Source organism: Macaca fascicularis, chromosome 9 (assembly GCF_037993035.2).
Source record: "Macaca fascicularis isolate 582-1 chromosome 9, T2T-MFA8v1.1".
NCBI lineage: Eukaryota > Metazoa > Chordata > Mammalia > Primates > Cercopithecidae > Macaca > Macaca fascicularis.
The window spans coordinates 7,677,505-7,749,593 of NC_088383.1; the positions used below are offsets into that span (position 1 = coordinate 7,677,505).

Consider the following 72,089-nt stretch of genomic DNA (forward strand, 5'->3'; position numbering starts at 1 on the left):
AAATCATGCCTCTGTTACGAGAGAGGAGCACTGAAGTACTGCAATGGTAGATAGCACTGAGATTAATGGACCCAAATTATTTCCACTACATTATAGTATTATCCTGAGAGGATGTCCATGAAGGTATGGAATGTTTATTGCTATATAATGCCTCTTTTCTGTGATATGCTGTTAATTTGTTTTGTGTCTGAGGCAAAAACAAAACACTCTTTCTTTGAATGAGGTGGACTTTTACCCTTTAAAGCACAAACCTTCTCTCTGATACAAGCATTTTCTCTTCTACCGAGAAATGTGCATAAAAGCAGAATGCCACCTCTCTTTGTCTTCAATGGAATATTCAACCAATAGGATGAATGGAAACATTTTGAAATGCAGCAAGTTTTCTTTCTGGAGTCGCCAATGTTTAGTGGGTAATTTGGATCCAGTCGTAGAGCATAAGGAAGCATAAATTATAACCAAAATGAGACCACTGGAGACAATGAAGGAAACTGCTATTATGAAGAAAAAAAAAAAAAAAAAAAAAAAGCTGAGCGGGAGAAACATTTGGGGAATGGAAATTAGGGCAGGTTTTGAAATATTTTCAAACCCGTTTACTACCATCTGTTAGGAGTCTATGCTGCTCAAGATTGATCGTTTCTTATCTGTGAAATCCTCTGGCTTTGGAAAACAAATTTGGTGAAAGATGATTAAACTTCCCTTTTGATGGCAAAGAGGTAACGTAGGGACATGGTGTAGTAGGCTTGGAACCAGAATCGTGGGGAGGGTGATTTAAGAATGCCCCCACCTGCATTTTTAAAAAAGGTAGGAGGGCCTTTTGAAGTTCATTTTGGCTCTAAAACCTGTTCCACCACTGTGTTCCTTCACTGAGAAGTGGTACTTTTGCAGATGAAGCAGCTGTTTAGGAGGAAAATCAGACCCCAGGAAGCCAGTTCTGCTGTGAAGCCGTTTACGTAGGGCATCCCGCAAGGTCAGTTGGTTGCAGAATCTTTTGCATAATTCCTGAAAATGGAGGCAGTTTAGCATCTGGATCCATTTTTCAGATTGTGGAGTTAAGAAAAAAATCTGTAAACAGAGTGAACCAGATTGTGCTGCGAAAATGGAAATCAAACAGAAAACAAGGACTATCTGGCAGCAAAATGATGTCTTGACTTGGGTTTTTAGAGATTAATGAAGTCATAAAACAAACAATTTGTATTAGCAGAAGTGCCTCCTTGTCCCCCAAAGGGCCAGTTTAATTGAAATGGAGATGCTCCTGTGGATTCCCCAAGAGCTGCACTTCTCACCACTCCCAATTCACCTGCCCTCAACCCTCCATCGCTTCCCTCTGTCACCCGGAATAAGATTGTGTGTTTGCGTGTGTCAGTGTGTCCTGGCGTCCAGTCCTCTAAGACTCCATCTGAGCTTCGTCTTTCCCAGGCACACTTGACAGACTTAAGTGGGTTCCCACGGGGGCACTATCTTCCTGGCTATTGCCTCTGGCTAGAAAACACTTTCAACAAATGGCTAGCCCCCTCAATTCATTTGTATCTCATCGTAAGGAAGCTTTCCTGATCACCTATTAAGTTAGAGCCCCTTCCTCATTTCCTTTAGAGTGACTTCCACTGACAATATTTATTTATCTGCTGTCTGCTTCACCCTCCAAAATGTAAGGCCCACAAAGGCAGAGCTAATTCTGCTCACCCTGTATTCCCAGTACGAAGTAAAAAGGCACGGGTATGGTAAATAGGACTCTATTGTTCATTCCCTTCCACGTCCCCACAGTATGTCCCCTGCCATCTTGCTCTTCACTTGGCTGTGCCGTGCGCTTTGACCTCATTGTATACAGGGTGTATTTCCCTGCCCCTTGACTTTGGCTCTGACCACATCTTGCTTTGGCCAATGGAATTTTAGTGGATGTGGACACATGAAGACTCCAGTGCTGCTCACTCTTTTGCATGTCTGTCTTTGCCATGAGAAGAACATGACTCTGGAAGCTGCAGGCACTAGGAGATGAGAGACGGGTGAGCCCCCCGGACCCGGCCCAGCCAAGTTCATCCTAAACCAACTGGGTTCCAGTTGACTCAAAAACACACAAGCAGGAAATAATCACCCTTTGTTGTGTGTCACTAAGGCTTTATTGTTTTGTTTTGTTTTTTATGCAGCAAAAGTTGACTGATAAAAGAGGTCCAGAATATTTATTCAATGAATGAACAGTTAAGGTTTTAGTATTCAAAAAATGACTAACCTATGAATGCAAATGAAAAACTTCATATATTTAAAAAATACCAAATTAAACAAAAAACCTAGGGATGCAGGATGTGGTACGTATAGTTCTAGACTTTTGCTCACATGAAAGGGAGACGAAACAAGAAATGTCCATGGCCCTGGGGAAGGTTTGACAGAACAGACTCTTTTCAACGAAGCTGACCCGGTTTAAAGAAGGAGACAACACAGAACAGCTGGTCCTGGTGCCTCAGTGCCCGTGATTACAACACGCAGCCAGTAGCCCTGGGTTTCTTTTAACACTGAATGTGTGTGGGTGTGTGTGTGTATCTCTGTGTGGGTGTCTGTGTGTGTGTCTTGTGCATCTGTATGTCTCTGTGTGGGTGTCTGTGTATGTGTATCTGTGTGTATGTGTGTTTGTGTATATGTCTCTGTGTGTGTATCTGTGTGTATGTGTGTTTGTGTATATGTCTGTCTGTGTGTCTGTGTGTGTTTGTGTATCTGTGTGTCTGTGTGTGCATTTGTGGGTATGCCTCTGTGTGTATGTGTGTGTATCTCTGTGTGTGTGTCTGTGTGCGTGTGTCGGAGTGTATTTCTGTGTGTCTCTGTGTGTGTTTGTGTGTATGCCTCTGTGTGTGTGTCTATGTGTGTTTGTACCTCTGTGTGTGTATCTGTGTGAGTCTCTGTGTTTATCTGTGTGCCTATCTTTGTGTGTGTGTGTCTGTGTGTGTCTCTGTGTGTGTCTGTGTGTATATCTGTGTGTACACACATGGGTCTGTTTGTGTGTATTGGGATAAGGAAGACAGGAAGGCAGTCATAAATGGATTGAAGGAAAGAAAGAAATCCCCAAACTGAAAAACTGCTTTTTAATAATATGTTGTACACCTAAATTGAATTAGACTACTATTAATCTTGTCATTGATATGGGTAGAGACACATACATTGATATATTTTAAATACAGATGAATACTTTATTTAGAATTACATGTTTCCTTTTAAGTAGCAGCAATAGTACATTTTCAAAGCACTCGAATAGTAAAACTGTCTAACAGTCAATTAAGAACAGGTTTTTAATCAGAAAAAATGCATAATCTTTGCATTTTTAAAGAATTTTCAGAAAAAGAACTATTACAGCTTCTCTAAGAACACTGTCTATATAGGTAGCTTTTGTAGATGGTCATGCTGTTCAGTATTTTTACTACCCTTAAAAAGAAAAAGAGAAGCCAGAAACAAGAAAATATTGTCCATTTTAAAGAATTCTGAACTCAATCTGTTGTCAAAGTGTCTCTGAGTTTTACTGCAATCCAGTTCCTGGGGGATTCAGAGGATTCGTGAAGTTTCAGTTTGTAGATTTTCCAGTTACTGACCTTTTTTGGAGGCACTTCTAAACTGCAGAGTTTTGCCAGTTGTGAAATACAGCCAGCCGTGATACGAACCCAGCACTATTGCATCGGTAGAAACGGGAATCAGACCGCGATCCAGAGCATGATGTACCACCGGTGCCAGTTTCTGAAAACCCATAAATCTTGGAGCATCCCTAGAATGTATTCAGTTTCTGGTGGAAGAATTGCTGCGTTGTTGCCAAACCTGCCTTCTGCTCTCTGGAACGTTCTTTGTCAGGAAGATATCATCAACGGAGGAAAAAATGCAAACGCGTTTGACTGTAGTCATGGACATTTCTGTGAAGAGAACATTATTTTGTCATTATGATAATCAGATAAATGTGTTTTGTGTTTTGTTTGGTTCAGAAAGATGTAAGAATTTTTGACCGAATTATAGAATTTACATTTTAAATGGGAAACATATGGGTATATATTCAGATATGACGTAACATCCTCAAGTGTATAAAAAGCAACAATCTGACAGATGTTCACAGAGGATTGTATACAGAAGAAATATCAGGTGCGATGCAAATGATAGCAGTTGCTAGAATTTGACTTTATTGCCAAGGAAGAGAGGAGAAAGCTTAACTTCTGCGTTGCCTCCGCTCGATCATTGTATTTTTCAAATTAACTTTCCCCCAAAGATAATTTTTTCCTGCCAAGGCAGGTCTTAGGAGGAGTTGGAATAGGTTGGTTTCAGCACTCAATGTGTTTTTCTGGGATGCTGGGATAGACTTAGTGCCAATAAAACAAACTCTCTTTATTCTAAAGTGAGTGAGTAAAATCCTCTCATCATTTTTAAGGTCTTTGGTGCTTGTTATATTAAAATATCCCTAAAACAGTGACTTTTTAATGTTTTCTCTAACTTTTCAAACTTAATATAACTGAGGAAGCTTAGTGATCAAATCATTGTCGTATGAAATAATATAGTACCAGGAATGTTATTGCGGTGCTGGAGGTCACAGCAAAATACTAAGAACCCCCTAAATGTCTAGCAACAGGGCACTGGTTAAATAAATCAGGCTACTTCAATATAATGGCATGCTGTACAGCCATGGGAAAAAACATTAAGGAGGGATTTTTATATAACAAGAACATATTCACAACGTGCAAAGTGAAAAAGCAAGTTATAAAACAATGTGATCACTGCAAACAGGCAAAAAAGAAATGTACCAACAGGTTGATAGTGGTTACCTTAGGTGTTGGAACTATAAATAACTTTTTTCTTTTTTTAAAGCGATAGGATCTCACTCTCTTGCCCAGGCTGGAGTGCTGTGGTGTGATCATAGCTCACTGCAGCTTCAACCTCCTGGGCTCAAGCGATCCTCCTGCCTCAGCCCCCAGAGTAGTTTAGGATTATAGGTATGTGCCACCATGCCTAATTTTTTAATTTCAAAACTTTTGTGTAGAGACGGGGTCTCACTATGCTGCCCATACTCGTCTTGAACTCCTGGGCTCAAGCAATCTTTCCCTCATCCTCCCAAAGTGCTGAGATTACAGGCATGGGCCACCACATTTGGGCATAAATAATTTTAATGATCCTTATATACGATCCATATATACAGAGACAGCACAAATTGTCTGCAAATGAAATGATATAAATCATAACATATAGTGTCTGCCCATGGTGAATAGCCAATAAATGCCAGCATTTATGATTATGGTTATTATGAGAACAATAATACATTTAATACACTGTTTATAAATAAATTATTTATAACATTTATTTTTTATAAAGTAAAAGAGTCATCATTTTTAAAAACTCCATCGAAATTCCCGAGGTGAGGTTTGTTTGGTGTATGTGCCTGGTGGAAGAGGGAGGTGGGGTCAATTGAGAGGAAGTGTCTGTCCCTCTTAGATGGGTGGGTGGTAACTGAGGAGGGAACAGTGAATCAGAAAAACTGAAAGCGAACTTGGCATTCTTCTTGGTCTTCTCGGGTCCGCTTTTCTTTGACATTCACAAACCCTGGAGAAGTAATATGTTAGCTCAGAACATAACAGTCTGTGGGTACTTCCTTCCTCGCATGGATTTCCCTTAAAAATTAAGCTTGTGAAGATATCACAGAGCCATGGAAAAGATGACACCTTGACTTACTTTCTAAAAATACTTTTTCATCCTTTCTGCATCTTTCCCATAGACTAGTATTTCCATCATACAACAAAAGTTATAAGGTACTTTTTTCAATTGAAAAAATATATAAAAATAATTATATATTGGCTGGTTTTAACCACAACCTCTGGTATTCCAAGAAAAATAAAAAGGAATACCTAATTTACAAGTCAAATTAGTCTGATATTGTTTTTGTTGTTTTCTTCACCTAAATTTCTCTTTCAGTGTTGCAAAATGTTAGTTAATAACTTAACAAATATTAATAAGGACCCAAACTAAGTTTATAAAATGTACGTAATTTCTGTAGTTGAAACTATGAAATCCTCTAGGAAAACAAAACCTTTATTTCAAAATAAACTCAAACATTTCAAAACAAAATCAATTTTTTATTTCAAAAACTAATTTAGAAAATACTACTTCCATACAAGTGAGTTTTTAAAGAAATGACCATCTCAAAAGGTAGTTTATTCTCAGTCATAACTAACTTTACTGCTTTTGGGATGATGTACAAATGTGTTTTTGTATCTGTTTTTGGTGTGCTAAGAAATTTTTATTAAAATTTCTTGCAATACATTTGGAAGATGTTTTGCAAAGAAAATGTCAAATGTGTAGAAAATTTTGTAAAACTGTTAAAAAGTCTTAGAGAAAGAAGATTAAGCAATTCAATAGTGGTGATGTGATTTATGTGATCTCTTCAGATAGAAACTCATTTTGCTTAATTTGAAACATCCAACCTGTGAGTAAAAATTGGCTTGGTCAGAAATTTTTCCTGGCTGGGTGCAGTGGCTCAAACCTGTAATCCTAGTACTTTGGGAGACCAAGGTGGGTGGATCACCTGAGGTCAGGAGTTCAAGACCAGCCTGGCCAACATGGTGAAACCCTGTCTCCACTAAAAACACAAAAATTAGCTGGGCATGATGGCATGCTCCTGTAATCCCAGCTACTGGGGAGGCTGAAGCATGAGACTTGCTTGCACCTGGGAGGCAGAGATTGCAGTGAGCTGAGATCGTGCCACTGCACTCCAGCTGGGGCCACAGAGTGAGACTCTATCTCAATAAAAGAAAAATAAAAAACAGACAAAAAAATTCCTGTTTGGTATGTGTTTTGAGATTTAAAGGGAAGCTTTAGGAAAATATTTTGTTTGTGAGTCTGAACAGGGGAAAAATGTCCTTGCAGGAAACATGATTTTATGAATTTATTCTTCTACCTGCAAACTCTATCACTTCCAGATGCCAAATGCTTTAAAACTTCATTCAGGTACTGCAAGAAATGCTGAGCAAACAATTATTGTGTGGGCACAATTTCAGAAAAGCACAGTAGTCTCAATATTTGTCCATTCTACTCACTAAAAACAGAAGTTGTTCATGAGAGAAAAAAGGGAATTATTCAGAAAATCTAGTCATATGTTTTAAAGATGGCCATAATTTCTTTGACGCTCATCCCATTGAAAGATGGAGTCCAATTGTCCCCTCTCTGCCCATTGAATCCGGATGGGCTTAGTGACCCATTTGTAACCCATAGAATGTGGCAGAAGTGACACTGTGTGGCTTCCAAGGCTAGGTCAGAAAGGATGAGGCAACATCCACCTTGTCCCCTTGTCCACTGGAGCATTTACTTTTTGAGCCCCAACCTGTGATGCAAGAAGTCTAACCAGCTGAAGGCCACCATGCTGTGAGGAAGTCCAAGCCACACGGAGAGAGACTACATGTAGACAGTCTTGCCTACAGTCCTAGCTTAGCCCAGCCCTGAACCATCCCAGCTCAGGCGACAGACACAGCAATGAAGATGCCGTCACCCCTGAGATGACTGTGGCCCTAGATGCTTGTGTCAGTGTTCCAGTCTTCCCACCTGGGCTCCAGGTGTCAAAGAACAGAAAGAATCAATCCCAACTTTACCATTTTTGAATTCCTGTCCAACAGAATCCATGAGGCTGATACTGATGTTTTTCATCGCTAAGCATGGGTTTCGGTTTTGTTTCATTTTGCTTTGTTTTCACGCAGAAATAGATAACTGGTATATATTGTGTAATTTGAACTTACAGGATAAATATTTGAGGAGATGATATGTTGTAAATACGTTACCCTGAAACTGCATTTTATTTCTGAGTCAGAAGCATTTAGATTATATATTCTTTGTGTTTTAATAAAATATAAAGTTATTAGTTGCTTTTAGTTTTCAGTATAACGGAATCACGGGGTATCCTTTAAGCCTTTATTTGGAATATTCAAACTGAACAAAAGAGTGTCTTCTGTGACTCGTCTAAGGAATATGATGTGCTGCTTTTCTGCTGGACTCTTACCCCAGTCCTTGGTCATTTCTGTGTTGAGTTCACCGATAAATGCTCATCCCTGTGCCCTGGCCCTGCTGCTGTAGTGACAGATGCTAATCACATCACAGACCGAACACTTCACTCAGGCAGTTTCACCCACTGCTCAGCTATGCCAGGCTGTCCTCGGGGCTACAGGTGGAGCTTGGTTAGTCAATGCTTGTGAGTCTTGTTTCATAGCAAGTGTTTGTTCCCAATTTAGTGACAAATACATTTAATTCTTACAGCACTAAGTAGAAAATGAATGTGAAAAAGTAAGTTTAAGCTCAAGCAGCTTTAATCTGGATAATTCTCTTTTATTGCAACAACACTTCAAATAAATAGGCTGACCTATCTAGTTTTTACCTAATTAAATCTGAAAAGAGAAAGTCACTCTGTTTATAAGGACATTCAAAGTACCTTCTTTGGCTCTTGTATTCCGTTGTTATTTTGAAATTCAAAAAGATTTCTTTGTCTTTATAAACATAGTCTAAACCACCAAGTTATCAGCTTTTGAGGAAAGTTTTTTGAATCACTGCGATCTAGCATTTATAAATAGAAATGTTAACTCTGAGTGGAGAAAATGTTTATAGTTCTCCGGAATCCTTAGGGCATCTGTATTAGTCCTGTACTTTCATTGCCTTATAATCATTGCCATCTAGTAATGCCAACCACAAATTATGACATATTTCAAAGATACATACAAGACTCCGCTAAGTGGCAAATTCTGGTAACTGCGCTGCCCTGTAAACATGAGAACAGAGTCTGGGATTCAGAGCATAAGTTCTACCAAAACAAGTTCAAACGGGGGATGAGAGGGGTCAGGATTCACTGTAAAACAGCGATTTTTAAAACATCTTCATCACAGTTATGGACTGAATTGTGTCTGCCCCAAAATTCTCAAGGTGAAAGCCTAACTCCCAAGACTTCGTAACGTGACCTCATGTGGAGATAGGGTCTTTGAAGGTCTAATTAGTTAAGATGAGATCGTATGTCATGGACAAGGTGGGCCCTAATATGGCTGGTGCCCTTATAGAAAGGGGAAATTTGCACACAGACACAGACACAGACACACACACACAGACACACAGACACACACACACACACACACACACACACACACCCCAGCATGTGAAGATGAGGATGGGGAACGGGGTGAACCCAAGGGATACCAAGATGGCCAGCAAACCCCTGGAAGCCAGGGGAGAACCCTGGAACAGATTTTTCTTCTCAGCCTTAGAAGCAATCAATCCTGCCAACACCTGGATTCTGGACGCCCAGCCCCCAGGACCATAAGACAACACACTTCTGTTGTTCGTGCCACCCAGTCCACAGTACTTTGTTATGGCAGCCCTAGGAAGTGAATACACCTGTAATTGGCAGATTTTGATTTAACATGGAAGTTTCTAATGCTCTTTATTTATTTTTTAACTCCATAGTGTTGGGAGGTGAGACAACTACCCAGTGGATTTACAATCTGTCTAGACAAACTGAATTCACTCAGAGAGCTGTCTCACGGAATGAAAAACAGCTCTTCCCTCAGCTAACTTGCATATTATTTGAACATTTCCAAGGTCCACCAAAAGAACACAATCATAATGTTAACAGGAATCCTGACTATTGCAGCTCCTCACTAAAGCCAAACTCCGCTGGGCCTTGCCTGGTCCTCCGCATCAGGAGCCTGGGCTGTATGTTCTTGTGCCTCATTTCAGGGGTGTCAAACCTTTTGGCTTCACTGGGCCACATTGGAAGAATTGTTTTGGGCCACACCTAAAATACACTAACATTAATGATAGCTGATGAGCTAAAAAAATTGCAAAAAAATCTTAAAATGTTTTAAGAAAGTTGATGAATTTGTATTGGGCTGCATTCAAAGCCATCCTGGGCCATGGGCAGCCTGCAGGTCACAGGTTGGACAAGCTTGCCATCCTTTCAGAGCCTTGGTTGCTGTGACAGTGCCCTGTTGTTTGACCATTCCTTCGTTTCAGACATCATCCCTAAAGAGATCACAAGCCTGGCCACATTAGGAAACACTTAAAGTGGAGCTTAGGATCTTTGGGACCTGGCTCCCATGGCTCCTGCACTCACTAAAGAAGAAATTGAGCCAGGCACCACTGCTGGGGCCCTTGGAAAATGTCAAAGCACATGAAATTGTTCGTAGGTGGCTCCCACTTCCTTCCTTCCTTCCTTCCTTCCTTCCTTCCTTCCTTCCTTCCTTCCTTCCTTCCTTCTTTCCTTCCTTCCTTTCCTTCCTTTCTTCCTTCTTTTTTCTCTTTATTTCTCTCTCTTTCTCTTTTTCTCTCTTCTTTCCTTTCTTTCCTTTTTCTTTTCTTTCCTTTCTTTCCTTCCTTTCCTTCCTTTCCTTTCTTTCCTTTCTTCTCTTTCTTCTCTTTTTCTCTTTCTCTCTCTTTCTTTCATGGAGTCTTGCTCTGTTGGCCAGGCTGCTAAAGTGCAGTGGCGTGATCTCAGCTCATTGCAACCTACACCTCCTGAGTTCAAGTAACTCTCCTGTCTTAGCCTCCCTAGTAGCTGGGATTACAGTTGCCCGCCACCACACCCAGCTAATTTTCGTATTTTTAGTAGAGATGGCGTTTCACCATATTGGTCAGGCTGGTCTCGAACTCTTGAACCTCAGGTGATCCCCCCATCTTGGCCTCCCAGAGTGCTGGGATTACAGGTGTGAGCCACTGCGCCTGGCCCTTGTACCCTTCTTTCAAGATGGCCTCCAAAGCCATCCAGAGTCCCTGCCCTGAATTCCCCTTCCACTCAAGGAGTCTGCCTCGGTCCTGGGGTGCAGGAAAGACTAAGAGTTGTATGATGAAAGCTGCGGTGTGATGTCCGGGAGAGACAGGACTCCTCAATTCGAATGACCTACAATGGAGGCACAGCATGAGGCAGACGTTCCCCAACTATAGGATGTATTCTACAAGTAAAGAGCAGGGGAAGAATTTAATACTGTATTAATCCTGGATCACTGCTCTCCCCTCGCTTAGATACTGAATGGATAAACTGAGGTACCATTAAACAGATGATGAGGCAGTAGGTTTTCCATTCCAGGTGTTGACAGACAAAGTAGCACATTAAAAAACAAAAACAAAAAAAAACCCAAAAAACCTAGTCCTCTTAATCGTATTGCCTAGAAGTGCTGTGACAGACAGAGATAAGCAGGTAGCAAGATAGATGTGTAGGTGTGAAGAAAGAGAAAAAGATAGATTGACAGAAAGCAAGACGGCCTGAAAGGTAGATTATCTGCAAGGAGAGATAAATCAGATAAATAGAGCAATTACCTAACCACCTGCATTTTGTTTCCTCCCACATTCTTCTTAGCTTTAGATCAGTTACCAGAATTGTATCATTATGTCCAGCGCAGGAAGGTACTTAAGTGATCTCCATATTCATTCTATGATGTTCCTTCAAGAAATTTTAATTAAGTCATTTTCGTATTAAAAATCAAGTACTATGAAGTTCCATGTATTAAGTGCACATTCAATATTAAGATGCATAAGTTATAAACATCCAAAAGACACTCCCCCAACTGCCGAAGAAACTCACAGCTTATGGACCTGCAGATGGTTCTGATGTGGGCAATGGGAGCTGCAGCCTGGAAAATGAAGCTGTGACACTGTATGAAGTTCTGTGTCCTGGATTCTGTTTGCTGCTACCAGTGTTGCAGCTGACCACCCCTGCTGGCTGGTTATCAGGTCTTTCAAAAGATACAACATGGCTGGGTATGGTGCCTCACGCCTCTAATCCCAGCAATTTGGGAGGCTGAGGCGGGTGGATCACAAAGTCAGGAGTTCGAGACCAGCCTGGTCAACATGGTGAAACCCCATCTCTACTTAAGAAAATACAAAAATTAGCTGAACATGGTGGTGTGTGCCTGTAATCCTAGCTACTCAGGAGGCTGAGGCAGGAGAATTGCTTGAACCTGGGAGGCGGAGGTGGCAGTGAGCCAAGATCGTGCCACTGCACTTCAACTTGGGCAACAGAGCAAGACTCGTCTCAGCTGTACAAGAGGCCACGGTTCATTCCTTCCTTCATTCATCCAATCATTTAAATATTTCTTGATGTCTACTCAGTGTGAGGTTCTGAGCCAGGAAATATGGCAACGAACAAGTCCAACACATCTCCTTCCTCATCATGTTTACATTGTAGCAGGGAGAATCTTCAAGCACTCCTATTGATTTGAAATAGACACTGGAGGAGAAAATCATGAAAGAAATGGGCTCAGAACTCATCTAGTTCAACAGAAGCAGTAAACTCATCAAACTCCAGACAATACTGTCCCATCTGAATTTCTTAAGACTCATGGTCAGTGTTTGCCTCACGTCAGTGGTGATAGCCCTTTTCTGCGGGGTAACGTTTCTGAACAGAGCCCTAGAGAAGACTTCTGATCTACCCATTATTTTCTCCTTCTCGTACGAACAATTTTATCACCCATGCCACCATTTAGCTGCAGAAGAGTTAGACTCCTCCAACGTGGTTGGTGATTTGCCTGTGTAACCCCTTTCCATGAAACCACATTCTGCTGGCCAGGCAGCCGAGGGTGGTTTTAAAGCCAGGAGTCTCCACAAAGGACATGAATAGCCCCACAGAGGTTGTCCACCTCACACCCACCACGTGCCCTGGTAAAAGTGCCATCTGTCTTCTCCTTATCCTTTGTCTAGTAAGCAGATAAGGGGAGCTGACTCCTATGCTACGCTAAGGGACGTGACAAAGACAAGTGCCTCTCCCAGCCTGTGGCCACGACTCGGTGTCCCATCACTCTTCCTCGTCTTTAGTGGAAGTTATCGGGTTGAACAACAGACATGACATCATTCAAGTGCCTCAGGCTGGGTTGGGAGAAAGAAGCCCACGTATTAACACAACATGTCATGTAGTCAACCCTTCTTCTCTCCCCTTTTTCTTTGTTGAAGGATGGCACAGATCTACACAGTTGTCGTCAGGTTAGTGTGAGTTCTGAGCCCTCGAGAGTTTTCCTCAGAAGGAAGCTGTTCTAGAGAGCGTCTGTCATTTCCTCTCAGCATCTTTTGAAATTGAGCATTGAGAGAGTGTAGGAAAATTCCTAGGTTCTAGTAAATAGGCTCACTCAAGAAGCTGAAGAGAAAATATGCAAACTAATTGCTGTAAAAACCTTTCATTTCCATAGTTTCCTAAAACAGTGATGTAACGATATTAAAGAACAGCCTGGGTTATATTTATAGTCTACCTATTAATAGGGCAACCTCTTACTGACACCTGCATTTTTTCTGCTGCTCCCAAATGATAGCATGCACTTTGCTGTTTTAAAACGTAAACCAAATTCATAAGCAAGTAGATAAGTCCCAGATTCTTCTTGCAGATGCTGAACATTGTGGTCCCATAAATGCAAGTTCCATCTCTGCAGTCATTATCACAATTATTATTATTTAACGATTACCATTTTTGCATTTTCCTCTCTTGTAGTGGGCTATAATTTCCAAGGGACTGTGTTTCTCTTGATCATTCCCGTATCCCTAGCATTCAGTACAGATTCTGGCACAAAATTATCACTCAGTGAACATTTCTTGCGTAGATGAATGGGTTTGAATGTGGAGCTGTTGATTTGCTTAGAGAAGTACCTTTTGTGAAGATGTCCACATGTTGTAGGTAGAAACAGGAGGTGAAACATATGGAAATGATCACAGAGGAGCTAAGTATGATGCAGAGACATAGCCCTGTCCATGACAGTGCCACACAGAGGTGGCCAGCTGGGCACCGGAGGGGGTCAGGGGCTGCCTGATTGTCAGAACTGTCAGTAGCCTGATGACCATACACACTGCTGCTGGGAAAATTCTTACCTGAGAATTTCTTCCGTTTCCTGGAAACACAATTCAAAATCTGTGTAAGTGTCTTGTTTTTCTGACGTTGTCTAAGAACCAAGTGTTCCCTAGTTTGAAATTTTCCAGATTACTAGAGCCTACTCATTTAAATTAAACAACAAGACATTGGGAATTTTACTCATTTTGGTGAATTACTTTTTATTTTCTTGAATAGTTAGGCTGAAGTTCACTTAACTCTTTCTGAAGACTCAGAGTCACCCTGTTGGCTAGCTCTTGAGGGCATCTACAGAATGGTTTTATGTATGCACATACTTTTTATGACTTGAAGAATACTTTTGCACATACCAGGTGTTTATAACTCTCCCTCTACCATTGTGGTGTGAGAATAGGAGTGGGCGGTGGGAAGCAGCAAGGAGCAATGGGGTAGTGGTGTGCAGAGCCTGTGGCTATCCGTTTTATAGACTGGTACTTCTTGGATGTTGTGTGAGCAAAGAATCCTGTTGTTTCATGTATACTACCATGCATTACTTTAATTAATCTTCAAAGTGATTTGCTCAGGCAAGTGGGGATTTATTGCTCTCTCCATTTTACAGGAACATAAACTGATTCAGTAAAGTTTATTTATTTTTTATTTATTTGTTTATTTGTTTTTTGAGACGGAGTTTTGCTCTGTCGCCTGGCTGGAGTGCAGTGGCGCGATCTCAGCTCACTGCAACCTCTGCCTCCCCAGTTCAAGAGATTCTCCTGCCTCAGCCTCCTGAGTAGCTGGGATTACAGGTGCACACCACCACACCTGGCTAATTTTGTATTTTTAGTAGAGATGGGGTTTCACCATGTTGGTCAGTCTGGTCTCAAACTCCTGACCTCAGTTGATCCACCCACCTCGGTCTCCCAAAGTGCTGGGATTACAGGCGTGAGCCACCATGCCCAGCAATTCAGTAAAGTTTAGATTTACATTGTGAGAAAACACATAGCTAAAGCAAACATTCCTGCAGTGCCTACTTTGTGCCAGGTGTGGTTTTAGGAACTTTATGCCATGATTTTATTTCAACATTTTTAGCATCAGCAATCTCATTCTACTAGGTCATGGCAAAACTGGACTAAGAGCTGTGGCATTTTTCTCCAAGTCCCATGCTCTTTTCGGAGGGTTACATTACTTCTACAAAATAACAGTGACTTAGTCAATTTAGTGTTGCTATAACAGAGTATCTGAGACTGAGTTCGTTGAGAAAGAAACGAGGTCTATTGAGCTCATGGTTCTGCAGGTGGGAAATTTCAAGGGCATGGCACCGGCTTCTGGCCAGGGCTTCCCTGCTGTGTCATAATATAACAGAAGGTCAAAGCTGGGGTAGGCATGTGAGAAAAGGAAGGGACCAAGGAAGGTGACATGTTTTATATCAACCTACTCTTGAGGGAACTAATCCATTACTGCAAGAACTAATCCAGTCTTGCAAGAGTAAGAACTCACTCACTATCCTGAGAATGGCACCAACTTATCAAGAGGAATCCACCCCTGGGACCCAAACACCTCCCACTGGGCCCCACCTCCCAACACTGTCTCTTGCAATTAAACTTCCACATGGGTTTTGGTGAGGAAAAGGCACATCTAAATGGTAGAAAATACCCATAAAAAGCTTGAGAAAGCACATGGATATACATGATTTTGTTTCACCATCTTTGCCCTTTTCTATTGATACAATGATGCCCTTGAGTCTAGAAAAAGTCCTTCAGGCTGAATGGGTTTCGGATGGTCATCCACTGGATTTCTGGTTTTACCTTTTATCTCTAATGGGCTCCTACCCATTTAGGGGCTTGTAGTCTCACCCCGTACTTACCTTAAGGCCAGGTTCAGCACTGCAAAACACAAATCCAATTCCAAAACACTGGAAAGCAATCAGATTGGACTGTTGTTTTCTTAGGAAAAGAAAGCAAAAACTTACCCCATAAGGCATCATTGCCTAAAACCACCTTTAAGCATTTCTGTCATTTCCTCGGATGCTTGAGACTCACCTGTGAGAGGGAAAGCATCTACCTCTCCCACAGACCCTTAGTTGCCCTAAACAATTCACTTCTGCATTCCACTTTTAGCAAAAGAAAAGCGTGGTGATTACCAGAATTCAGTGCAGAGCCATCCCTTAACAAACAATGGTTAAGAAACAAGGGAGGGAAGGAAGGAAGGAAAGAAGGAAAGAGGAAAGAGGGAGGGGGGAGGGAGAGAGAGAAGAGGGAAGAAAGGAAGGAGGGAAGGGAGGGAGGGAAGGAAAGAAGGAAATGGAAGGAAGCAAGGAGAGGAGGGAGGAAGGAAGGAAATGGAAGGAAGGATGGAGGGAGTGAGGGAGGAAGGAAGGAAGAAAGAAAGAGGTTGGGAGGGAGGGAGAGAGAGAAGGAAGAAAGGAAGGGAGAGAGGGAAGGAAGGAAGAAGAGAGGGAGGGAGGAAGGAAAGAAGGAAATGGAAGAAAGGAAGGAGAGAGGGAGGAAAGAAGGAAGGAAGGAAGGAAGCAAGGAAGGAAGGAAGGGAGGCAGGGAGGGAGGGAGGGAGGGAGGAATCAGAAATCATAGTCAGTGAAACCCAGGAAAACCATTAGGCAGGAATTAGGACAACACCTTACTCAGGTTTGCATTCCCAACATTTAGCACCATATGCATCAAAAATGTTGTTGGATGAATACTGAACAACAGTCAAACACTGAATAAACCTGGCAGGTTGACATCACAGGGAGGGCACAGTGTACTGGACTGTGACTGGGTTGCTGTTTTTCATGCCAAGTCATGACAGTAGGATTCAGTGTGTGGGGTAAACACAGTCCTATGAATCTCACTTTTAAAAAACTGCAAGTGCTATAGATAAAAGCTTTCATAATTTTGAGATAATAATGGTAAAAACGATCATTTTTGCTTACTATTTGTGATGGTTAATATTGAGTGTCAACTTGATTGGATTGAAGGATGCAAAGTATTGTTCCTGGGTGTCTGTGAGGGTGTTGCCAATGGAAGTTAACACTTGAGTCACTGGACTAGGAGAGGCAGACCCACCCTCAATCTGTGTGGGCCCCCAGCTGCCAGCTCAGCTGCCAGCACAGCTAGAATAAAGCAGGCAGAGGAACGTGGAAGGACTAGACTGCCTGAGTTTTCCGACCTTCATCTCTCCCCTGTGTTGGATGCCTCCTGCCCTCACACATCAGACTCCAGCTTCTTCAGCTTTTGGATTCTTGGACCTACCTCTCCGCGTGGTTTGCCAGGGGCTCTCAGGCTTTCGGCTACAGAATGAAGGCTGCTCTATCAGCTTTCCTACTTTTGAGATTTTGGAACTTTACTGGCTTCCTTGCTCCTCAGCTTGCAGATGGCCTGTTGTGGAACCTCACCTTGTGATCGTGTGAGTCAATACTCCTTAAGAAACTCCCTTTCTTATATACATCTATCCTATTAGTCCTGTCCTTCTAGAGAATGCTAATACAATATTTTTAATGTTTATATCCCACAATAAAACTCAGAAGTAGTTAATCAGGCTTAAATGCAAGAGAAAGGTTTATATTAATTATTGGCCATAACCAACAAAAAATTCAGAAAAGTCAGAATCATCATGCTGCCTTTATTCAACGCTGACTTTGCTAAGCCTTTCAGAATCTGTCATGTATGAAATTCAACCTGAAACACATACATGCAACAGGTGCATCTCAGGGCTTTAAGGCCACCTGCAACTCATAGGTGCCTAGAACCACCGGCCCTGAGAAACAGCTGAAGAAGATTGGTTTAGTGTTTGGGTCCTTCTATGACCTTGAAGAAAGCACTGGGGAAGGCATAACTGTGTCTTCCCTGAGTAGCCCCACCAGTCATCACCACTTCATTTCTTACCCATCTTTGTAGTAGACTCATTCCCAATTAAGAAGGCTAAGGCAGAGCCAAAGGTTAAGTTAACACAGGGCTGGTAACTTTCCTAGGCTTGCTGGTCATTTACACACAGAGAAGACCGTAGGAAATTGAGAGAAGAACAGAGAGAGAGAATCTAGGTTTCCTGACAATGTAAATTACATCTTAATATGAGAAGTTAAACAATATCCATTATTTTGAATTATTTTTTCCCTTAAATCCACATTGGTAAATCCTTTCTCTTTTGAGGACTATTGGTCACCACAGGAAACCGGGACCATCAGGTCAAGTCAGGGCATACCTGCTAATCTTTAAGTTTATAAACTGGTGCAAGAAATAAATAAAGAACCTGAGTTGGAGTTGCCAGTTGGTTTAGGCTTATCTTATTTGGAGAAGGTAATAAATTGACTATGCTTTAAGTGAACAGTGGGAAACGATTGATGATTCAATAACTTTAAATTAAAAGAAGATTTATTGGAAAATTGGCAGTGCTGCAGCAGATTTGAATCATCTGTTAAGTAACAATTAGTGCTCACATGCCATGACAAATCCAGAAGCCGGTTTGTGAAAAAAAAAAAAAGGGAGCCTCTTCCCTATATTTTACTTTTGAGCCCATGAAGAAGATTTGAAGCCGATGGAGAAGATTTGAAGGCACTTTTCAGAAAGGGAAGTGAGTGAGGGCAACAGAGACCTCCACCATCTGCTGCCTCCAGGATGCAAGAATAAAAAATACAGCATGGGGCCGGGTGTGGTGGCTCAAGCCTGTAATCCCAGCACTTTGGGAGGCCGAGACGGGTGGATCACGAGGTCAGGAGATCAAGACCATCCTGGCTAACATGGTGAAACCCCGTCTCTACTAAAAAAATACAAAAAACTAGCCGGGCGAGGTGGCGGGCGCCTGTAGTCCCAGCTACTCGGGAGGCTGAGGCAGGAGAATGGCGTGAACCCGGGAGGCGGAGCTTGCAGTGAGCTGAGATTCGGCCACTGCACTCCAGCCTGGGCGACAGAGCCAGACTCCGTCTCAAAAAAAAAAAAAAAAAAAAAAAAATACAGCATGTTGTTTAGAAGTAAGAACATTGCTCTTTTTCTTTTCTTTTCCTTAATTTTGATGTGCATCATTATGATTTTGAAAAATGAAATATAAGTGGACTTTTAAGTTCTGTTTCCAGTCTGTTGAGGTTGACACGACTCACTGAAAGTTCCTTTCTCTGGCAGGTGCATGAGGGAAATGCTCACGCTTCCCAGGGATGATGGAAGGTTAAGGTCCTAACACCTCCTGCACATCTGAGCAGCGGCACACTGAACCAGATGGTCTTGGATGTGGGACAACAGAGGCAGACTCGAGAGTCTGGAACATTATTTTAGGATCACACAAAAAGATATATGATTTTCACAGGTAAGTGTTGTCTTTTCATTGTTGGAAAAAAGTTTCTCACTAATAACTGTCTAAAAGGGAAGTAATTAGAGTTTCAGGCATTCTACAAATAACTGTGAAGAGGGTTTTGTCTTGGTTTTGGTTCTTTCCGATGTGCCTTACAGCTTTCCCTAAGGCAACACACTTATTGACCTACTGCTGGGGCAAATAGGTGGAAAAAAACCCAAGCTTTCCTCTTTCTGGAGAAAGGAAGGGTCAGGTGTAACACTAAAGCGACTCAAAAGTAGGGGAGCTTGTATCAGCTCTGTTCTGCACAATGGTTCCCCTGTTTATTACATAGAAAGAGAAGGAAGGAGGAGAAAGCTCACAGCAATGTCCTTGATTTAACCGTACAGAGGGCAGAAATGACTGATCATTATTTTGCGGTTTGGGTTATTGCTCATTTAAATTTCATGTGCCAATTCTCACTGATTAGCCGTGGCTGCTTGGAGCACTGTGTGAGGAAGAATTCTCAGGCACATGGTGAGCACTCAGCACTTGTTGTATGCCGAATGAATGCCTGTCTTGGACACAGGGAAAGGAGTGGTACCACATGTGTTGCAGAGTTGCCTCGAGTTGACCCTAAGAAAGTCATTGTAAAGAGGAGAAGGTTAGGGATGAGAGACAAAGATGCATGCTAAGGCTGATGAGCTGTTCTCCTAACAGATAAAGCCTGACCCGGCCTTGGACTTCAGTACACGTGAGTAAACTGTTCAATGATGCTACATTAATTGGCTGTGTACAGCTGAACTTTTAAAACAATGCATGCTCTTTGACCCTACCTCCACCCCACATGTCTGCTTCTAGCAATTTAACCTAAGGAAATAATGAGGATGTGAACAGAGCCTCAGCTACAGTGGTGTTTGACAGAAGCATTTCTTATTTATAAAAAAGAGAAACCCGTGCAAAGTAACTCAGGTTCAAAAAGAGGTTAACATAAAGCAGTATTTCTCAAATTTGGCCTGTTGACATTTGGAGACAGATAATTCTTCGTTGTAGGGGCTGTCCTGCACATTGTAGGATGCTTAGCGACATCTCTGGATTTTATCCACTAGATGCCAGTAGCAGCCCCTCACTAGCTGTGACAACACAAAATGCCTTCTGATATTGCCAAAGGTCTCCTGGGAGGAGCGGGAAACCCAAACCACTCCCAAGTAAGAATCACTGGTATAAGGGTGTAGAACTCATGGCAATTCAAAAAAAGCTGAAAAACCAGGATTCAGAATCTGAAGAGCTGCAGCATCTTGAGTGCAATCATCTCTCTTACTCCCATTTCCCCCTCTGCTGACCTCGTTTGATCTATAGGACATAGATCTGCTCCATTCTCACTCTGAGTTTCTGCTCTTCATAATTGCAATGTGTACGTAGGGCGATAACGACACCCCACACATAACTTTATATGACCTTTCAGTTCAATTATCCACCACTGACTGCTAACTTCTTTCTGCTTCTCAGTTTAAGAAAAGGGGTAGCTGATCAGTTCTACCCATTGTGAAAAGTCAGGTGAGAGGCCTTAGGTAACCGGCTGCTGAAGGATGATCTCTAACCTGCTCTGGGGCAGGTGTCCTCCTCCTGCTAGGTCAGCTATGAGTGGACAAATTGAATGATTCCCTCAAAATGTCAGTGATAATGTTGTTCATTGCAATATGTTTTTCTTGCTTCTTCACCTGCCCAACAATTTTTGATTAGATGTGAGACATTGCAACTTTACCTGATTTAGAACACTGGATATTTTTACACTCCTGTGAATATTCTTGAGCTTTCTTCTGGGATGCAGCTAAGTTTCTTGGACACAGTTTGATCTTTTAACCCTAGACTAAACACCTCTCTAGTTCCACCTGATAAGCTTGGTCTAGGGCTAATTGTTCCCTACTACCAGGGCAAGACCCTCCTAAACATTCTACCCAGCGTCCTATGAATTAGAAAGTTTTCCAATCTGGCTGGAGGAAACGGATACTATTCCCAGCCTCATGTGAGCTCCAGCTACATGTCCTCTAATCTTTTCATGTGGTTCTTTCTTCCAGAGAAAGAAAGACTCAGGTAGTTTCCTCACATGCATGCCCTGATCAGCGCTCGGTCAAACACCCGAGGAGGATGGCCTGCATTCGTCCATAATCTTTTATGCAGCTCTCTCCTTCCCAGTGCTCTGTGCTGTGAACTCTCACCACTCTGATCTCCCCAGACATCATCCTTAACAAGTCAGGGAGTCTGCCAGGTTCTGTCGGAGTTTTCTCTTCCTCACTGTGGTCTTGAATCCCTTTGAGACTACAGGCTGGGGCTTAGCTTTGTTTGTTCTCATCTCTTTCCTTTGATGACCGATGTCCAACGTCTTAAAAACCATTGATTCATGTTTTGTCTAGTTTTTTAGTTTGGCTTCTGTTATTTTACCTCATCTAGAAGCAAAATTTTGCAATGAGTTTTTTATAATTAAAAACTGAAAACAATCTAATAATTCTACCAAGAGAATTATGTGTATATACAGCATTGTTAGAATGGAAATTCCATTCACATTATCAATGACCCTGTAGGTGAATGTTTATTGATACGTAAATACGTTTATAAACCTATCATAAGTGAAAAAAATTAGTGTATGACTAGTTTATTTTATTTTGTGTATATATTCATAAATATATACAGATAAACATAAATATTATATTATATACACCTACACATATACAAACATATACCCATATATTAGTATTTATCTTTCTATATCTGCTTCTATAAATAATATAGATGTAAAAGTATACACATATCTATTATGTGCCATAATTCCGACAGAAATCCTCTTAAGTTGGTATTTTTCTTTCTGCTAATCTTTATTTTGTAGTTTTCTACAATAAACAGGTAATATTTCATGATAATAAAATACATAAACATTATTTTAAATTTACTGTTAGTTGATATTCAGTAAAACTACATTACTATATATAATAAAAATAATGAATAAAGTTCTGATCTTAGTTTTATGCTTAACATTTTTTATTTTTTTGAGAGAGTGTCTTGCTCTGTTGCCCAGGCTGGAGTGCAGTGGCACCATCTCGGCTCACTGCAACCTCTGCCTCCTGGGTTTATGCCTCAGCCTACCGAGTAGCTGGGATTACAGGCATGCATCACCACTCCCAGCTAATTTTTGTATTTTTGTAGAGATGGGGTTTTAGCATGTTGGTCAGGTTAGTCTCAAACTCCTGGCCTCGAGTGATCCGCCCGCCTTGGCCTCCTACAGTGCTGGGATTACAGGCAAGAGCTGCTGTGCCCAGCCTTACTTAACATTTGAATACATTTATAAAAACCCTTTCTGATTTGAAACACTTAAATTAAGCACTCTAATGTTTAAGAGAGCTTTGATAAACTATTACTGTATTTCTAACATTGTGAAAATAATGTTTCTTTTCTATAGGGCTATTCATTACCATTAACTAAAGACTCATTAAATATTTGCTTTTAAAGTACTTTTAGGTTTTCTTCGGCAGGCTTTCATTAAAATAAAATACATGAATGAAGAACAAAAGTAAAAGAAAATACGATCTTAATAAATAAGCTCAGGCCATCTAAGGCAGCAATTAGGAAAGGGAAGACTGATAGAAAAAGTAGGATGGAAGAGTGGGAACGTGGCCATTCTGTGGGCTTTAGAGAAGAACACGTAACATTCTCTAGGGAATCGCCCCTCCAGTTCTCACCACTCAGCAGCCAGAGCTGATATTCTATCATCAAAAAACTAAACAACTCACTCATTTATTTCTATGATACTTTTAATCCCAGCAATTCTGTTTCTTCATCACTCCTCTTAGAACGGAAGAGAGATGTGTGCAGGTGTGTACATGCATGCTTGTGTGTACAAGTACACACCAGACACAGACACAATAACACATCACACATGCACACACGCACTCATAAATATACACATATGCACACACAAATCTGCAGGCACACACATACCTACATACACACATATGCACACAAAAATACACACACCACACATACACACATCACACATACATAGGCACAGAAAAATACATGTACCACACATGCACATATACATAGAAACATCACACACACATGCACAGAAAAATATACTACAAATATACTACACACACACACCACATACACATTCATTGCCCACACACACATATGCACACAAAATACACACACCACATACACACACACATTACACATATAAATACCACACACACCACACACTGCACACACATATATGCACATATATGCCCAACACCGCACATCACACAAATATACAGCACACACACAAGCACGTGCACACACACACATACATCACACACAAACAAGTACATGCACACACCACACAACATCTAAAGGCTAGAAGCCCCTGCCTGTGCTGTGACAATGAACACAATCAGAGCTAAGCTTCTATTTACATCCCACTGAGAGAACATTGAATGGGGATTTCACAGACGGTCCTCCAATAGCACGCTCTGGGGGCGCGAAGGGAAATATTTGAGGATACTCACAATGAAGCCAATTTCAGCCTGTGCTCTGAACTGGGAAGGAGAAGGCAAGTAACAGGAATTCCAAATCAGTGCATTTCCCTTCACCTGAGTAAGGGGCCCTGGAATCTCTGGATGGGGCATTGCATCCAGGCTCTGATTAGAGCAGTTCATCTTATCTCCAGGCCTTTGTTTCATCTTTCGACTGCATTAACAACTTCCCATGTCAATGGCCAAGACCTACTAAAAACAGTCATCAAAAACAAACTTGTCAAATATATCTTGATGTACAAAGTTTTGCTTTGAGAAATAATAAATATAAGACATCATGTCACCGAATAAGGAGATAAGCCTAATTCACAAGAAACAATAGGAATATTAAAACAGTCCAAAAGCAAGCCACATGATGGCAGTGTGTGAAATGCTTGCATTTGTGCGTGGGCACGCGCAAAAGCCGTTCAGAAAAGAGGCCTGGGGGCCCTGGGGGCGGAACTGAATTCTTTATGAAAGAGGGAAGACTTGAGCTGACCTTGAGATGCATTTTAAATCTTTCATTTTTTAAGAAAATATAATTGCGTGGCAGAAAACTTTAAAAGTTCAGGGAAAAAAATCCCTTCATTGCAGCAGTCATTCTCTACATTCTTGGCAGGTTTATTCATAATAACATAAAAGGAAAACAGCCCAAAGGTTCATGAGCAGCAAAAGGAATAAACAGATTAACAAATACAGTCACACGATGGAATACTGACTCCTTAACGCTAAAAAGGAATGAGCGGATACATACGGCAGCAGAGATTAATCTCAAAAACATTAGGCTGAGTAAAAAAAGCCAGACCCAAAAAGTACATTGATAAGAAGTTCAAGAACAGGCAAAACTAATCTATGGGATAGGAAGCAAAGTCATAGTTGCTGCTTATATAGGAGGCCCCTTGATAGACAGGGGTGCAGGGAACTTCCTAGGGTTGATGCTGCATTTCAACTGGGGCATTGGGCAGGTAGTGTATACTGTCGTCAACACTCATACCATGTGCACGTATGAACTGAGCATTTTACAGTATGTAGTATATAATTATACCACCCCAAATAATTGAATCTATTTTCCTAAAACCTATTTCTCAGTGATACTAGTGTTTCACTTGGAATCTGTGTGTTTTTTCCTGTAATTGAAATGTTGATTATTCCAACCCGTACTGCAGACATGGGGGAGCCACAGATAAGCCTCTGCTTGGATCTTCCTTTCAAGGTCTCTGAATTGAGATCAGACCTTCACGATTCATTCTGTGTCTTCACACAAGGATAGGGAAAGAGTTCTAGATAGAAAGAGATATTCAAGTTCGTGTTACTCTGCAGAGCTCCTGAATCAACAACTTGAGACTAGGCAAGAGAAAAAGAGTCAATAATCTAATAGGTTTACTTTTCTTCAATAAATAGAGGCCGCTCTTGATAATAATGACCTCAACTCTATCCTTGTTATCCAGGAATAAAGTGCATCAGCTACACTCTTGAGTAAACGAAACCAGTCTATTGAAAATAATGAAGAGAGGTTAGCATTTATTTACTTATTACTGAGCCAAGCAATTCACATGCGTTAATCATTTAATCCTCATAATGCTCTATGAGGCAGACAATATGAAGACTGTTTTTCAGAGCACAGGAAGGTTAAGTAACTTGCTTAAAGTTGCACAGCTAGTGAGAGGAGAAGCCAGAATCAATTCACTAATTGGAATGAGAACCAGGAAATTACAAGGGAATAGAGAGGGAAGTAGACAAATGGAAAATAAATAATTAAAACCTTTATTGTAGAGGCAATTCAAAGAGACATTGGGTATTATCAAGCAAATACTCATTTGCAGACAATGAAACTGAGGTCCATGAAGGTTACATGACTTCCCAAGTCATTCATCTAATTAGGAGCAGAGCTGGGACAAGAAGCCATATTTTAAAAATCCCAGCTCAGGGTCTTTCTACTACATCAAAAAAAAAAAAAAAAAAAAAAAATTAATTGATTTTTTTTTCACATAATGTCCAATTTTGAAATCTATCCCTGAGGGGATTGTTGGTTAGATATTCATAGTATTATAAAATTCAAGTCTTGGAACTGGCCTGGAAAGATCTTATGGCTGTTGGCTCCAAATTCAGGCAGCATCACACTTAAACCATCCCATCCAGATGAGAATCTTTCCCAGTTTTTAAAGCCTTCCAGATGTATCTTAACTGGATTTTTAAATCTGTTTTCCAGAGCAAAGCAGCAGAATCTGGAAAATAACCTAATATGCATAAAACATTAATGGCATCCCAAGAGAGACACGAGCCCAAACCCAGAGCGTCCAGAGCATTTTAATTCGGGATGTAGTGCATTAAAGCCCTAGGGATTATTTTCATCAGAATTAACTCTATGAATATGAATTATTTTTCATGTCAGCCTTTTTTTTAATTGAGAAGGAAATCTGACACAAGATCGAATAGGGGAACAAGTAGCAGAATTTAGGGCAATATAAAAGGGCCCTGGAAGGTAGGTGAACACATATTTCTTCCTTGCCCAGAAAAATGTCAACAGGCATTTCACAGCTTCTCCTTTTCTTTCCTTTGCATTCTGTCCTCACTGAAAATGCCCGGTTCACAGCCTGATATTCTTTGAGCGTTTTTCCATTCAAGTCCCACATAAGTGATCACTCTTGGGTCTCCAACTAGTTTCAGCTTCGAAGCTGTGTTTGCAGAGAAGGAAGGATGCTTGCTGAAGTCACGATGTCCAAGGGCCACATAAGTGAGGATCCAATTGCTGTGCTTTGTCCAGAAGCCACCATGTGGATCCTTCCACACCTTCGAAGAAATGCTGAAGATGTCACAGCAGAGTTAACACATTCCAAAAAGAGCCGCCTTACACTTAGGCGGGAACCCAACATAGGATTAGAAAGCCAGGACAAATAAAAACAGAAAGTGCAACAATATACAGAGTGACATGTTGCTGCCGGAGTGTAACCCCAAAAGCCCATGGCTGTGTAAATGCATGACATTCTTCTTTGGGTAGAAATATCCCAGCCACTTGCATATGTTTAATCAAGGAACAACCTTCCTTTAGTTGAAAAAAATGTCAAGGCTAGACAAGATGTGCATGGTATTTTGAGAGAGGAAACTTGCCTGCCTACCACATCAGAAAAATTACTTCTAGCAATAACATAATAACAGATGATGCTCATATTCACTTTTCCAGATCTCTGGATCCTATTCCTGAGTTTAGATGCTCTGTCCCTACTAGGCAGGGACACTTCCATGAAGCCAGCACACTAGGTAACTTCCAGGGTGATGCACTCATCTGCCCAGTGATCTCTGTGTGCATCTTGAACAGACCACGGAGGTGGTGGAAAGTCGATTGAAGGGTTCTCCAATAGTTCAGATAAACTCAAGAAGTCTTGAGTTCATGATGTCTGTATTTCTTTATTACTTCCCAAAGCAAAACTTTGTACATCTAGACATATACAATAAGTTTATTTTTTATGATTGTTTTAGTTGGTCTTGGCCATTGACGTGGGAAGATGTTAATGTAGTAGGATGAAACAAAGACTTGGAGATTAGATGAACTTCTCCAATCGGAGCCCGGATGCAATGCCCTATTGCCCTCTCTTTCAGATCTATCCAAAGTTAACTTGACTCCATTGGCTGGCCCTTAATTTCTGCAGTTCTCTCAGTTCTGGGAATAACCTTGTGATTGTTCTTCAGGTGGAGACCCTAGAAAACCTCCAGAGTTTGCTTTGATCCTCATATTCCATCTCCCAAGGAGGAATAAGTCTGGAAGTGTATAATCAATCAAAGATAAATTGGGAAGGATATATGAAAAACCTTTTATGGGACTTCTGCTTTTGAGTAAGATGGAGATATTGGTGACAGACTAATCCTGAAACTCAGAACAACTAGATAAAACAGATAAAATCCAAAAATCATCTGTTTTAAAGGCACCAAAGAGCTGTTGAAGCAATGTAGGTAGAGAGGCTGAGAGACAGCAAAGGGGAGAATCTGCACCAGCCCTTTATCCTGGGGCACTGTGGGTTCTGGGTGAGAACGAGAAGTTCAGCATCTAAACTCTACCAGAACCCCTTCTCGGGGCGCAGGATGCAGAGGTTTCAGCAGAGCTCACGGAAGGTAGCCAGGTTATCTAACACAATAGGGCCTTCTACGCAGGACCAGCTTCCCCCTCAAGACAGTTGCTGAATTCTGAAGCTGCACAGGGAAGGACATAGGAAAGCTAAGCTGACTACCTCCGAAACGTGGAGTTGAGTTTTCTGCAGTGTGACGATGCCTCTCCCAGGAGAGGCAGTGTTCCTGGGATGCACCACCCTCAGTCAAAGCCCTGGAAGCTCATGTTGCAGGAAGAGGATCAGCCCAGAGGAGGCTTAGTGAAACTGCAAATTAAAGGTAAAATAGTGAAAGCTTTCCCTCGAGTGGTGGAAAGAAATAAGGGTGCTTACTGTTTACCACTTCTAGCCTACATCGTCCTGGAAGTCCAGGCCAGGGCAGTAATGCAAATTAACATATAAAGGACAGAATCATTGGAAAGGAAGAAAAAAATTACTAGACACAGATGAACTGACTGTATATGAAGAAAAATCCAAAAGAATCTGCAAACAACTTAAATGTAATGTCTATTTACACAGTCTCTGCATATAAGGTCAGTATAAAAAAATCAACTCTATATCTGTAGACCTGCAACACAGAGAAAATAAAATCTTGCAATTACACGATTTGCAACAGCATCGAGGAACATTAAATACTTCAAAAGAAATTTTAAAGAGATATATGAGATTTGTATTCTAAAACCACAAGGCATCTCTGACAGGGATCTCAAAGGGAGATCTAAATAAGTAGATAGAGTAAATAAGTAGATCTAGGACATTTATCAATGAGAAGACTCACATTGTAAACGTGTCAGCTCTTCCTACATGTATCCCCAGCCTCATGCAATCCCAGGAGATTGCATGTGTGTGTATTTGAAAATTGACCCAGGTGATTACAAGATTTATATGAAAATGCAATGAGCCAAAAGTAGCCAAGGAAATCTTGAGGAATAAGAGCAGAGAACAGAGGAAGGCTTCATGGGTCGTGTAGGGGAGCGGAGGTTCTTGAGCTAAGTCTTTGGGTGCATGGGTGGTAAGTGGAATTCTGTTAGGGACTAGAACCATAACGAGTTTGTTGGGGTAACCCTAACACCTATCCTAATGCCTGCCTGATGCACAACAAATATTCAATAAATATTGGTTAAATGTACATATTAATGAATGGACAGATACTTGAGATAAGAGTATGGCAGGTTAAAGGACGGTAGAAGCAACAGTAAAGAAACATAAAACTATCTTACGGTGAGGCATCAAATGCATCCTAAGTGTGTATGTGAGTTGCAGAAGGAAGGGAGGCTAGAATATTCAGACAGGGCTGCGTTGTGCAGAGGTCTGAAGTAGGCTTGTAGCATTTGGACTTTACTCTTTAGGCATCTAACATTTTGGAAGAATGTAAAATGATTGATAGGTTGGGAGATGATTTGGACCAGTGGCAGGAGAACCACATGACACCCGCCCAGTCACTTCCCTGAAGGACAACCTCTTTGCTTTCTATGTCCAGCACTAGCAATAAAATTGGAATTCTTTGCTAAGGTCATTGTTCATATATTTAATATAGAAATCTCCCCAAATGTTAAAAGCGGATAGACACTTAATTTAAAAGCCTAAGTACTCTCTGTCAGAGCCCTGACTATGCCAAAAGCAAAGCTTTTTGCGCTATCAAGAATTTGATGGGATTTCCTTTTTGCATTGTCTTTTCAAAAACCATTAGAACAGCCAGCACCATGTTCCTCTGGAGACCCTCACATTCTACCTTCATGAATTTTCTTGCTTAGGAACAGAGTGCATGAACTCTTTGGGTCTCTCTATTAGGATGGGTTTCAATAAAAGAACCCATAAAGTAAAATGAACGATGGTCTTGAATACACATTTCACAGAAGAATACAAATGGCTCCAAATTATGGTAAAATTGGATACCAATTAACTGTGCTTTTAAAAATCAAATTGGGAAATAATTAAATTATGATCATTAAATGTATGTATAAAGAGCCTTAATAAAATTTTTGTTATTAGATTCAGAAATTTAACATCTAAAGAAACTTACTGAGTATGTGATGTTTTCACGGATCATGAAATTGAAGGGTACAAAACAAGAACTTCTATTTTTCTATGACTAAATGTAGATTTCAAGTTCTCATACCTCCTGGAATTAAAAAATAAGATCCAGTCAATTTCAGTGAAAACCTGTCATTTCTGCTTTTCAGTGATTTGGGATTTACACTCACGGATCTCAGAGTCTCTCTTGCCCCCCTGGTGACACATTTCAGAGCTGGAGAAAGAAAGGGAGAGGATGGGGGCTTGGACATGCCCAGGCATAGCCTCCATGTCCATCTTTCCAGTATTGTGTGATAGTCAGCATCCTCCCTGATGACTTGGGCGGACATGCCTTGTCCAGTTGAGTCCTTACCCTTCGTGGTGGCATCAGCTGAGCTGGAACAGCATCCTCTCCTAGGCCTCAGACGAACAGTCCCTCACGCCTTGTGCTCTGGCCTCCTGCTGCCCCACGTGGAGCTGTCCTCTGCAACTGCCGGCTCAGTCTCTCTCAGCCACCCTGTGTCTCCTTGAGGCAGGGGGAGATTCAGATGCAGTCACAACCCTCTGACGTGCCAGGACTCCATGCTGCCATGTAAAATACACATTTCTTTATTTTGGGGGGCTCCCAAAGTAAAACTAAGGTTGGGATGGGGTAGTGTCTATACTAAGTTTCAAACACACACACACACACACACACGCATGGAGGAAGTTTCTCCCTCAAAGACCCATTACTGGTACCTGCCTATATGCTGGACTGATGCCTCCTGCAGCCCCAGTGACCTCTTGCTAGTTTTGAAGGGGATGCCATCTGCCCGTCACCAACCTGGGACAGTTAACCGTGTTTGTGTCACGGGCCCCTTTGGTGGCCTGATGAGTCCTGTGAGTTTCTTTTCAGAAAAATGTTTTAGACGCATAAAATCATATACATAGGAATATAACGGGAAACAAATTACATTGAAATTTTGTTCTGTTTACAAACACGAGGTTAAGAACCCTTGCTTCCAATCTTCTCTTTATAGCATGAAGTCTATGCCTCAATTCCTTAAAGCTTTAACTCTTTGAATGCAAAACAAAAACAAAAACTTTTCTGTTTTTTAAAAAAAGTCTGCTCCTGTCAACCAAAAACATAGGTTTTCAGGATTACGTCTCTGTTATGAGTTTTAAAACTCAAAAAGTAAAACTTTGGCGTGCTCTCTCCTCTCTCTTTCTTGCTCTCTCTCTCTCTCGTTTTGATCTTCCCCTGTGATGAAATCTTCTTTTTTTGATGTTGGCAAAAAAAAAGGGGAGGGACATTGGATAACTTGAAGGACAAGAAAATCTTTAAAAATATTTTATCCCATGTTATAAGTGCACAGGAATATTTAGGTACAAAAATATTCATGGCATCATTATTTTAAATTAATAAGAAATTAGAAAGAATATAACATAAGAGTATGGTTAAATAAATTAGAGCACACCATATGACAGAGTATTATTTAAGGCCATTTAAAATGATGCTGTCATGATTTTTTCTATCGCATAGGAAAATATTTTTGATCTAAAATTAAATGTTGAAAAGTACAGTTCAAAATGATAGATGTACTATGATCCAAAGAGAGCAAAGAAGAGAAAAGAAAGCAATAGGAAAAATGCTGAAGAAAATAATATCACAGCCGGGTGCAGTGGCTCACGCCTGTAATCCTAGCACTTTGGGAGGCCGAGGCGGGCGGATCATGAGGTCAGGAGATTGAGACCATCCTGGCTAACACGGTGAAACCCCGTCTCTACTAAAAAATGCAAAAAATTAGCCAGGCGTGGTGGCGGGTGCCTGTAATCCCAGCTACTCGGGAGGCTGAGGCAGGAGAATGGCATGAACCCGGGAGGCGGAGCTTGCAGTGAGCTGAGATCCGGCCACTGCACTCCAGCCTGGGGGACTGAGTGAGACTCCGTCTCAAAAAAAAAAAAAAAAAAAAAAAGAAAATAATATTAATATCACATTACAGGGATTTTCTCTGAATGAGAAATATTGCTTTAAGCTTTTCTAAATGTTTTAATGTAGTGTAATTTTCTTCCAAATGATTTTTTTCTCATTATCGTATTCCTCTTATATTTAGAAAAAAATTTTTAAATAAAGAAAATTTGCTGGAAAGTTGACATTTTAAAACTTTAAAACTTCCAAAGGCAGTTTCTCACAGGCAGCTCTTGTGTTAAATACCCAACAAAAGTTGCCACGAATTGCCGTCTTAAAAAAAAAAAAAAAAAAAAGACGAAAATGGTGACTCTGATTGATTTCCATGCTCTAAGTCCAACCTTGCTCATGCGTGCTCTGTGGGGTTCTGGGGAGTGCATCTGGCCGTGGTACAGGAGGCCCCAGCACAGGTGCCCTCTGATGCCAGCCCAATTACCGCTTCTGAGTGTTGCAAACTACAGAAACTACACCTCGCTCTTTTCCTTCACCTCAAAATAGGTACACACTACACATTATTATGCAGGTATTTCCTACCAGAAGCTCAGATCAGAATCAAATGTTAGCAGAAACTACTTTCAATACCAGATTTGGGTGCGTCCATCCCGGCAGTTCTGCACCTAGCACGGGAGTAAGAGTCACCCACATGGGTGGGGGTTTGTCCACTCGTCTAAAACGTTCCATTCCCATTGGAATCCATCACAAATACAAGATAGATTTTCATAGCCGGAATTTGGTGAAGCCGGCGAGGGCACCGACATCTTTCCTTCAGTCGGAATGTAAAAACGTGTGTATTTTAGAAGGTCCTTTGAGGTTAAAATAAGTTTATGTCATCTTAAGAAGCCAATGTCACCCAAAGGAAAATGAACAGTGTTTACAGTTAAAACCATCAGAACAAGATCACGGCTTTTGCAGGAACATGGATGAAGCTGGAGGCCATTATCCTTAGCAAATGAATGGAAGAACAGAAAGTCAAATGCCGCATGTTCTCACTTATAAGTGGGAGTGAAATGATGAGAACTCCTGAACACAAAGAGGGAAATAACAAGCACTAGGGTCTGCTTGAGCAGGGAGGGTGGGGGGAGGGAGAGAAACAGAAAAGATAACTATTGGGTACTGGGCTTAATACCTGGGTGACGAAATAATCTGTACAACAAACTCTTGTGACATGAGTTTACCTATGTAACAAACCTGCACATGTACCCCTGAACCTAAACTAAAAGGTAAAAACACCCAACCAACCAAACGACCAAACAAGAAAAAGCTATTGTCACCGTCACCCACATTCTCCTAAGTATTGCCCAGGAGTTTCACAAAAGTTAAGAGAAAAAGTTTCTAGATTTAGTTTCCCCAAACCTTTTAGGAGACACAGTACAGAGCTGTCTGCCCTTTGCTGAAATACAGGCAGAGGAGGTGTTTTTGGCAAATTGACAACACTTCACAACGGCTTTCTTGTGGAGCCATGAGGCTTTATGCAAGTACACTGTGTGGTATGGAGAGCGGGGGCAGTTCATATCGTGTCGTTTTTCCAGTCTGCGTTAAGTTCATTTTCTCCTATTCAGTGGTTCCATGGCCTGAATGAGAGGTGGGGGGTGGATCTATATTTCCTCTTTTCCCTTGCACTCTGCCCATTCCACAACAAGGACGACATTTGTCTTCTCCTTTACGGATGCAAATAATTCTTTGTCACAGACAAATCTTCATGTTTTTGACAAGTTCAAATCTTCATGTTTTTAAATAAAATAAGTGTATTGATTATGCCTCTATTTTCTGTATTTCTGATGCCTTGACATCTGAGGCCTTTCCAACGCTGACAGGCCTGCCCCTCTTGGAGTTAGCCAATTCCTAGGAAGAGCAAATAACTCCCCTGTGAGTGCACCTTTTATATGCAAACCAACTGATCCAGAGCCCTTTCCCCAGCCATCTCCTTATGGAACTCTCCCATTCAGGGCCACCTCCCCTGCCCTAATCATCCCAGGTCCAAGTAACAACTAGGGGCCAGGCCGGGCGCGGTGGCTCAAGCCTGTAATCCCAGCACTTTGGGAGGCCGAGACGGGCGGATCACGAGGTCAGGAGATCGAGACCATCCTGGCTAACACGGTGAAACCCCGTCTCTACTAAAAGATACAAAAAACTAGCCAGGCGAGGTGGTGGGCGCCTGTAGTCCCAGCTGCTCGGGAGGCTGAGGCAGGAGAATGGCGTAAACCCGGGAGGCGGAGCTTGCAGTGAGCTGAGATCTGGCCACTGCAGTCCAGCCTGGGCAACAGAGCAAGACTCTGTCTCAAAAAAAAAAAAAAAAAAAAAACAACTAGGGGCCACCCCCATGCCCCAGAGCCTGCTGAAATTATTCACACTAGCAGATCCTAAGCCTGCTCACCCTGGTTCCCCCATTCCTTCCACAGAAGCCACAATAGAGGCTGTGACCATACTTACTCTTCACTCCATTCACCTCCTGACTCCCCTTGTGGGCTCCCATGGTGTGACATGCCCCTCCTCCTGGGAACTGTGAGTGACAAACCATCTTTCCAATGGCAGTCATCTTCTGACCCGTGCCTCACCATACCTGGATAATAAAACCTACATGTTAAAACACTAGCCTATTAGAGTGACTGGTATAGTTCCCAGTCAGTAACAGGTGCCAAGTAAATGGTACTTATATCCTTCCTCCAGCAGTGTATGTAGGAGTACTGGTGACATTTCCCTTCTCTCCCCAAGCCCCACCCCTTGCATGAATTTTTTAGAATTGCATTCTCCAAGCTCTGTGACTCTGCCTTCCGTGCCCACGTTCACCGTACGAAGTAGGAAGGATGCAGCCTTCTTCTCAAAGCACTAATTTTCCCAACTGCAAAGCCACCAAAAGCTGTTTTCATCCTCCAAAAGTCCTCCTTGAAAGTTTAAAACCCTGGGACCGGCCAGATAGCCCTGAGTAATCTTCATCATAAATTAACACCCAATAAGATTTGGATGGCATCAAACTAACACTCACGTGGTTCAGAAAAAGGGACTCAGAGAGAAGAGCACTTGGGGAGAATGAGAGGCTGGGAGAGGAGAGGATTTTGCAATGGTGGCTTGGAACTGGCCAAGTATCCTTGGTTTAAAAACTGGGCCCAGTCACCCAGAATCCATTCTTTCAACAAGTGTTTGCATCCCACACAACTCGAGGAAATTGGGATACAGCAATGAACAAAAGAGACAGAGCTCTTTCCCTTAAGGTGTCAAATACTATGGAAAAATTAAATAGTGCAGCCCAGTATGGTGGATCAGAAGTAGGTGTGCGTTTGTGTGTGTGGGAAGGTGACTGAGGCTGGAGGACAGAGACTGCAATATTTGCAGAATGACTCAGGGCGGGCCCTTAGAAGAGTTGAGGTCTGAATTGAAGGAGTAGAAATTGGCAAGCCTGGAGAACGAAACCACCAACAGGAAGCCTCTGGGTTGCCAGTCATGTGCCATGCCTCCTCTCTCTACCCTACTCCCTTCTGCTTATTTAATCATTATTTATTCTTTGTCCACAAAGCAAATGCTATTTTAAAAAGACTATTCCATAAGACTTCCAGTACACAGTAGTTTAGACTCTACCAACTTCTGGGATGGGTGAAGAACATCTGGTCTAAGCGTTTGCAAACATACCTTTTAAAGCTTAGAATCATTTGCTCAAATGAAAAAGAAACTCTAAAGCGAAATGTAAAAAAGGCAAATGGGACCACCCTGGGTGAAGCTCAGTCTCCCCACACACCACCATTCCCTGAAGGTGCTCCTGGGAGTGCACGGGAAAAGCTGGATTTATTCTATCTATCTATAAGAAAATTGACACCCAAACAGGGCAGACGACTTGTCCAAGGTCTCAGAAAACATAACCTCAGGTTTCTTGTCTGCTTTTTTCTCCTTCCACCAAGAAATGTCATCCCTCGCATTTAAAATGTATATGAATTTTGCAGATAGAAGCAACAGTCCTCATAGCAAGCAATTTATGCACTCATTTCAAAATATTGAAATTTTGCACTGTAGTTTTTTATTAGAGTTTTATGATTCTAATCATTCTTAGCTTTTAATCATTTATATGATAAATATTTCTATCTTTACATGTGAGAATTAATTATTTCCAATTTAGCCTCATGGAACTTCCTTCTGATATTAGCAAATGATTGAAAAAAGTTCTTGATGGTTTTAAACTCCCTAATTTTTAAAACTATATTCAGCGTTTAAATGATTGATCAGTAATGTGCAGAATAGAATTAGAGATGTGCAGAAAACTCTTAGTAAAATAAACCTCTGATAACTTAGATTCACTTTACATGCTATTAGAACCTCATACCAGGTTAAGCTCTTTGGACAATTCCTTTAAGATTTATAATGATTGTATCCCATACACAGTGGAGTAGTTGGATACTCAATCAATGTCGCTATACAAATTGAGTAATTTAGGGACAAAGCAGATGAACTGGAAGTGTGGTGGACAGGGCTTAATTATCTGGTTTGGCGGACTAAGCTGATTAAATCAACTACATCATGGTCTCTTCTCCATTTACATCTGAATACGAAGAAACCAGGCAAAGTTCTTTCCACTCCGAGAGCTGTACCTGCTGTGACTGTGGGAACCAGGATGACGTGATGAATACTGTTGCTTCATCCGCCATCACGGGAACTGCTTTATTAATTCAGGAAAGTAATCGCTCGTCTGGCTTTGACTACAGTTTTAATGGTATGTCTTCTAAGTCTTTATACTCAGCTCTGCTCCTTCCCTAAACGTCCAACATTTCCAGCTTTCTGTTGAATTTCCCTACCTAGGTGTCCATCTGTCATCACCTCCACCTCAATCTGTCCAAACCTGAAATCCCACTGCTCTTCTTGATTTTATGTAATGGAACTAACGTTCTTTCAATCATCCAAGCTGTAAAAGCTGGTGTCATCTTTGACTATTCACCATTCTGATTTCCACATTCGATAAATGACTATGTTCTATAAACCAGGAACACATTCATCTTTTCAACGACCGCTGCCAACACAACAGTTTGGGCTGTTACCTCGTACCTGGACAAAGAGTGCAGCAGGCAGCACGAGTGACATGGACTTAAGGCTCGGTTAAAGTTGTCCTGCCTCAGGGCAAAACTAAAAATGGTGTGGAGAAAAGGGCCACGACCATGTTTTAAGTCTTTGTCCCACCACTCACACATTTCAGTTCAGTTTTGCTAAATCATGTCTACCATCTGAGCTATTCCCAGCCCCTCCTACTTCTTCTGAGTTCAGTTTCTTCATAATCCACGACCTCACTGCTGCCAGATTCATCTTTATGAAGAGCTCTGATGACTCAAACCTCTACTCAGGATAGACTCACCCTAGCCACCAAGGCTATTCAGAAGACAGTCTCTACCTACCGTGGTACAAATACGAGCCACCATGATCATTATCACAAGGGTGGGCTCCCACAAAATCCAAGCAAAACAGACTTGTTCTCCACATCTTTCCTTCCTGGTAATTCCCGCTACCATTTTCACCTTAGATACTAGAGGACATGTTGTTTCCCTGTAGACAAAGGCTTCCTGATACTCTTTCTGTTTTCTTATCACCAGCCTCTCAGCCCACTTACACATTATTTCCAGACTTTTTTTTTTTTTTTTAAATACAACTCTGAATATCCCTGCCCTACTTGAAAACAAAGGTTCCACATGACCTAAGTAAGGACTGATTTCCTTTCCAATCTTTCCCTCATTCCTTTGATGTACTCTGCACTCCACCCAAAGTTCCCATATGTCCTCTCGTCCCATCCCATGCCACCAGGATTCTCCCACTCACCACCTGTCACAGAAACATGGAACTCTGTCTTCTTAAGGGGTTCTTTTTTCCTCACCCACTGCAGCATTGGGAGTTGAACTCTGCTGCCCGTTTCATGTTTATTTGTACAGTTGTTAAATCCCTGAGGGCCTCAGTTCCTGCCCATGAGTTTATTCCTAGGGAGAGAAGAAACATTAAAAAGTACTTTTACACCCAGTATTTCTAAATGGTCTATGGTCTACATGGTCTTATTGTCCTCATATGTCATTGAGGAAACAGACAAAGAAATAAGTGACTTGGTGGAATTCAAACCCAGGCATCTAATTTAATAATCAATTTTCTTTTTTTTCTTTTCTTTTCTTTTCTCTTCTCTTCTCCTCTCCTCCCCTTTTCTTTCTTTCCTTCCTTCCTCTTTCTTTCTTTCTTTCTTTCTTTCCTTCTCTTTCTTTCTTTCTTTCTTTCTTTCTTTCTTTCTTTCTTTCTTTCTTTCTTTCTTTCTTTCTTTCTTTCTTTCTTTCTTTCATTTCCTTCCCTCCTTCCTTCCCTCCTTCCCTCCTTCCTTCCTTCCTTCCTTCCTTCCTTCCTTCCTTCCTTCCCTCCTTCCTTTTTTCGTTGAGACAAGATCTTGCTCTGTCTCCCAGGTTGTAGTGCAGTGGTATGATATTGACTCACTGCAGCCTCAACATTCTGGAATCAAGCAGTCCTCCCTCTTCAGCTTTCTGAGTAGCTGGGATTACAGGTGCGTACGACCATGCCTGGCATTTTTTTGGTATTTTTGGTAAAGACGGGGTTTCACCATGTTGCCAAGGCTGTTCTCAAACTTCTGGAATCAAGCAATCCTCCCACCTGGGCCTCCCAAAGTCCTGGGATTACAGGCATGAGCCAGTGCGCCTGGCCAATAATCAATTACTTTCTTCTATTATCTTACTGTAAGTTGTTTTTTAAATTCCCTTATACCTTTTTCTTTTTTTCCTTTTTTTAATTGTGCTTAACTTTTTTTTTTTATTATTATACTTTAAGTTCTAGGGTACTTGAAGCTGGACCCTTATGCCTTTTTCTAACTTTCCTTTCTAGGTCTACATTCTTTGAGGTCAAGGGTAATATATTAAATATCAGAGCCCCTGCTACAGTGCATTGGCACAAAGTATTTGCACAGTGAATGCTGTGTTAAATTGAATCATATTGATTTGATTTGAATTTTGGTGACTTTTGATTATATGTCTTCTAAACTCGTCATGCTCTCTTCTGATCTTCTGTTCACTGTATATTTGCCTGAAATGTTTCTTCTAAATATTCTTAACCCCTGATGTGAATTAGCCAAATATCTGTCTATATTTGATAGTTTGCCTAGCATCTCTGACTGTACTTACTCTTTGCAATTTTTCCTCTAAGTGGACTGCTTTTTGTGTGCTTAATTATTTTGTGCACTTTGCTATCCATCAAAGTCGTACTTTATGAAAGTGTTGGCTAAGTAAATCCTAATATGATATATGATGTAAATAATAGCACGAAAGCTACTATCACTCATTTCAGATTCTAAGAAACTTCTAGGGCTCTGGATTAAAGCTAAGATTGTCTGTGCAATCCACCTGTCTCAGCACAAGTTTTTAATAGAAACTACACAAGACACTAATCTGGGTTCAAAAGAAATACACAGTTTAGATATACATCTAGTAGAATAAATATTTCTTAACTCATCTCACGATTTCTAATTGGTTGACCCAGCCTCAGGTGGACTTGGATTTATGGTCTCCATAAAAATGCATACTAAGTCAAATCTACCTAGTTTCAAAAGTATTGTCAGAGATCACATCATTTTTAAATTCTCTTGAATTGGCCTTACTTTCAGAATGATAATTCGTAATGCAAGTGAGGGGTCACTGGACTGGGAGGTTATGTCATTGGCTAAATAGAGCCAGAATCGGGGTATTAGAGCCAGAATCTGGCCAAATAGAGCCAGAAGGGCCTTGTAGGAAACATGCCTTGTGGGAAACAGCTTTGTGTCTCATTCTGCACCAGCTTTTTTTCAAGTTTGTTTTTAAAATGTGATTGTTGTTAACAAATCATCAGCAAACACAATTACAAACAAACATCCTTCCTAAGGGCAAGGAATACTGCAGTATTGTAACTGTCGTCTAAGTAGTGAACGTTTGTGGTGAGCAAACTCTGACGGTTGTGTGACCAGGTAGGAAGAAAGAGACAGTGTCAGCAGTAGGAGAAGGCCAGAGAGAGAAGCAACTTAAAAGGGAGAATCATTGCTCTATGCCTCAACATTATAATCCCAAACAGAAAGTATTTCCATGGAAATGAATGGGAAATGTGATCAATTACAGAGTGTGGAATTTAGCCTTTGATTTATGTTTCCTTTGATATATAATCATCATTGCCCACAGCAGGTATGAATTTTATTAACTTAATTTGCCATTAGTTCAAGAAGTCATACATTTCCCCAAAATAAACTCATTTTAAAAACTGAAAAAACGTTTCAAGCCTTAAAGATGCAAATATGTCATAGTTTGGCTGCATTCAGCAAATGCCTAGAATCAATCAGCCGAGAACAGAGTAATTCTGTTACCGAAGAGGGAACCCAAAGCATACAAACTGAAACCAGGATAAAGAATAAAATATAAAAGAAGGCTTACAACATTTAAGGAAACACCCTACTTGTATTTTTATATTTTAATAAGGTAAATATATAAACATAAAGAACACTTCTATGTAATATAATACAATTTTTCCTTGACATGACATATGACATCTAAACTACTCCAGAGATAAACTCACTTTATTAAGCAATGCGTATTCTAAATCGAGTTAAGTCATATTATAATAATTTACATGCAATAACATTTTCCATTTACAAAATGCTTTACACACCTTATCTCATTTTGTGCACACACACACATACACGCCCCTGAAATCTTAGAGGCATAGATATAATTATTTTCATTTCCTAGATAAGGAAATGCAAATCTCAGATTAAAGAGGCAGGAAGAGGCTCCTGGAGAACTCAGAGATGCTCTTAGCATAATATTTTCCCCACCACCCTGTGGGAAGCTATGAAGCTCAGCACTGTTAGACAAGAAAACACAACTGCAGATTCTCTGGCTTTGTGGCCTCAGTCAGGCCTCACAGCTCTTGCGAGGCATGGTCTTTCTCAACGAAATCATAGGCCATCTAAATTTTGCAGGAGGCATTCAACGCTTCACCAATCAGAGAAGCTGAAGACTTTCCTAAGTTGGAGGGAGGCATGTGGAAGGAGAGCTGAGGGCTTAGGCACCATAAAATAAAAATGGGCTGGCAACCTGAGAATGTGCTTCACTGGTTGAGCATAGTGGCTAACAATTTGGACCCTGGAGTTAGAAAAGCATGAGTTGCAATCTCTGCTCTGCTTCCTTCGCTGGTTGAACTTGAATGAATTACATACCTTTTCTGAGCCTGTTTTCACCTATGAAACAGGGCTTATAGGACAAATGGAATGGTATAAGGCATCTAAACATGTCACAGTGTTGAACACCCAATGACTATTAGTTATTAGGAACTTTTTGTCCTTTGGATGATATGAGACAGGTCAAAGGCATATATCATCTTCAGGGGAAATTTGGGTGAATTGAGTGGTTCCTGGATACAGAGTGAAGCTTTGCAGGATGTGAGTCGTTGCATATTTCACTGTGGGTCAACTGCACGTGCAGACTCCTGAAGAGATGCTCGTGCTGGGGGAGCTCCGTTCCTGCCACAGGAGCTTTTGGGGGGCTTTTTTTGGGCTGAGTACGGGGGACTTTATTGATGGTAAGTGAGAGGGTGAGGCTCCCTAGTCCCCTTGTTCTTCAGGGGTTCTAGAGTGGAAACTGTGTTGAGGGGGGATTCTCAGTGTGGTGGGGACTGAGTGGGAGCAGGGATTCCACGGCAGCTGAGGGTCTCTTTTCCTCTTGTTGTCTCGCTGGAGCTGGTGGTCTGGGGTCTCTTCTTCCTTGAAGGCCATGTGGACCATAAGGCTCCCTGTTACTGTAGCCAAATTCATTGTCATACCAAAACATGAGCTTGACAAAGTGGTCATTGAGGACAATGTCTGTTCAGCATAGAAGGTGGGAGAGTGTGTGTCACTGTTCACCTCAGAGGAGGCAGCCTGGTGCTCAGTGTAGCCCATGGTGCCCTTGAGGGCCCTCTGATGCCTGCTTCACCACCTTCTTGAAGTCCTCATATTTAGCAGGTTTCCCCAGACAGATTAGTTCTGTGACCGACATGTTGGCAGTAGGAACACAGAAGGCCATGCCAGTGAGATTCTTGCTCAGAGATTACCTTGCCCACAGCCTTGGGAGTGCCATTAGAGGCAGGGATTATGTTCTGGAGAACCCTATAGCCTTCATGCCACAGTTTCCCACAGGGGTCAACCACAGTTTTCTGGGTGGCAGTGATGGCATGAACTGTGGTCACGAGTCCCTCTATGATGCTGAGGTTGTCATGGATGACCTTGATCTGGGGGACTAAGCAGTTGGTTGTGCAGGAAGCATTCCTGATCACCATGAGGTTATTTGCTTACCTTTCATGGTTTGTGTCCATTACAAACATGGAAGCATCAGCAGATCAGGTAGAGATGATGACCCTTTTGGCTCCCCCATCTTGGTGAGCCCCAGCCTTCTCCAAGGTGGTGAAGATGTCGGTGGATTCAATGACATAATCAACATCAGCATCAGCCCATTTGATTTTGGTGGGATTGCACTCCTGAGAGGTGATGATGTGATTTCCATTGATGATAAGCTTCCATTCTCAAGGCTGATGTAGCTGTGGAACTTGCCATGTGTGGACTCATACTGGAATATGTGTATCATGTAGTTGAGGTCGATGAAGGGGTCATTGAGAGTGGACAATATTCACTTGGTCGGAGTTAAAAGCAGCCATGGTGACCGGATGCCCAATATGGCCAAATCCGTTTACTGCAGCCTCCACTTTCACTACTGGTCTCAGAGACGGGGCTGGCACTGCACAAAAAGATGTGGCTGTCTCGAATGGGAGGAGTAGAGCACTGGTCGTGCTTTGAGAAAGCTGCAGGTGCCTTGGAGCAAATAGAGAAGATAAACAGGTTACTAAATGCACCACAAATCTAAGCACTAAAACAATCAACACAGAGAGTCAAGGGCATGATTCTGCTGGGGAGATGATGTGGCAAGCTGGGCAGAGCTTCAGATAGGCCCTTTATGGTGCCATGGTGCCATCTGGTAGATGTGCCAAGAAAGACCCTCACATCACTTCCACAGTGTAAGATGTAAGATTTCTCACATCACTTCCACAGGTTGAATTCTAGCATTCCTTTACCACATTGACACAATGCTGGAGAAGTTCCTCCACCCTCCCCCACATCTGCCACCATGGATAAGATCATGGGTAACACAGTGTATACCAAATCTCCCTCGATTTATAAGTGGCGTAATCTTACAAGAGTATATATGATAGTCTTATCATTACCATTTAAAGCCCTTTTATGCAAACAAACAGGATTGCAATTAAGGGAGGGATTAAAACAGAATGGGGTATGTGGTGCTTGTCTAAATGTAATCTAACCACTACACTATTCATTTAGTGGAGTCTAATTACTAGCTTTATAATTACACTCCTCAAGAAAATTGTTTTAGTGATGGTTTTCTTAAACTGACTTGAGAAGATTTTTGCGCCAACATGAGCAGAACAAAAGGAATTTAATTTCAAAACAGGGGCAAAGGAAGGTTACTCAGGAGAAGAAAACCTCAGGAGCTGGGCTGCAGATTTTGAAATTCATGCAGAACAGAGCTCAGCTAGGAAAGGAACAGGCTGGCATCACAACACGAGAGGCGCAGGGAGCTATTCAATGACACTTCCAGATTCGGGTTATAAGGAAAGAACTTACAAGGGAAGCTTCTGGTCTCCAAATCTCTAACTTAAGGGGATCTGCAATGATTCTTACTTGTGTGTTGTACATGAAACCACCCTCCAGCTGTGGTCCCCGACCCACAGCATCAACATAAATCTAGAATCTCAGAATTTGCTGCAAAATTAATCAGAATCTGAATTTTCAACTAGTTCCCAGGTGAGCACACACCTATAACAATTTGAGGGAAACTGGTAAAAATGACTAGCTTGTGGTTCCAAATTGAAATTTTATGTTTTTTTTTCTTTTCTTAAATGTAACATATGCTCAATAAAGCAAAAAAGAACATGTGCATAGGAGTGTAAGGGGGAAAACTGTACCTGTAATTGCACTGCCCTGAGAGGACACCTGCTTGACTGTGGGTGGATTCTCTCCCAGTCTGTTGTTACACATATTGTTTTACATTTTAAGCTCAGGCTATAAATACAGTCTTGGGTTTTTCATATCGTGTTATAAATATTTTCTATATTCCAATCAAGTTTTGTTGACATTTGTCTGCATTCCACCATATGAGTGTATTTATTCATTGTTAAAAGTTTACAGTACCTTATTGTTGCTTTTGTAATTATAAATAATCCTCTCATGGAGGTGTTTATATTTTAACTTTTTTTCTATTAATTCATATGGTTAAATTTCTAGGATATGAAAATATTTAAATCTCTTGATAGAGATGATCTCTTCTAATTATAATATTCCTTGAAATAAGGTAAATTTTTTAAAAAGCATTTGAACTCTTTATTTCTCAGGGTCTTTTGAGTGGATGTTAATCTGTTTAATTATTGGGGTTCCTGAGAAAGTCTCTTTCTCCAAGGATGGTCAGTGGCTTGAACTCTGAATCAGTCTATTTTCTTTTTCTTTTTCTTTTTTTTTTTTTTTTGAGACAGAATCTCGCTTTGTTGCCCAGGCTGGAGTGCAGTAGTGTGATCTCGGCTCACTGCAACCTCTGCCACCTGCGTTCAAGCAATTCTGCTGCCTCAGCCTCCTGAGTAGCTGCTGTTACAGGTGATTGCCACCATGCCCGGCTAATTTTTGTATTTTTAGTAGAGACGGGGTTTCACCATGTTGACCAGGCTGGTCTCACTCCTGACCTCAGGTGACCCACCCGCCTTGGCTTCCCAAAGTGCAGGGATTACAGGCATGAGCCGCCACACCTGGCCAAGAATCAGTCTACTTTCTAGCACTTTTAGACTGGCAGAGCAGAGGATACCCACGCGCTACTGTTAAGTGAAGAGCTGCCACCAACTCTACTTTGTAAATAATCACTCAGTTCCTCCCAGGGTGAGTCTGTTACAGCAATGGGATGCCCAGGTTAAGTTTATGGAAAGACACTGACCTTGGAGCCAGACTGCACCAGAGTAAGTTCTGTCTCTGTCCCTGAGGCTGTGTGACATTGCCTAAGCTATTACTTATCTTAGTTCTGCCATAATCATCTTATCTATAATATTGTGTTAATAATGCCTCTTCCCCAGAATTGATGATTACATGATGTAAGAGATATTAAAGCGTCTAGCATGAGGCATAAGGTCTGCCCCCAAAATGGTTCCATACGTGGTAGGCGTTATTTTTCTTTCAATGTCAGGCGAGTGGATCCCGTATCCGCCATTCTTACACGGGGAGAAGTGGCAGATTGCTTTTTGTTGCCACCAGGATTATCTCTGAAGACTGTGTCTTTAATATATTTTTTGTGATGGAGTCTTGCTGTGTTGCCCAGGCTGGAGTACAGTAGTGCAGTCTCAGCTCACTGTAACCTCCACCATCCAGGTTCAAGCGATTCTCCTGCCTCAGCTTTCCGAGTAGTTGGGACTGCAGGCACCCGCCACCACACCCAGCTAATTTTTGTATTTTTAGTAGAGACGAGGTTTCACCATATTGGCCAGGCTGGTCTTGAACTCCTGACCTCAGGTGATCCACTCGCCTTGGCCTCCTAAAGTGCTGGGATTACAGGCATGAGCCACTGTGCCCAGCTGAAGATCATGTCTTTAAATACACGTTGAACTTCATTTAGAGAAATTAAGCTTTGCTTAATTTTTTTCAGTTAATACAAAACACTTTTGTTAGCAAGAATGTAGATAACTCAGTCTTGAATTCTGCCCTCAGTTAATGGGATAAGCCTCTTTCAGCCATACCAGAATGGTCAATGTGGAACAGGCAACAGGGACAGGACCCTCTTCTGTGGACTAGTGGCCCCAGGCATGAACGATCTGCATTTTCAGGCATAGGTCCTTCCTCTCAAAAATGGGAATCACTGCTGTGAAGTAAGTTTTCTTTAACTTATAGCTGTGTGCTCTAGACTTAGCCGCATGCTTAAATTTCAAATGTATGTCTCTTATTTACAATTCATTGAGCAGATTATTTTCATATATAAATATGTATAGGTAATAGAGAGAAGTTCATGACACATTCAATGAAAAATCATGTACATCCATACAGTTAAATGTCAATGGTGAATTTGTCTGGGCAGTGGTGTGTTAAGTAATTTACTATTGTTATTATTATTACTTATGTTTTACATTTTTCTAAAATGAATATGCCTTACATGTATAATTAAAACTAACGAGGAAAAGGACTTAAATTAATAAAAATAATCCCTTAGAGTAGAATTGTAAAGAGAAACTCTATTCATTTGTTAGATCGTCCTGCCGGTTGTTTCTCTTTGGTCAAAGGGCAGAAAATTGATTCATTTGAATTTTTAGTAGAGACAGGATTTCACCGTGTTAGCCAGGATGGTCTCGATCTCCTGACCTCGTGATCCACCCGCCTCGGCCTCCCAAAGTGCTGGGATTACAGGCGTGAGCCACCGCGCCCGGCAGAAAGTTGATTCATTTGAAAAGAAATTTCAGCTTTACTAGTATCTTTTTGCCGTGTTCACCTATGCCAAGCCCCTGTTCATAGGTTGGTGCCCAGTAGGCTTCCCTGGTGATGTTGACATGCAGGGGAAAGGCACTTAAGTTACAAAAATGAGGAAATGATATTCTTGCTAAATTCTATCTCAGTTATGCACAGAGGCTGAAGGAAGCCAGCATCGCCTGCCAATGACAGGTATCTCTTTAACAAATTAGGTATCACCTGCGCGGTGACGATGCGTCTGGTCCGGGAGCTCCTGAGCCTATTCTTCCCACAGCTTGCAGGACACCTTAAGACAAGCGCCAGCACCCCAGCCCAGTGATGGGGCTTCTTCAGGAAAGACTGAGCCAGCTCAATAGGTTCCTCCTTCGGGCCATTTACAGCACCCTTGTTTCATCTCATGTGACATTCATTAGAGGTGGACAACAGCAACAACAACAAACTGAAGCGGACCTCTGTCAGGAGTTCAGCTGAGCGGGAGAGAGAGCTGAGCTGCCCATGCTGGAGCTCACTGCATGCAAACCAGAATGAAAGAGGTGAGCCTTGGGCCATCCACTGTGATGGCACGAGCAGAGCAGGGGGTTGACCCAGGAAGGCGTCACCTCCCATCATTCTTTTCCTCCCTCCACGGGGTTGGGTCACTCGCCATCATGGCATGAGAAGGAGGCTGACCAGGGAAGGTGTCACCTCCCAACTTTCTGTTTTCCCTCCTGTGGGATTAGGTCACCCACTCTGATGGCACAAGCAGGGGCTGACCCAGGAAGGCATCACCTCCCATCATTCTGTTCCTCTCTCCTACGGGATTGGCTCACTCACTGTGATGGCACTAGCAGGAGGGTGACCCGGGAAGGTGTCACTTCCCATCATTTTGTTCCCCCCTTCATGGGATTGGCTCACTCATTGTCATGGCACGAGCAGGGGGCTGATCCAGGAAGGCGTCACCTCCCACCATTCTGTTCCTCCCTCCATGGGATTGGCTCACTCACTGTCACAGCATGAGCAGGAGGCTGACCCGGGAAGGTGTCACCTCCTAACTTTCTGTTCTCCCTCTTGTGGGGTTGGGTCACCCACCGTAATGGCACGAGCAGGGGGGCTGACCCAGGAAGGTGCCACCTCGCACTGTTCTGTTCCTCCCTCCTACAGGATTGGCTCACCCACTGGCACAATCCGGGAAGGCATTGCCTCCTAACTTTCTGTTCCTCCCTCCGTGGGACTGGCTCACTCACTGTGATGGCATGAGCAGGGGGCTGACCCAGGAAGGCGCCACCTCGCACTGTTCTCTTCCTCCCTCCTACGGGATTGGCTTACCCACTGTGATGGCACGATCCGGGAAGGCATTGCCTCCTAACTTTCTGTTCCTCCCTCCGTGGGACTGGCTCACTCACTGTGATGGCATGAGCAGGGGGCTGACCCGGGAAGGTGTCACCTCCCACCGTTCTGTTCGTCCCCACTGTGGGATGGTGCGCTGGTGGATCTGCACAGACATGGGGTCATCTCACTATTGAGGGAGTCCCCGAACAAAAGGCTCTGGCAGTTTAATAGACCCTGGGGCTGTGGAGACGAGGAGGGCAGGGGATAGGAGTGGAAGAGTCCTGAGCACTGAGTCAGAGTGGGGCAAAGGGTCTTCAGTCCCCAGCCTGCCACCCACTCCTCCTGATAAGGAGACTCTGCAGAGGCCCCCAAGGAAGACCTCAGCTGAAAGCCTCAGGTACGTACCTAGGAATGAAGATTCCCGGGCTAGGAACGCAGCTGTGTGAGAGCCTGGCTGACCATCAGGGTCCCAGCTCCCTGAAGAGCTTGCCATGCCCTGGCTGGACATGAAGCCTGCTGCGGGGAGGGCAGGCCCTGTTCCCTATGAGGCTTGCTGGATAAAGCCTTTGTAATCACCTGTGGTCAGGCCTGAAAAGTCACGTCGAATTTCAACCTAGAACTGGACTCCTTAACTTCAGTTACCAGCCCTGTGATCTGGGGCAAGTGACTCGATCCCTCTGTGCCTCCGCTTTCTCATTCTGTGAATTACAGATCATATTTTCCACTTCATATGAAAATATCAAAGCAGTTAACACATGTGCAGTGATTTTTACAAGCGTTCATGGGGAATCTTCCATGGGCTTTGGCCATCAGCAGTAGTCGTCTTAGCAGTGCTATAATAATGACGTGCATTTCTTGCCTCCGTATTTCCTTATCTCTTTCTAGTTTTGATGAATAATGGCAGGTTCTCGGCTTGTTTATCTTTTTGTTTTTCCCTCTACTGTGAGTGTTCCTACTCCTGTGTACTTACCAGGTTTCAGGAATGTTCCTGGGCTCTGGGAGTTTGCTGATCAGAACGCCAGATCCACTCATGTAGCAAATACTCACGGAGACCCAAGTATGTGCCACACTCTCAGATATGCTGGTTCTTTGGCACAGCCACATTAACTGGTTTGCAAAAGGAGTTCGTGCTGATTTCTCTGTGTTTCTGTGTGTATATGAGCCCAAACACAATAGCCTAGTTGTAGTATTTCCTGGGTGAATACTTGAATTCTTTTGCTTTTCTTTTCCAAAAGAATACCGAAAAATTTTTAGAATATATATGGGAGATTGTAAGTCTGGCATAAGCCTTGTCTCTAACAGCCCCCCTTGGATATCTGAGAGAGTAAATGTTTTCAAAGTTATTTCATTTCTGAATGCTATGGTTTTTCTCTCTCAAGTCAGTTTCTTTTTTCTTTTTAACTGAAGCCTATTTTTTCCTCAGGTGGCCATTACCAAGGGATTACAATATGGGTTTATAGTAACAATAACGGAAAGAGTTTTTCTTCTGTTCACCACCCGTCTGCAGAATTGCAGGAAGCCGACTCTCAACTCTGCCCCCATGGTTCCTGGGGTTTGAGGTGGTGCCTGATGTGCACTCACAAATGCAGATTTCCAGGCCACTACGTGGGACTCTTCTCTTCTGTCACGTCCAGTGGTGGCTCTTTAGGTCCAATGCCTCTGCCAAGATGTTCCTGGAGTTCTCACGTGGGCCATTGTGTGTTGTGAATATGTCTGAGTCAGGACCAGGTACATAATTTTCAGGGTCTGGTACAAAATGAAAATGCAGACATCATGTTAAACAAAACTCTTAAGGCCATGGCCAGCTGTGGTAGCTCACGCCTGTAATCCCAGCACTTTTGGAGGCTGAGGTGGGTGGATCACTTGAGGTTAGGAGTTCGAGCCCAGCCTGCCCAACATGGTGAAACACCGTCTCTACTAAAGATACAAAAATTAGCCAGGTGTGATGGTGGGTGCCTGTAATCCCAGCTACTCAGGAGGCTGAGGCAGGAGAATGGTTTGAACCAAGGAGGCAGAGGCTGCAGTGGTCTAAGATCATACCACTGCATGCCAGCCTGGGAGACAGAGCAAGACTCTACATCAAAAAAAAAAAAAAAAAAAAAAAAAAAAAAAAAAAGAAAAAAAAAGAAAAGAAAAGAAAAAAGAAAACTATTAAGGCCAGGAGTCTTGGCTCACCCCTATAATCCCAGTGCTTTGGGTGGCTGAGATGAAAAGATAGTTTGAGTCTCAGAGTTGGAGACCATCCTGGGTAACATAGTGAGACCCCGTCTCTAGATAAAACTTAAAAAATATTAGCCGGGCATGGTGGCGGACACCAGATACTCTAGGGGCCTAGGTGGGAGGATCCCTCGAGTTCAGGTATTCAAGGCTGCAGTGAGCTATGACAACATTGCACTCCAGCCTGGGCAAGAGAGTAAGACCCTGTCTGAAAAAAAACAAAAAAAACAAAAAAAAACCCACAAAAAACTATTAAACTATTAAGAATTTCAAGATGGCAACAGAACAGCAGAGTGTTAAACCAAGTGTGAGTCCCTCCTGCACACACTGCACCCATCATACACCATGAAGCTGGCCCTGTCCCTGTCCCAGTTCATTCTCATTCTTGAGTTTGGGTTACATTGCTCTCCAGGCCATGGGCGAGACGTCCTCGGTCTCCTGCCTTGATGTGGATGGTCACTGCACTGAAGTACAAAAGAAGGTGTTCTGCCCCTGTTTGCACTGAATGCTAATACTAGACCACAGGCAGTGTTGCCTCCTGCCTTTGATTCCTTACAGTTTCACATCTTGGAACTGGCCACCACCTGAGCTTGTTTCCTCTCATTTTAGGTTATGTCTCTGGGAGGAAAGCAAAGGACGTTATGGAAAAAACAGGACACAGAAATATTATTATTCATCAAATAGAGTCTGTTTGAAAAATCTGGCATTCCCAGCACAACGTCAGGAGCTATCCTAATCGCAAAACAAAGCAGAAGATGCAATCGGCGCTGACCCGGATCTCCTAAGAATCTTTAGGTGAAATAGACACCCAGGAAAGCAAACACAAGGAGGAATGCAATCCATTGTTAGTTTTTGTAGTATGGAATATAAGATTAAGAAAATTTCTAGGCCGGGTGCAGTGGCTCACTCCTGTAATCCCAGCACTTTGGGAGGCCAAGGCGGGTGGATCATGAGGTCAGGAGATCGAGACCATCCTGGCTAACACAGTGAAACCCTGTCTCTACTAGGGATAAAAAAAAAAAAAAAAAATTCTAGAAGTTAAAGGGGGGCAGTGGGGAGAGTCATGAAGCTATTACAAAAGAGAGAGGGTTTGAAGTGAGTCTGAAAGAATGTATAAACACCAGGTTGCCAGTAGGGAAATTATAGCTAACAATAACTTATTGTGTATTCCAGAGTAGCTAGGAGAGAAAATTTGTAATGATCCCAACAGGTACACAAAAACATACATGTTCGAGGTGACTGATAACTCAATTACCCTGAGTGGATCATGACACATTGTATAAAGGTATCAAAAGATCACCTGTACCCCAAAAATACGTGTAACCATTATATGTCATTAAAATAAATAAATAATTTTTAAGAGAAAAGAAAATTAGATTGTAAGAATGAAAGGAAGGTGTGATTATAATCAACCTAGAAAGTCAGTTTTAGCTCCCAAGTAGCATGGGGCTGTGGGTCTAGTTGTAAGGACTGTGGCTGCTGAAGAAACAGAGGCAGAGATGGAGTTGAGGTGGGACAGGAGAGGTCCTGGCTGCCTGAAGGGACTGTGCTGGGAGCCACATCACAGCAGGTCTTGAGTTCCAGGCACTTAACCCCTTCTTTTGCAAGAACCCCTGTAGGTGGCAACAGTGACATGGTGATGGAAGGGTAAATTTTGTCATGGTTTGGAGGAAAGAAAAATCCGAATCAGGGAAGCCAATACAACGGTATAGGTGACGCAGGAGAACATTGTTAGGATGAAAATTATAAGTTTAGGCATTAAAAAATGCCAATGAGGCCTGGTGCGGCGGCTCACTCCCATAATCCCAGCACTTTGGGATGCCGAGGTGGGCAGATCACGAGGTCAGGCATTCAAGACCAGCCTGGCAAGCACCATGAAAGCCCATCCCTACTAAAAATACAAAAAATTAATTAAGCCAGGTGTCTGTAATCCCATTTACTCAGGAGGCAGAGGCAGGAGAATCGCTTGAACCCAAGAGGCGGAGGTTGCAGTGAGCCGCGATTGCACCATTGCACTCTAGCCTGGGCGACAAGAGCGAAACTCCATCTCAAAAAAAAAAAAAAAAAAAAAAGGAAAAAAGAAAAAAGCCATTGAGCCTGGTGTGGTGGCTCACGTCTGTAATCCCAGCACTTTGGGAGGGAGGCTGAGGTGAGAGGATGGCCTAAGACCAGGAGTTCAAGACCAGCCTGGGCAACAGAGTGAGATGCCGTCTCTACTAAAAAATACTTTTTAAAAAAATGCCAGTAGAAATCATATTTTTGGGAAGTGAACTTCGAGCCCTTCAAACCAGGCTTTGTTGAGGATCCATGTACAGGTCTAAACCCCTTCCCAAGCCAGTCTGGGAGGCGTCTGAGGCTATTTTTGCTTTTAAGCCAAGGGCAAGGTAAAATTGGTAAATTTGTTTTCCTCACCTAGACAGAATTTAGTTTTGGTATTACGGTTTGAACAAACTGAAAGGGGCCCTATCCACAGTCTAGTCAACCCCCTCGTTTAACAGATGGGGAAACTGAGGCCCAGAGAAATAAAAACCTGTCTGTAGCCACTTGCCAGTGCCCAATGCCCCTCCAAAGTCTTCATCTCTCTACTTTTTAAAATAGGCACCTACTAATTTGTCATTTTGAAAATAATCTGAGCTACTCAATTATAATCACATGTTCACAATTTAAAACAAAAATTTTTTTTAATCTTTAAAAATGAAGCTCTTTAAAAATGAAGGGTTTTTTTTTTAGGCAACTATCAACAGACCAAGAGAGGAGATATTGGGTGGTGTTCAGCGTGGGGTCTGAGCAGAACCTTCCTAGTTCCTCAAAGGCATATCACACAACCAATGCCTTTGCCATTACAGCACCCAGGGAAAGTGGAAATCGATGTCCAGCACACTTGTATAAATAACAGAGGCTTCTTGCTGTGCCTACAGCAGTCTGGGGGCTCGGGCTGCCCCAGGTGTCATGTGGCTGCCCTGGGCGGAGGGATCCGTCTCTGTAGACACAGCCTTCCACGCAGAGCTCTCCTGCTGGGGAGACCAGACACAGCACACGACCTGGTTTTCCTGCACAGCAGGCCAGCTGCATGGCTTAGCCCACTGTGATGGAGGATGGGGACACCACGCGTGGCCATCACTCCTGGAGGTATGAAATCCTCTGCTGTCTGTCTGGAACTAAACACTGAGTTATTTGGGGGTTAGGCAGTAATCCGATCACAGCCATCACCTGTCTGCTTGACCTCACTCAGGGCTGGATTTCTGAGCCGTCTTTCTAGGAAGGTGGGATTTTCTGAAACGGGACTCTGAAAGCACAGGAGTTCCACATTAACTAGGCCAGCTCCTTGTGGGTCCTGCGGAATTATCTGCTGTCATGTGTCTCCCCAGCTTGATATCTGGTTCAATTGTAAATTACTCAAGAGAGGGTGAAATGAATTTGTCATCACCGGGCTGCGGGTTCATTTACGCAGCCAAGCAGCAGGGTGGTTTGACCGGCCTACCTGGAAAGCAGATGAACAAAACTCTTAAGATGTTAGTCCAGATGGAACAGATGCCTGGAAAATTACAGTGAGTGCTCACGTAGCCATGAGGGACGGCTCGAGGAACTTAGATTGCAAATACCCAGGACTGTGCTCACTCTTTTAGCTCAGTACTTAAGATTCAATAGGAATTAATGGTCAGTTGCAAAGACTGGACCAACAAGTATTTATGGGACTCATTTTTATCTAACTAGTGTATTCTCATTGTACTAGTATATTGATTGTTTTTCAGGACAGACTGTGTTTCGTAGTGTACCTGTTGTACTTTCTGTACAACTGTGTTGTTTATTCTGCTTAGTGTCAGAAGATGTGAATTTTTTTCACAGGGAAAAATAGCCATGGGAAGTAATATCTTTATATCTTTAGAATTCGTCTCCTGCCTCTGCTATTAGCTTATTCTATTGTTTGTTCATGTGCCTCTCTATCCCGTTAGATGATGAACTCCTTGGAGAAATCAAGAATGATATTTTATTCACCTCTGTGTTCTCCGAAGACTGTACAGTGCCTGCCCATAAGAGCACTCAAATATTGTTGGAATAAATTAACAAAAGAATAAGCACTCCCAAGAACTGTCTTTAAGAAAACACACACCATATTCGTGTGACTGCAAAAGCAATCAGTAGAGAAAAATTTTTAAATGCTTTATTTAAATTATGGAACCTTAGGAATTGGAAGGATAATTTCAAATTCCCCTCTTGAAGCAAAATCACACTTATAAGAAATGAAATCTATGTTTGGTTCGCCTGTTTTAAATAATTAAAAGGTATCAAAACAAATATAAAATAAAAATTAAATTTGTAAAGCCAAGGTGTATGTGTAAAGATATATATCCATGTGTACATGTCAAAATTTTTAATTTTTTTATGTGTTTCGAACGTTTTTTTAAAATCAGACCTAGAAAGAGGGCCCACTTAAAGGTATTTTTGAGTTTACTTTTGGTGTGACTCAGACAGTGTAGGATAGATGTAAGAGCTTGAGTTGGAGTGAGGAAATCAGTTCTTACTATTGTTGACTTATTCTGTGACCTTTTATATGTGCAGCATAATTCAATCATATTTTCAAATATTTATGTAAAACACTGCCTAAAGCATTGTGTTCGATGATTCATTTAACCTTTTAGCATCTCAGTTTTCTAATCTGTGCAAAGGGAATAATAATACCTAACTCATCCCAGAAAACCATTTTGGAATGATATTGAAAGCATCTCAAAAATAAAATCACTAGTATCTACAGGTAATGCATCAGCATTATTATTAAGCCTTCTTATTTGAAAGTCACTGCTTTGAACTGGATTGGATGACCCAGTGGCTTGGGTGGGAGCTGGGCTGGAGAAGGTTGATAGCAGGCCAGCTGGTTTTCTCCTGTTGTGATTTTGTTACCTCTCTGGAGTGCTTTTGATTTTTCTTTTCTTTTTTTTTTTTTTGAGACGGAGTCTTGCTCTGTCACCCAGGCTGGAGTGCAGTGGCGCGATCTCGGCTTACTGCAAGCTCCACCTCCCGGGTTCACGACATTCTCCTGCCTCAGCCTCCCGAGTAGCTGGGACTACAGGCGCCCGCCACCACGCCTGGCTATTTTTTTTTTTTTTTGTATTTTTTAGTAGAGACGGGGTTTCACCATGTTAGCCAGGATGGTCTCGATCTCCTGACCTCGTGATCCGCCCGTCTCGGCCTCCCAAAGTGCTGGGATTACAGGCTTGAGCCACCGCGCCCGGCCGCTTTTGATTTTTCATATCAACTGCAGTGACTCAGATGGGTCGACAGTCTCTCCAAACAGAAAACCTAGTTTTCCTACCAATGAGTTTGGCCTGGTCCCAGAAATTCACTCTAGACATGTAGGACCACATGATAAGACAACTGGAAAAGAGCTCATCTATCTAGTCCAAAATTGTAATGAATTTGTGGGTTATGAAATCTATTTAGTGGGTTGTGGCCAACATTTAGAAAATATAGATTAGACCAGAAAATATCAGAGTTTTGCAATCTTTCATTTCAGCTACATGTGTGTATCACAGTGTGCAGTGTTTCTTACTACCAAACATTTTTGCAAAATTCTAATAGTTCCATTCCCATATCTGACAAATGAAAGTAAGGAGCCCAGAAAAGTAATGTTAGGTCAACTATTTAGAGACAGCCGGGACATAAATTTAAATGTCCAGACTTCTGGTTTCGTGCTTTTTCCATTTTGAAGACCTGGAAAGACACAATAGAAGGAATAGTGAAGGACATAAGTTCAAGTCTGGTGCTTAAAAACTGTGTAAAGTGCAAGTTGCTTACTCCAGAGGCTTCATTATTCTTATTTCTAAAATAAAGTGAATGGGACTATCCACTTCCTTACTAGATTATTGGAAGAACTACCAAATACAGATGAAGCAAAAAAAATGCCAAATGAAAAAATCTGCAAACCTGCCGTGTGCGTTGTGTGTGTGTGTCTTAATATTACTCTTTTATATTCTTTCCCCTAGACAAAATTTTTTACTTTTTTCATTCTTAATTTCTCCTTCTGTTCTACCCTTTAATGTGTTTCTTTACTGAGTCATTCTTTAGCCTCTCTTTATTCTTTATCTTTGAGCATCATCTGGCAATAAACATTTTTTGGTATTTGCCAGAATACCATAATTTCCAAAGCATTTTCTCACTTAAAAATATTTAAAAATGCATATCAGGTTGAGGAAAATCCAATATACCATAAATATATGTATATTTGGTATACTGGATTCATTTATATAAACATGTTATATAAATATACATATATTTATATAAATATATATAGATGGAGTATTTTTATCAATCTATTTCAACAATTTCTTATTCAGTTCAGTTTGTTTTCTAAGTAATTAATATTGATCAAATTGCTTTTGGCAAGATTATTTCTAGTCAGATCATTATAGTCAACTTGTCATATACCAAGGTCATGTACTCTAAACTCAGTGATTTTCAAAGTCTACACCTGCTCATTTGGTAAATCACCTCACCTCCTGATTCCAGTTATCTTCTTCGTCAGATCACTATGAGACTGGGCTGGAGCATTGCCTTCAGGTCTGTCGCTTTGCCTTTTGCAGAATGCCATCTGCCAGATGTGGGATCAACCTCTTAAATCCAACATAGCAAAGAAGATCCCTCATATCATTTTATTAAAGAAAAACAACAAACAGCAGTTGCTTCCTCCACACTGGGTCTTAGCACGTGCAGAGCTGTGGAGTCCTGTCTGTGCACAGAGACAGGCATTGACAGGTGGAGTCAGCTTCTCCACCACTGACATCTTTCCAAGTCAGTGCTGTGCTATGCCTGCAAATGAGAAAGTGGCAGCCTGGATGATGCTATAATTGGCAGTACCAACTCCATGGAAATATTCAGAGGCTTCAGCTGTCGTTTTAAAAACTGTCCTTCAGGTGGTGCCATGTCAAAGGGAAGAGACCCGAGTGACTGCCCAAGGTTCCAGATACCTTAAGAGGTAAGCAGAGATTGGATACTGGGGTTCATGTGTTCATTTGCCCCTTTATTCAACTAGTGCTTACTAAGTGCTTAATGCATCCCGAATTATGCAAGGACCTGGGAACATGTGTAAGACACTATTCCTGCTCTCAAGTTGCTTGTAGTTTAGTCAAGGAGCCAGCTTTGCATCTAAAACCATGCAACCCCAATTTCTAACCACCAGTCAATCTCCAGTGAGCCTTTTTCATTGTAATGGCCTTTGGGATGGTGGGGCCATAAGGTAGGGATTACTTGGGGAAAGCCAGCACCTTGCACATGTCCATCCTGACCTGTCCCTGAAAGCCCCCAGATCCATCCACGCATCACAAACCTGCTGCTCCATAAAGAAGAACCTGACGTGGACTTGTGGAGGAAGCAATTGATCAGAACTTCTCCCAGATGCTCTTGATCTAATTTTATCTGTTTTTCTGCCATTGCCTCTTTCCAAATTCTTGCCCGTGTGGTTTTCTCTTGGTCATGCATGTGGCCCTGGTCCGGCGCCTCCCTATCTCCTGTGACTTAAGTTTAGCTCACTCTCCCAATTTTCAGCATTTCCTGTCTTTATCAGCTTTCGTTGAGATAACAGCAACTTGAATATCTCTAGACGTTAATACTTCCCAATGGGTACCTGTCTTTTGGCTTTATCTCTACTGTCTCTTACTCTACATACTTTTAATTGGGTCTAATTTATAAATAATTTCCTCTATATTTTTACTTTTTATTTTTTATGGCCTGTTGCTTTTTAAAATTTATGACTATGGCCTTTTAAAGAACTTCTTTACTTTATATATCATAGTAAACACATTTTCTCACATTTTCACCTCTTTTACAATTTTGCCTCAATTTCAACTGGAATTTATTTCGGCGAATGACAGGAATCAGGGTGGTAGAGTGCCTGTAACTTTCTTCCTTCTGCACAGATTGGCAGTTATCTCAGGATCATTTCTGGAATAAGCTATCCTTTCTTCAATGATCTAAAATGCGGCCTTTTTCATTTTCTTATTTCTTTTATACATGTGGGTCTTCCAGTTCCGTTCCATAGATTACTGCCCTGTGGCTACAGCAAAGCATAGTAACTTTATCATACATTTTCATATCTGTTAGGGCTATTTTCCCCCTCTTTGTGTTTCACATTTATTTTAGTTAGTCAAGTTTTCCCCCTGAAATACGTTGGGATTTTGAATAGCATTGCACTAAATTTATAAAGTGGTTGTAGGCAGGGTTGATACCTTTGTAATATTGGGTTTTTCTGTAAATGATTCAGATATTTTGATATGACTACATCACCCCCAGCCATATTAATTCCTTTTATGGCCTTATGTCCTTCATAGCTCTAGTCAGTCCTTTACATTATTGTGTTATGAATTTGTTCACTTATTGTCTGTGTCTTCATGTAGAGTGAACGCAGAATTTCCAGATCCTAGATCAATGTGTAGAACATACGAGGTGCTCGGGAATTACTGGTTTATTGATTGAATGAAATAACCTTGACTTCCTAAGGCCTCTAACCCTCCTGCTTTGGGTGTCCCAAAGCCGTCCCCACTGGTTTCCTCCACCTCGCTGCGGTGTCTTTTCAGCCTCCCCGAAGGCTGTTCTGCTTCTATCCCAACCTCAAGTGCTGCATCCTGGGGAGAGGGTCCTCCTTGGCTCTGTCCTTGGTATCTCTCCCTCAGAATTGCATCATTTCAATTTCCAACAGATACTGATGACTCCAAATTTATTTTTTTGGGCTAAATCTCATGGTTTTTTTTTTCCCCTCCCCAGACACATTGATATTACTACATGCTGGACACTTTCTTGCAGAAATCCAAAAGAAATCCCCATTTTCTTGCAGAAATCTAAAATAATCCCCTATATGTGCAAGTCAGACTGAGCAGCACTCCCAAGACCATGACCTCCCCTGCACTGCTGCTCTTTCCCACTCACCTCTCCTCTTGAGAAAGCCACCTCCTGCTACCCAGTCTGCAGTGCCAGAAAACTGGAAACCAGCCCCTAAGCTGCTTTCACCTTTGGCCCATTTCTCACTAGCCAACCTCTCCCATGGCCTCCCCAGTTTCTTCAAATACACCCCCTCCCCTATCCCCCCTACTGCCACCGTGATTTACAGCTTTTTGTCCAGATTACCTCAGTAGCCTTCTAATTGTCCCCTTTGCATCTAAAATAGCCCCTGTCATCGCACAAATCTTACCATGTCACTCTTCTACATAATTCTGGCTTTCCATGACCCATAACCACATTTCTCAAGTGTGCTCTATGCTGGTTTGAATATGTTAATGATCTTAATTCTACTTTTAGTGCAGTTTTCTTAGAGCTGGCATCACTTTCATCATGACTTGAGGACTTACTAGAGATAGCCAATGATGACTCACAGTCAAGCCACATGTCATATGCTTCAGACATCGGGACTGCTGCTTATTTGCAAATCCTTTTCTCCATATTTTTCTCATTTGTAGCACTGGATCAATTCCATATTAAAAGTTTAATAATGAATTAACTAATGATTTAAACAGGCTGATAAGACTAACACTGAACCAATGATTTTAAGGTAATCTAAATACATAAATTATTAATCTATGTTGTTTACTAAGAAGTGTATTAAAATAATATAGAAAAAGCTTGCTTTGTGAAAGAGCTAGAAGTTAGAATGTCTAGGTTCAAATCCTGCCTCTACTCTGTCCTTGACTAAGATGTTGGACCCATCACCTCAACTTTCCTTGGGTCATTTTTCCCAGACATCACCTGATGACACAGAGCTTACCTGGACTCCCAAAGTAGTAAATAGAACAGGGTCAGCAAACTGAAATTTGTTGGGTCCTTTAGAATTAAGTAGCTTAGATAAATTTTCATCAAAATATTTTTATAGTAGGGAATAGAGGAAAGTCTAATTAAAAAAGTCAATTCTGTTTTATTTGAGGATGTATGAATATGTTATCATTTTTCAGACTCTGATTTACTTTCCAATTATTGTTTATTTGGGTCATTGTAAAGTTAGTTATCATTTTTTTTGAATACACATTCACTGCTGACAAAGTGGTGAAACCAGAAGTTATGCTTGACCACGCAAAGATTATAACCCTCAAAGGAGAAAAATCCACACGTGGGTAGTTGATTATTGGTGCAATAGAGTGAGAGTGAATTCCTTAAAAGTTTAAACGAAAGCAGAACTATATTCACATCATGGAGGGAACTTCGTTTCTGGTATGATGAGCTATTGCCCCAAGTCATGACAATATCTTGCTCTCTGGAAGAGAATGAGTTTGTCATCTGCCAAGATACACACTCTATATTTCCAACCATCACATCTGCCTTGTAGGCTGACTGAACCCAGAGCAAATCAATCACAAAAGTTAATCCAATAGACTTCCCTTCAGCTGCTAGAAATCAGTCATCACATCTGTGAAGAGAGTGCTAGTTATAACAAATGAGATTACAAATTTGACCATTTTATTAGACACCCTCTACTAGTGTTAACAGACAAAGACGGAGGTTAAGTTGAAATTAAATTGAAATCTTCTTACCTCTGTACTGGCTGCAATATCTGACAATACCCTCAACTTTCTTGGTGCAAGTCAGTTGCATGGTACTCAGAGCCCAGTGTTAATAGGCAAAAACAGGTGTGATTCTAGAGAAGAGGACTAGGTGGCAGGAAAATAAATGAGATAGCAGTATTCAACTTGGAGTCATAGGCAAGAATTCTGTTCCAGCTGTCGACCAGGTTCTAAGAACAAGACTCGGAGCAGCTTTTGCTCCTGCTAGTGATGCAGGGCCAAGAGAGTCCTCACACTCTGCATTTGCAGGTGTCCACAAGGGGAAGCCACTCCTGCATTTATCATGTGAGTGGAGAAGCTCAGAGGAATGAGGGCATTCTAATAAGGTATCAGAATTCTCTTTTGTTTATGCTAATTGACAGAGCAGGAGCATCGCCATCATGGACAAACACCACCATTTTAAGTTCCCCTTGATTAAAAAACTGCCTAAATTCAGCCCCAAAATATCAGCCTAATGGCTATTGTCAGCATAATCAGAAACATTCCAACCCTAAGATAAACACCTCTCTGGCCACAAACATGCTGACCCCGAGACAGCCTCCCCTCTGACCAGAGACATTCCAACCCCACAGTAAACTTTCCCTCACATAGAAACATTCCGAACCTACCAAAAGCTTCCCCCTTCCTAAACCCTTAAATATCCTTAGTCTGTAAGAGAGAACACTCCTGATCGAAATCATCCAGAAGCCCCTCTCAGGTTCATTCTCCAAAATAAACCTGTCTTTGACTGTTGAGCCACTTTTCGTGTTTCTTCTTTCTTTTACTCTTACACTCAGGTTAGAAGAAATTTACATAACATTGAGTACTTCATGCTTTCCAGAGAATAAGGAGAATGCACATGAACTAATGCAAAGTTATACAGGTAATGTGACTTCATTGTTAGCATATGGTATTATACAAATAAAATTTGCCCAAACTTTTGAAATTGATATCTTTATCAATGGTAAAGCTAATAAGAATTATCATTAACTGGAACCTTCCATGTGCAAAACACTACATGTCTTATGTCATAATCTTTGAAACCTGCAAACTATTATTATTTACATTTTATAGATAAGGAAACTAATGATCAGTGAGACTGAATCAACTGTTTTAAGTCATCTATGTAGTCAATGAGACTATATTGACCAGGTCAGTTTGATTCCAAATTATATGCTTTATACCATATTGTGATAATATATACTTATAGTTTCTATTTCTCTTGAGTTACACCATGACCACCATAAACTGAACCTGTCACTCAAAACAACGGCAATGACAACCCAAAGATTCTGTATTTGTGGGTTGAGGATCGAGTCAAATGGTTACCTAAGACCCAGACCATTGTAGAAAACATGGATCTCCTAAAATAGGATGTCAAGGCCAAGACCACCTTCGCCAGATGGAGGCTGCAGAGATCAGAGGATTTGTATACAGAATTGTGCAGTCCCAGCTAAGTGGGGGCAGCTTGTCAACAGTATAGGTATGGGAATACAAGAACATGAAGTTGATACACAGCTTTAGTCCTCACCTAAAATCAGATTGGAGATGTGGAGCAAGGTCAGTGAAGAGGCATTCAGCCAGAAATGAGGAGGAGGAGGTCAAGATGAACAGCAGGAATCAGGAGTTTGTGTATGAGCCAATGAAGCAGGAAGTCTCAGCCAGGTCTGCTGACCCCAAAGGGAAATCATCTGCATGGTCAATGTGCAACTGAGTTTGAGTTGCACGTTATTCATCTTTTTTTTCCGTAAGTGAGAAGCGTTTTAAGCTGGTAACTTTCTAGATACCCACTTTAATGTTAATAGATTTTTTTTCCATCCCAAAAGGGATGAATGCAAAGGCTCTAGCAAGAACACAGCTATCATTTTCCACCTGAGTTATTATCCAGGGATGGGGGTGGTGAACTCATCCTGGCTCATAATGTGTTAAAAGGGAAACCAGTCCTTCTAATTAAAACTTAAACCTTTCATTTGTATTTCCAGGAGAACACATGCTGCCTAGTGAGCAGAGGTTACACAGGAATATGCTGGGAAATTGAGAGAAACCATCCTCATCACCCACTCTCCAACACCCTCTGTTTTAAGAGCAGGATATCCGTTTCAAGGAAACAAGAAGTCACAGGGGTAGAAAGGAGGCCAGAGATCATGTAGCTCAACTGTGTACTTTATGAATGTGAAAATAAGATACTGAGAAGGTGTTTCATGCCATTAGTTCACTGTCTTGCCTGTTTTGCAACATCAGCCTTCTGTTTCCCTGTTGAGTTCTTTTTACTACCTGCTTAAAGCAACATCAGACACTTAGGGGAGGCTGCACAGAAAGCGGAAGGCCAGTGAAGAAGGTTTACACAATTCTCCAGAAAACATAAAAGAGAAAAGGATTGAAACTGACTCTTACATTTTCAGAGAGATAAAATATAAACAAGAGAAATTTGAAATTTAACCCCAGAAGACAGATAAGATCCTATTCGTTTAATCAAAAAGTTGGTAACACAAACATGACTAAAGATAAAGGGGCATAAAATGTAAGATTATGGTAAAAATATAGATTCCTATTTTTTTATTCTAGTATATTTCTGTATTTATTTATTTTTGGGGGGGGATGGAGTTTCACTCTTGTTTCCCAGGCTGGAGTGCAATGGTGCGATCTCGGCTCATCACAACCTCTGCCTCCTGGGTTCAAGCGATTCTCCTGCCTCAGCCTCCTGAATAGCTGGGATTACAGGCATGCGCCACCACACCTGGCTAATTTTGTATTTTTAATGGAGATGGCATTTCTCCATGTCGGTCAGGCTGGTTTTGAACTCCTGACCTCAGGTGATCCACCTGCCTCAGCCTCCAAAAGTGCTGGGATTACAGGTGTGAGCCACTGGGCCTGGCTATTTCTGTATTTTTTTGTGCCACTTTTTATGACAAATTAATTCAGAAAATTCAGAACAATAACACTGTATTTCAATTGCTTGCAAATTTGAAATCTTTCTGTAGAAACATTCATTCATTTTACCATTTAAAGGAAAGGATGCCATTGATGGCATAATACTGACTCTTAATTCTTCAGTAAGGTTCCTAGTAATTTTCTTTATTTTACATGAAGTAACCACTTCACTAGACGATTTGTTGATGGTGCAAAGGGGAAACTTGAACACAAGCCCTTTGAGATAAATTAACCTGGCTGAACCTGTTGTCACTAACAACCTCTCCAGAGTCAGGTGAGATGTCCAGCTTGTTAACTAAGATGCAATTTAGTTTCTTTTTTTTCTCTTTTCTTTTTTTTATTTGAGATGGGGTTTTACTCCGTTGCCCAGGCTGGATTACAGTGGCAGGATCACAGCTCACTGCGGCCTCAACCTCCTAGGCTCAAATGGTCCTCCACCTCAGCCTCCTGAATAGTTGGGACTACAAGTGCACACCACCATGCCTGGCTAATTTTTGTATTTTTTGTAGAGATGGGGTTTGTCATGTTGCCTAGGCTGGTCTCATACTCTTTGGCCCAAGAGATCCTCCCACCTTGACCTCCCAAAGTGCTGGGATTATAGGTGTGAGCCACTGCACTGGGCCCTGAGTTTCTAAAGAATTGTTAATACTGCCTTAACATATTTTTGAGATAACACACACACAAAATCATGGATTGCAAATTGATGATGGCAGAGCATCCAGCCTATAGAGTGTGAAATTAACAGAATCCAAGAGCATAGAAATAATCTAATCAGTTGACCAAATGAATAATTCTTACTTTGACTCTCTGGGTTACCGAGACAGAATATTAAGAAAGGTGGTAATGAACTACAGAGACTCTAGCAAAGTATGGGATAAATTGTCAGATTAAAAATAGTAACTTTATATACAAAATTGATTATATTTCTCTATGCGAGCAATGAACAATTGGTCATTGAAATTTTAAAATATTACTATTTGAAAGAGCAGCAAAAACTTAGGGGTGAGTCTAACAAAAGATGTGGAAGATTTGTATGATGAAAGCTGTGAAACATTGGTGATAAAAATGAAAGAAGTCCTATAAATGTAGAGGATGAATGCTATCCATGAGTGGAAAGCCCTAAGGTTGTTAATACATATACATCAGTGCTCCCCCAAAAGATCCATATACTCACACAATACCAATAAAATTCCTAGAAGGACTTTTTTTGGGTTAAAATTTATGAGTTGATCCTAAAGTTTATACAACAAAGCAGAGAACTTAAAATACCCAAAACAGTTTTGAAAAAGGCAGAATCAGAGAACTCATGATACCTAATTTCAAGACTTACAGAAAAGCACAGAAATCAAGGCAGGTATTGGTAAAAGAAGCTCAATGGATCTGAATGGAGATTCTAGAAATAGACCTACACATACATGGTCAGTTATTTTTTGACAATGGTGCCATTCAATGGGCAAAGGATAGCCATTTCAACAAATTATACCAGAAAAATTGTTCATCCATATGCCAAAAATAAAATGTATATGAAAAAGTGAAATTTACACTATATAAAATTAACTTGAAACAGATCACCTAAGTATAAGACTTACAACTATAACACCTTCAGAAGAAAATATAGAAGAAAATTATAGAGACCTTGGCAAAGATATCTTAAGACACAAAATAAAAATTCTGCTGATCATTTTTAAAGACATTTAGAGTGTCATCTGACTTCTCAACAGCAGCACTGAGAGTTGGAAGGCAATGGCATAATATGCTGAAAGAACATGATAACTGTCAAGCAGATTTATATGCTCAGTGAGAATATTTTTAGGAATGAGAGCTATACATACTTCCAGACAAAATAAAACAGAAATTTGCCACCAAAAAGAAAAAACCATAAAAGAAGCTATTGATTAATTGGACTTCATCAAAATTTAAAACTTCTGTTCTTTGAAACAAACTGTTATAAAAAAAAAGTAAGCTGCAGGCTGGGAGAAAATCTTTATAAAAATAAATGATAAAGGACCTCTTTCCAGAATATTATTATAAATAACTTATAAAATTTAATAATAAAGCAAACAAGCCATTAAAAAATGAGCAAAAATTTAAATAGACACTTCACTAAAGAAGAGATATGGATAGCAAATGAGATGGTTAATATCATTAACTGTTAAGGAAGTGCAAACTCAAGCCACAATTAAATACAACTACATATGTATTAGAATGGCTAAAATTAAAAAACCTGACAATACCAAGGCTGCTGAAGATGTAGAGAAACAAACATTCTCTTACATTGTTGGCCAGAATGCAAAATGGTGTAGCCACATTGGAAAATATTTTGGCAGTGTCTTGTAAAGTTAGTCATATAACCCAGCAATCCCATTTCTAGGTATTTACCCAAGTTACAGACAACATATGTCCACCTAAAGACCTGTTTGAGAATATTTCCAATAACTCTATTGATACTAGCCCAAACCAGAAAATAACCCAAATGCCCATCAACAAATGAATGGATAAGCAATTGTGATCTATCAACATAATGAAACACAATTAGCAATGAATTTTGATACATGCAACAACCTGGACAAATCTCAAAAGCATAATGCTACATGAAAGATGCCAGATGAAAAATGCTACTTGTTGCGTGATTCCATTCATATGATATTCTGAAATGGCAAAGCCACAGGGAACAAAACTCACATCAGTGATTACTAAGAACTGGGACTGGGGGAGAGAACTGAATACAATGGGGACAAGAGAGACATTTTATAGTGCTGAAAATCTCCTATATTTTTATTGTGTTGGTGGTTACATAATCATATATATCTACCCAAACTCATAGATTTGTACAATAATTCAAAGGTTGAACTTTATTGTATGTAAATCATTCCCTTAAACAATGTAACATTAGGTATATTTGGGCCAGAGTTGAAAAAGTATTGGAACAAGTGATCACTACTGTGGTCACCCTGTGACTACAGTAGTTAAATAAGTAAATCATAGTCAAAGTCCTTTCCTTGTTTGATTAACTGGAATGATACACTCAGCATGTCCTCTGGCAGTCTGGATAACTGTATTGCACCCAAAGCCTTAGAAGTGGATATGTAATGCTCGAATTGGTGAAGAATTTATCCAGCTCTTGGCAAAAGCACATTTCAAAACTAACAACCTAATTTTCAGAGAAATTGAGTATGAGAACAACTGAGGAGCCACCATTGATTTATGTTTCCAGAAATACCCATGAAAACATGCAAAGATACAGCCTCTCAATGTCTAAATAGTGCTAGAAATTCGGTACATAAATAACTTGCTAATCATTTGAAAGAAGTATCTTTAACCATGGGGCAGATGAACTCATTTGAGAAAACAAAAAGTCAGCTTACAAGGCACACATTATGTCCGGAACAATCAGCACCAGACAGGAAGTTGGTTCCAGAAGTTTCTAGAAACTCCAGGCATGGTCCCTACTTTAGAGACACTAGGCCTCCATAATTTACTAGAAGCTCTTGCTAAATGCCTAATCCCATTGACACTTCACTTTCTACATATTCAAGACTACAATTTTTAATGCTGTAGAATATTGTTTTGAGATATTAAAATTTTACCCTTGTGTTTTCTCCTTTCCCATCCCTAGCCAAGTAGAAATTTATACTCTAATATTTTGGGGTTCCGTGTGAACTGGTAGTAGATGGTTGTAGAGCCTTTCTAAGACCTCTATGATTCCTCACCAGTGACCCCTTTGCTCCCTAGGGAAGAGGTAGTGGTGGGATTTTTCAAGCATTAAAGAGTTGATTATTCTACTTATCCAGTGGGATGGTGGTTTAGAGTCAAAATTTAGCCTAATTTTTAATGAAAAATCTATCTATTACAGATCTGAGCTTGTGGCCCAAGATTCCTAACCATCATATCAATATTGCTACATCCCACCCTGGTATGTCAAATCAGTACAATATAAGGATGGAAAGAGGAAACATACACTATAGACTGTCTTCTGGGAATTATAGTTCTTCACTCACCACTTCTAGCAAAATGAGTAACAGAACCACATTATATTCTGGTTGAAATGAGCATTTAGCTTCAGAACCTACTGCAGCCTAAGTCCCCTGTAAAATCCCTTTGGTTATATAGGAAATGATAAAAATGCCCACCACTTCTAAAACAAAGACTTGAGGACAGTCAAATATTACAGTCTTACATTGATATAAATTATAAAGTATAGAAAGGTATGGAAATAAATTTGTCCAGCTCGTGAGCCAGCGATTACCTAAAAAAATGATAGTGAGAACACCTAACTCTGCTGGACCTGTCCCCTGATTAGAGACCCAGGCCCCATGGAAACATTAAAACTGGGTAGTTGTCACTCTACAATTTGTGGTGCCGAATAGAGAGTATTATTCTCCCTCATCCTTCCCTTACCACCATGCTATATCCAGGTAGAAACTAAACATCCTGGAAAACCAATAGATATGAAAGATAATCAACAGAAGTCCAATATTTACTAATTACCATCATGCATCGCATAATGATGTTTTGGTTAACAATGGACCACATAAAGTGGTCTCATAAGATTATAATACTGTATTTTTACTGTACCTTTTCTTTCTTTCCTCTTTCTTTCCTCTCTCTTTCTTTCTTTCTCTTTCTTTCTTTCTTTCTTTCTTTCTTTCTTTCTTTCTTTCTTTCTCTCTCTCTCTCTCTCTCTCTCTCTCTCTCTCTCTTTCATCTTTCTTTCAAGACAGGGCTTGCTCTGTCATTCAGGCTGGAATGCAGTGGTGCAATCACGGGCTTCTCGGCTTAAGTGATCCTCCTGCCTCAGCCTCCTGAGTAGCTAGAAATAAAGGCCCAAGCCACTGCACCTGGTTAATATTAAAAAAAAAAAATTTATAGAGATAGGGTCTTGCTCTCTTGCCCAGCCTGGTCTCAAACACTTGGTTTCAAGCTATTCTCTCACTTTGGTCTCCCACAGTGCTGGCATTACAGGCATGAGCCACCACAGTGGGCCTCTGCTCTACTTTTTCGATGTTTAGATATGTTCAGATACATAAATACCTACCATTGTGTTAACAATTGCCTGTATATTCAGTAGAGTCACATGCTGTAGAGGTTTGTAGCCTATGAAAAAAGTATGGCACACTGTTCAGTAAAAATTTGCAGTGTGAAATAAGTGAAGAAAATCCCACTTTGTTGTTATTTTCTATTATCTAAGAGAATAGCTCCAGAAAACATATTTCTTATTCCGAACAAATGCATCTTCATTTCTAAAGTAAACAAACTAAAATACTAACTCAGAAAAAAAAATCAAATGTTTAATTAAATGTTTAAAATCAAATGTTTAATTGGCCCCAGGCTTGGGACCAATTCAGACTTTTCCTTTAATTCAACAAAAACAGAAACAAACGAAACAAAAAAAGTTTGTCCCTGAAGCAAGCTTCCTTTCATGCTGCTACTGTTAGGTGAAGATGGAGCAGCCTCTTTGAAAAAATCTCATAAATCAGCTGCTCTTAGATTTGATGGCATCATGTTGATATTGCTTCTTCACTCTCTATGGCTTAGATTTGTTGATCACCTTTTCTTCTAAGAAAGAATCTCAGCTTTTTGATAATAAGCTGAGAGTTAAACTTCTGACTGACAACTACTTAACTCATGTCCAAAAATGTTGAGATAAATGGTAGTTGAGACAGTCCAAGGAACAAGCTGAAAACCTTAATAGATACTTGGGTCAAGCAGAGCATTAGAATGTAAACTCCTTGGTTTAAAATGATTTGGTCCTCATAGAAACACTTTCCCTGAACCAAGATTCATGACCACGCTCTCAGCTTTTACCAAAGGTTGGTATAAGAAAACTTTCATGAAGTGCATTTATTTATTATTTTAAAGCAAAGTTTATTTTTTTCCTTATATGAGTAATTCATACTCATTATAGACAAATTGGAAAAATACAGAAAAGCAAAAGGAAGAAAAATTTTATAAATAGTCCCATTCCCCAAAACAATATGGTTTATTTCCACTCTCTCTTTGTTCTATGAAATTTTTAAAAAAAATCTTATTGTAAGAATAATAAACGTAATTTACAAAGCATATTGTTTTCTGGGAAAATTGTTCTGAGGACATGGTTTATGTTATGTCCTTAATAAGAGTGTACAGGATTTCTTGATAGAATATAAAATTAGGGGAAAATGGTCTCTTATAAGAAGTCAAGATGGTTTCTTTTATCACACAAAGTATATAGGGTATCATCTTATTTCTCTATTATACTGGATGACAAGAAATTCAGACAATTTTGTGCTCATTTTTAGTAATGTTCTCCCCTAATCTTCCTCTTCCCCCTCTCTTTCCATGTGAGTTCTGTTTTCTCTTTTATCTTTATTTTATCTCCCACGCATACAAAATATAAATGAGCCCCTTTTTGTAAAAATCATTTACCAACTCCCTTTTGAAGAAAGTAAGATGCAAATAAATAGATTGGCAGATTGGGAGAAGCACGGTAACCCTTTTACTTTTATTCTGGTGAAAATGCAAAGAATAAAACCTAATAATCACCAGAGGAGAAGGAACACACAGGGTGAGACAGAAACACATATAGGGGCTGCAGACGGTGGCTCACGCTGTAATCCGAGCACTTTGGGGGCCAAGGTGGGCAGATCACTTAATGTCAGGAGTTTGAGACCAACCTGGCCAACATGGTGAAACCCTGTCTCTACTAAAAATACAAAATTTGTCGGGTGTGGTGGTGTGTTCCTGTAGTCCCAGCTACTCAGGAGGCTGAGGCAGGAGAATTCCTTGATCCCGGGAGGCAGAGGTTGCAGTGAGCCGAGACAGCCTCACTGCACTCCAGCCTGGGCCACAGAGCAAGACTCCATTTCAAAAAAAAAAAAAAAAAAAAAAAAAAAATATATATATATATATATATATATATAAAACATGGAGTGTCTACAAACTACAAAATTCAACCATAACAGTAAGATCTGGCTGGGTACAAAAATGTACACACACAAAAATAAAATAATAAATGTGAAGCACGGAAGATAAGCAGACTAAAGTTTGTTGAGATAGTTTCACTTACTAACCTTGCTATACCCTGTTATCTCTCACCTCAAACTCTACTGTCATCGAAAAGGGGAATCCCTACCTTGTAGGTGGAAAGGGATTCTCCTTTTAGATGACAGTAGGGTTTGAATGCATTCTTGGTTATTCTGAATGCACTCAAAATATCAAACTGTAGCCGTTTTGTTGCTTGTGAGTATCTCATGCTATTATTGACCTGAAAAGTCCATGCAGCATGGAGATGCTGGAGGGAACTCAGGCCACCTCGATAGGTCAGTTATATGGTAAGGTGGGAATGGACAGGGAATGTAGATGGGGTGGAAAATAATATAAATTTTAAAGGCTCTACGGGTAAAATTATTAAAAAGAGAAAATTCATACGTTCGAAAAACAAAAAGGGAAATGGAGTTTAATGCAAGTCATGGAATCTACTGGACTATCCTCTGTGAGAAGATTTAGGACGTTAGCTCATGGTTGTTGAGCTGGGACTGGCTGTGCAGAGAAGAGAGGAAGAAGCTTGGGATGCAGTTTGAAGATTGGGGAGATCCTAGGAAGGCCAAGTGTGTTTTGATAAATGCAGTTTCAGCCTCACACATTGAAAGATCTGAGAAAATACAATAAATTGATAATATAATAGTAAGGGTAATAGTCATAAAAATGATGCTGTTTTGCAGTTAATGTACTGCCTTTGTGTTTGCTAACATTATTAAACCTTCAAAATCCTGATTGAGTAGGTTGAGCATATTATTATTATCCCCATTTTCACTATCAGAAAGTGAAGCTCATCGTTGGCCAAATGGCTTACCTGAAGTCATACAGTAAGTGATGGTATACCTCTCAGAAAGTGTCCCAGCAGTGAGGGAAAAAGCATGGCACACTGTTCAGTAGATATTTGTAGGATGAAATGAATGAATAAAATCCTGCTTTGTTGTTGTTGTTTTCTATTTCCATTATCCAAGAGAACTTTGAAATAGCTCCAGAGACCAGGCACGGTGGCTCACGCCTGTAATTCCAGCACTTTGGAAGGCCGAGGTAGGCGGATGACCTGAGGTCAGGCGTTCAAGACCAGCCTGGCCAACATGGTGAAACCCCATCTCTACTAAAAATACAAAAATTAGCCGGGAGAGGTGGCATACGTCTGTAATCCCAGCTACTCAGGAGGCTGAGGCAGGAGAATCGCTTGAACCCGGGAGGTAGAGGTTGCAGTGAGCGGACATTGCACCATTGCACTCCAGCTTGGGAAAAAGAGTGAAACTCCATCTCAGAAAAAAAAAAAGAAGACGAAGAAATAGCTTCAGAAAATATATTCCTTATTCCGAGCAAATGCATCTTTATTTCTAAAGTAAACAAACTAAAATACTAACTCACAAAAAAAATCAAATGTTTAACTTTGGAAAGTATAAAAATTCAAAAAAAGAAATGAATATTGCTCATACCCCAGAGATAAGCACAAGTAACAGTCTGGTGTTATCCCTACAGTTTATTTTCTATGCATTTTTCTGCATATATTTTTTTAAGTTACATATATCATGCATAAATTTGTTTTTCAAAATTTACAAATATATTTGTAAACATTTTACCATCAATAAATGCTATAGCATGATTTTGTCTCTGTTATGGTGAAAAACATGCCACATAAGCTCTACCCTCAACAAATATTTAAGTATACAACCTAGTACTGTTAACCATGTGTGCACTGTTCTACAGCAGATCTCTAGAACTTTTTCATCATGCATGACCAAAACTCTATACCATTGAACGGCAACTCCGCATTCTGCCTACCCCCAGTCCTTGGCAACCACCATGCTACTTTCTGCTTCTATGAGTTTGATTACTTTAAATACTTCATATAAGTAAAATCATGTAGTATTTGTCCTCTGACTGGCTTATTTCACTTAATATAATGTCCTCAAGGTTCATCCTTATTGTAGCTATATGAC

At 41.1% G+C, this 72,089-nt stretch overlaps 2 long non-coding RNA genes across 2 annotated transcripts; both read right to left on the reverse strand.

Moving 5' to 3' along the window:
- Window positions 1-3,761: 3,761 nt before the first annotated feature.
- Window positions 3,762-37,913, reverse strand: LOC123575515 (uncharacterized). Its single transcript, XR_010577821.2, has 5 exons — window positions 37,423-37,913; window positions 34,066-34,195; window positions 32,989-33,477; window positions 30,061-30,272; window positions 3,762-3,881 (listed from the first exon to the last, which is right to left on the reverse strand). It is a non-coding gene; the product is annotated as an uncharacterized lncRNA (long non-coding RNA).
- Window positions 37,914-40,065: 2,152 nt separating this feature from the next.
- On the reverse strand, window positions 40,066-49,564 carry LOC135965008 (uncharacterized). The gene is made up of 2 exons (XR_010577822.1): window positions 47,864-49,564; window positions 40,066-42,454 (listed from the first exon to the last, which is right to left on the reverse strand). It is a non-coding gene; the product is annotated as an uncharacterized lncRNA (long non-coding RNA).
- Between the last annotated feature and the right edge of the window lie 22,525 nt (window positions 49,565-72,089).